Genomic DNA, 72,089 nt, shown 5'->3' on the forward strand with positions numbered 1-72,089 from the left:
CAGAGACTACATTTGAGAAATCGGTTGTTGAGAGCTCAGAGAAACCTTCTGAGACATAGATGGAGAAACCGAAATAGAAATAGGTTGAGACACAGGTTTAGACCGAGATAGTGCCACTAGCAAAAACTGAAAAGCCTTAACCCTTGCTAATAGAAATGCAAACACAAACTGACCTACTAGAGGTCGAAACAAGCAAGGTTATTACTACAACCAGCAACATGGATATTGGGAAAATAGTTGGGTAGACATCTGGTGCTTCAATAGAATAATTATGGCCTACAAATATGACAGAGGTCTTACTGGACTCAATAAAGAAAATCCCAGTGTAATGCATAAGCCTATAAGGATATCGATGACATAATTACTATTCTCAAATTGGTAGCACCCAAGTGTATTGTGGATAATAAAGATTCCTTAGGTCAACTAGACACATTGTCTAAATTCACCACCGGCAATATTTTGACAGTTGATCAAATCAATGAAGACACATTCAAAGAGAGGATGAATAAGGAGAAAGAGAAATTCTATGAGGAAATAGTAAAGAAGAATAAGGAACAAATAGAAACCTTATTACCGGCACTAGGAGAAACAATTTTGGATTTCAAGAAACTGTATAGGGATACTTGCAAAATCGACATCTTGACACAAGACATAGATTCAGAGATCAGCAAAACACAAACTGAGATTAGCAATATTGCTGACAATCTAATAGGCACATCAGATTCAGTTTTGGAAATAGAAAATAAAATTGTAGATCTTGAAGAGAAAATTGAGAAGTTAGAAAAGGATAAAGAGAAAATAAAGGATAAGGAAAAGAGCTTGAAATACAAACTAGGTCTTAAACTAGATTACCTCATTTCTTTGAGAAAAGAAATTTTTGAGGCTCTGGTCCTCAGACTTAAGACATCGGAAGAGAAAATGCATATACTCATCGGTATAGTTCAGAGAACACAAGAGGCATTATAGGATAGAAAAAGATTCAGCGACAATTTAAATTTGGTTTTGGTAGATATTTTCTAGATTGTAACCCGTCGGTTACAAAAATCTAGGCAGGAACCACACTCCAGTGATAGCGAATGACAACCTTTGTCATTGATGTCAAAGGTGGAGTAGTGAGATGAGAAAAATGATCAGAATAGGACATGATCAGCTCAGGGGGAGCATACATTTTTGCGCACATAGTTTTGGTAAGACAATTTTGGTGGATGCTTTTTGGACATCATTTTGGACACTTTTTGATTTTTTTCTCATGAGTGTTGCCATCAATGCCAAAGGGGGAGATTGTTGGCAAATGCACACTACAATGAGAAATTGTAGGTGATTGAAGGTTTTTTCATCGATGGAAACCTTACAATCATGTGATATCGATAGGAACCGGCATCGACAGACTCTACACTAGCATACAGATCACTAGCACTGAAAAAGAAGATTACCGACACATGGCTGACATGAATTTTGTATAAATATATTTTGTAATTAATTGTAAAAACTTTTGTAAGCTGACATGGTGGATTGTAATATGACTCATTTATGTATGAGATCATTGTAGATCATTTAGAAAGTGAAGGATGAAAAAGAATATTGCAGACCTAATGTGCGAATTATTAGGATAAGGGTTTATGTATATTGCAGAGCTTAAACTGGTACTGAATCTGGCATAGTAGATGCTAATCTGAAGCAGTACAAGACATTGGATTTGTATAATCTAATTTTTTAAGTCAGTGTGACTTCTTTTGTAACTGAGCAGTGAGATCTAGGCACTTGGCCTTCCTGCATGTGCAGGCCCCTATTGTAAACAATAATATTCCCTTATTGGCCAGTAAGAGAATATTGTGGGTCACAAATCCCACCGAGGTTTTTGCCACACTGGGTTTCCTCATTAAAATATTGTGTTATGGTATGTTTTTCATGTTTTCGTTGTTGTTCTTATTTGCTGCATTATTTCTAGTTTACCGATACATAGTTTTAATATGCTTTTAATGTTATAAGTTAAGAAAATTATATAACCGGTTAGATACTAATTCACCCCCCCTCTTAGTATCTTTGGGAATCCTAACATACCCTACTGATCTGGTGCATATATCCTATCTCATGCACCTCAGGCAACTTACTATTTCACCAGTTGATCCAGTGTGAGCCTTCAACCACCTTCCTTTAACTCTTCTATTCGACTTCTCTTAATCCAGTGGGAGACCTCTAGATTGACATCCAACAACATACCGGTGGCATGCACATAGTTCCTCTCCTGTGTTGATGTGATTTTGTAATATTTCTTCTCTTCATCATTATCAATATCCCAACATCTTTCTCTCTTACATATGTCATCATATACCAATTGTTATATCATACGAGTCTCTTGTCCATGTCTTCAACACAAGTCAACACTAACTTATGTGCTGGTGATTCCAATGGCCATTGTGTTTGATAACACTATCTTCCTTATTGATGACCTTCTAATATAGGTGTAATCAAAGACATCACTTCTGGTATGCTCATCAATCTCCCATACCGGTTTCCATCATATACGAATTGACATCAATGACAATACAATGCCAAAAATCTCCCCCTTTGGCATTGATGTCAACACATGTAGTATTTGGCATACTATAGATTCTTTCTTCTCCTTTGTGTGTTCCATAGATTCTCACACATGTAGTATGTGGCATACTACATATTCTCTATCCCCCTTTGACAACAATGGCAAAGGCCATTGACAGAGTTTTCTCTCCTCCTTTTTCTCAACTGGATGTTTCTCCTCCATTGACCATCATACATTTCATCCTCTTAATTCACAACACTTGAGATGGAGGGTGTTGGAATTGTGTTGTCATTGATGTCAACTGATATAGGAGATTGATGGGAAGTATTGTCATTGATGCATACCAGAATGGTGTCATTGATGCATACCAGAAATGGTGTCATTGATGTCAACTGATATAAAAGGACTACCGATATAGGAGATGTATGGGCAACATTGTCATGGATACTTAAAGGATGAGATATCCTTGATATCACATTATGTTGTAGTGCACCGGTAAGGTAAGATAAGGGAGAGAATGTCACTCAATAGAATGACCATTGGAATCACTAGTATACAAGTCAGTGTTTGACTTGTGTGAAAAGTATGTATAGCTCGCTAGTATGTTGTGTGGATGTAGAACAACAAGAATCCCACCAAATAGAGATAAAGTCACCATGTGAAGAGATGACTGACAGTGTGTTAGACACAATGCACCACTAAGAGGGGGAGGGGGTGAATCAATGGTTCTCAAATCTTTTCCCTTTAGCAATCCTATGTGAGCATACTAGTTATTAGATCTAACTATGAACATACTTACCGATTAGTGAGGAGACTAACTCAAATGCAAACACTCACAAGGAGACATCATACAACACTAGCATATATGAGGAAAACCCAAGATGAGAAAAACCTCAGTGAGCAATGCTGCTAGAGTCTATTGCTCCAATCCAACCTCACAATGAAAAAACAATTACAAAGTTCAGGGCACCAACCGCTGACTTTAGTGCACCAACCCAAGAAGCTACAACCCCTACTTGATTTATGGGCTACAATCCAAAGGAGCACCAACCCATGTCTTTAGGGCACCACCCCAAGGAGCTACAACCCCTAACTTTAGGGCACCAACCCAAGGAGCATTGACCCCTACACCGAGCTACAACTGAGTGTTCACAACGTAAACTTCAATTATAAAAGTAGTTATCTTGTTACAAGGGAATCTTGCAACCATTACATATATCTTACTTTGTTGGTGAGATACCTTCTCTGCTTCACTGACTCACTTCTCTGCTACTCTTCACCCACTGCTTCTCTATCAGTAAGCCTTACCAGTATACCTCTTCTACTTTTCTTCTCTGCAAGATCTCCTCCTCACTGCTCTGCACTTTACTAGTGCTAAACTCTATCGGTTCTCTGTCTACCTTCTCTACAACCTCCTTAACTTCTTCTCTGCTAGTATGAATAGTACCGGTTGAACACTTCAACCAGGTTCTCCCTCACTCCCACTCACTTATCAGATGCTCATTGAGAAGTTGGCTGATTTTCTCTTACTTGCAAAAGTATCACACTTCGTAGTAGCACAATATTCTTCTATCTAACAACACCTTTCTATCTCCTAGGCTCACATATTTATAACCCAGACTTCCCACCAAAAACCAATTCAAACTTAGCACCCAAGGGTTTTCTCCACTGATCATGAGGCACACCGAATCCAATCAAATCTGATTGGATCACAACTTAGAAATGCCTATCTATACATATCCATCATTTACACACCTAAAACATGCCTTCCTTCTTTAGCAACATGCAAACAATTTGTTGGCATACTTCTTGGTCAATCACCATTAACAGCATGATGGGTTGCTTCAACTACTCTGATCTACTCAATCAATCTATCCTTGATCCTCTCTTGTTTGTTTAATCTCAAGCCGCACACTTATGCGACTTCTCCTTGAGCTTCACAGTCTCCTTTAAAGTCAACCAACTCTACACCTACCCCATTGGTGTACATTCCATCTTCATCTGATGCAGGTTCACCACCTTCATTCCATGTGGCATCCAAGTCAACCAGCTCTGCCACCTTGAATCTTCATGTCGGTCCACATAGGATCACTGATCAAACATTCTACTGGTTCCTCCTTTCTGTTAGTTTGGTAACCCTATTAGTCTCACTCACTGTATCGATTACCTCATCATGTCTTCCCTCATCTTGAACTGTTGATGGAACTCCTTGACCAGTCATCAGACATGTCCATCCAAAGCATTTCTCATTCCCACAAAGTGGGAAGTCTTCTTCATCTACATTTTTGTCCATTCTACTAGTGAACATACATACCGGTAAACACTCTTGATGACACCCTATCATCAATCTTCATTAGACTTCATCTTTAGTCAGGCCATGTTCTACTCTGCCTATATCTACTCAGCCTTTCCTTCTCCCTAATCACATGCACTTAAGGCATTCCCTCAATTCATTGGTAGATCGAGTGTGAACCTTCAAGTACATCCCTTTACCTCTTCACTCTTATCTCACCAAACTATAATGCACACAATGCATAATAGGAGATAAGCTCCACTTACCCATGGAGTGACACCTTGTCTTCTATATCCTGCAATATAATCATGTGGCTTCCTAGTTTGTGTAGCATCTCTTCAAACATGTATATATGATCTGATGTGGGCACACTCACTGCCATTCAATGCTTATCATGATGACTGCATCTTCATTAGGTGGGATTCTTGTTGTTCTGCAACCTCAGAGCATACATGTGATCTATTCATTCTCCTCTTTTGGCATTGATGCAATTCAGATAATATTATGCCTCTTCATCTCAAACACCTCTCTATCTCATCATACAAGTCAGGCACTAACTCGTGTACTGGTGACTCCTGAGGTCATCTTCCTTACCTTACCAATGTTCTACAACACAAGGTGATACCCAAGATATCACATCTTGTACTCCTCCATAGAAGTGTTACACATACATCTCTTCTACCAGTGGTCATCCCATACCGGTTGACATCAATGACAACACAATGCCAACATAGTGAATGTACTCACACCAGATCACATGTGCCTATTTGAAGGTATGCTACACAAACATGGAAGCCACATGAGTACATTGCAGGATGCAGATGACAAGGACTCACTCCCACCAGTAAGTGGAGCTTATCTCCTATTATGCAAAGTATGCATCTTAGTTATGTGAGATAAGGAAGATGAGGTAAACACAAGTGTTTGAAGGCTCACATTGTTAGGTCTCGGAGACAACTGAGAGGGGGGGTGAATCAGTTGTCCAATAAATTCAAATGAAAAATTAACTTAACCAAAACTTAATGCTTACTGCCAATAAATGAAACTTTATGCTGGTAGACAGTTTTATCAGTTAATTGCAGTACCGGTAAAGATTAATGCATGAAACAGAAAGACAACAACATCCACAACACATAACACAAATATTTGTATGTGGAAACCCTGTAAGGGGAAAAACCATGGTCGAAAGCCTTACCCACAATCAAATGATACTACTGCAGATAGTATGTGTATACAATATGGAGTCCACACATGCAGAAAGGCCAGGTGCATAGAGCTCACTGCTTAATCACAAAATGGGAGTCATACTAACTACAATTGGATGGTTATATCCAATGATAATGTACTACTCAAAATAGCATCTTCATATGCTGGATTCAGTACCAGTTTAGCTCTAATTATCTTCTCAAAAGCTTCCTTCAATATTCAAATGATGTTAGCATGTATAGCTCTGCTTATTTTCACATATACCTTATTACAATTCTTTTTCCTTATCACTTTTTAATCTTACAAATGAGATCTTACATATATATCAAAAGCTAAGACCAAAAGTGTAGGTTGACTTACAAAGAATAATACAATAAAATCAATTACAAATAAATTGATATTCGATGCATCATGTTGGCTCAATGGATTTATAATAATAATAAATCATCTCCATAACGTGTCGTGCTAATCTGGAATAGATATTCTTGCCGGTGCATAACATGGACTTATTTGCCGGTAACATCAAATATGCATACCCGAATAGACCAATAACCAAATCACCAAAACCAAGGGATTAAATAATGTCTTCAACATAACCAGGTAGTCTCCAAGTCAGTCTAAGTACCGGTGAATAATATAACCTGCCAGTGAACCAAATACCAGTGACTATGCATAAGTCACTGACTTGCCAGTGAACAAAACCAAAGATCTCCAAGTGCTTATAAGTGTTGACAAGTGTTGACATCAATGAAAAAACCATATCAACATAACCAAAATACCAACACATTGGATCTAACTGGTGAAACAAAAGGATGCCTCAGGTGCATGTAATCAGAGGTGTGCACCGGATCAGAAAGGGTTGGCATATTGTGCCACCAAGATAGAAAAGGAAGAATAAAGAAGTGATGAGTTTGTCACCTTAACAAACTGGTTGAGATAATGTTTGGTCTGATGATGAAGAGGGAAAATTGGAGCATTTACAGAGAGAGTGTAAATAGTATGTAGATTCCTTAGATGGAATCAGTTGAAGGTTGATGACATGGTGTCATTAGGATGGCTACCAATGAGCATGAGAACCGGTAAGGAAGAAAAGAGGCTAAGTGATGTGCTCCTACCTAATGTGAATGAGCATGCTATGGATAGACATGTCTAGTAACTAGCTAAGGTGTTCCACCAGTAGATTAGAAAAGTGAAGACATGATGGTTAACTAGTAAAGTGTGAGGTACCGATAGGGTTAGTGAACCGACAGAAAAGAAGGACCGTTTGAGTGTTTGGTCGGTGATCCTGTCTGAGCTGACACATAGATCTTTGATGAAGTGGATACCAACAAAGGATGCCATGTGGAGTTGAAGCGTAAATCTTGTAGAAGTCGGTAAAGTGCCATGTCGGTGAGGTAGCTAGTAGTTAGTAGATATTAAATGTTGACTATGAGGCTCGAGGAAGAAAAGCAGAGGATTGTGGCTCGAGATAAAGAAAACAATAGAAATATAGAAAGGACCGATCTTGCAAATCTAAGTAGATTGAAGGAGCAGTTTTGTGAGTGGATCAAGGAAGGACGATATGATCTTTGTGCTCACTTGTCAAAGGAAACAACTGAGATATTTATGGCATTTGACAGATGCATGTTGATATATAGGGCTATGTTTGCTAAGTTTAGCAAACATGTATTGAAAGCCATGATAATGGTGGTGATGTGTAGATAGATATCTTGTAGCTTAGATTGAATGAGATCTGACTGGATTTGATGTGTCTCATGATCAATGGAAGAAACCCTAACCACCTAAAGTTTGAATTGGCTTTTAGTGGGAAAACAAGTTGATTAATAGGCAAGCCAAAATCGATGGATTGGTTGTTGAAGGAGAGAGTGTTGCTGATGCATGTGAGAGAAGATAAGTCAAGTACTCATCGAGTATTTGAAAAGAGACTGAGTGTGTGCGAGTGAGAATAAGGTTGAAAGAATCAACTGGCAATGGTGCGGAACTGGTAGTCTGCAAGTGAGTCTGTGAAAGAAGTATACCAGTGATGACCAAACTGGTAGACAAGAGTTGTAAAAGAGTGCAGAGTAGGAAAGAAGGAACTAACAAAAGATAGAACTAGTGGAGAATAGAAGAGTAGTTGACAGAGAGAGAACTGACAGTGAACTGGATAGAAGATCTAGTAGGGAGATTTGAAGAAGAGTTACAAAATCCATTTGTAACAAGGTTATTAACTTGTAAATGAATATGTTTTGTATTCATTAAGTTGGAGCTCGGTGCAAGGGTTGTAGCTCCTTGGGTTGGTCCCCTAAATCAAGGGTTGGTGCTCCTTGGGTTGGTGCCCTAAACATTGTAATCAAAGATTCATTGTGAGGCTATATTGGAGCAGTAGATTCTAGAAGCATTTCTCACCGAGGTTTTTCCCATCTTAGGTTTTCCTCATATATGCTGGTACTATATGATGTTCCTTTATGTGTGAATGCACTTGTGATTAGTCTCCCCACTAACTGGTAAGTTGACATTGAGTTAGATCTAATAATTGGTCTACACACATAGGATAACTAAAGGGAAACTATTGAGAACCATTGGTTCACCCCCCTCTCAGTGGTGCATTGTGTCTAATAGAGGGCTCAACCACTGACTGACACCAATTTCTCAGCAACCAAGTGTATATGCAGATTGAAAACACATGCATATACAAGTCTGAAACCAATTGAAAGCACATGTCTATGAATACAACATACCTATCGATCAGAATGCATCATCTCCCCTTTGATATATAGAAGCCATTCTGACCCCAATTTGTTGATATGAAGTGTTGAATAAGACATTGATACCAATTGCATCTTATCTAATACCAAATATTTTCCTATGCAGGTAACTCTCCCTTTTTGCAAGAATCTCTCTTGGTGGCCCAGTTATGATTTCAATTTGATAGATATTGAAATATCTCACAACCCCAGATCGATGAGTACATCCCAAGGTCTCAATCATACTGATACAACCATAGGCCTTTTCACTCCCCCTATGTCTAGCAAATCTAATACAAATCAGAAACCATGGCTGTGAACTCCCCCCAAGTCATACATCTCAAGTCTTCAATTGTCTATTAGGTTCTAAACTGGAGCCAAACCTGCACCTTATACCGATTGAGCTATGCATGTGTGATCAATCTGATGATCTATCAGCTCCACAATTTCCACCACAGTATATGACATGATCTTAGGTGTACACAATACCATACAATATCACTATCATGCCATAAATCAAACCAATTAGCCCACAAAGGATGTATGCAAACAAAATCAACTACTGGCACCAACATATGTCATTCAAGATTTTTCCAATACTACCTAAGACATAAACACCTCAATCTACACTACTTGAGTTAATACAATGATCCTGGACCTCATTGTCTTACATAACTTGTAAATACCAGTTAGTATACATACTCGTAACATTCCACACACACCGGTTACCTGCATGGGTCCATCCTCTATCAGACCACCTTCCTTTAACTCTTGTCTTGTGTCAATTTGCTTTCAATCCCAATTACAAATTTTCTATCTATTGACACATGCAGTAGAGATCCATCTCTCATTTGTAGATGTGTAGCCAAGGGAGCCATTACACACACAGATCATCTCATTTTCTTCTTTCTTACCAACAACATCCTTTCTTCTCGTTTGTCCTGATCAAGCATGGGGTGAATGATCAGATCAATATGTGCTACTCCCCCTAAGGTCCTGCATCTCCTTTAAGAGTTAGGAGATATCACATGTGCATTGAATGCACAGTGCTAGTTCATGGTTGTACTCTCTTCCTTCTTCTTCCATACCTGGTTGGTCTCATTATTCTTCCCACTTTCAATCTTGGGAGCATGTGTTGCCTTCTTTTACTGATTGGTCCTTCCTCTACTAGATTTTGCATCATGACTATAAGCATTGTTGTAGAAGCAAATTGTGTTCATGCCATACACATAATTGGAGTACCTACTATCAAACCAATTTGACCATCTTCTTCTAGTCAAGTTGTTGTAACTAGTTACTGGAACTGGTGGACCTCTTGATCTTGTAGGAACAAAACCTCTTCTCCTTTTGTTCCAAGTAGCATTTTGTCTCTCATATTATTTATATCCATTTCCATGTTGAGCATAGATGCTATATCGACTGTCATGTGACTGAACTTTCATGTTCCTACATTCATGACTTCTATGCCCAATTCCATTGTAGTTATAACATACATGATTTAAATTTCTTGAGAGAGCAAATAGACTCATCTTATTATGCATAGGAGCATATCTATGCATGTTTCCACATCTTTCGATACTGTGGGCATATGCATTACATATTGAACAGACATCATTATTATTTTTGGGCCTCTTTATGGATTTATCTACCCTATGACCAAAATATTGGCAAGAGAAGTAGTAGTCGGTAAAGGATGGCATATGACTTACAAATTTATTCTACCATGCAAGAGGAAATCTTACTAGTTTAGTATTTCCATTTCTGCTTCACTGGGGATGGATCTTGGATTGTCCATGCTCTGCAACTCTTCCATCCAATCTCTTCTTTTCCCACACTTTCTTTCTCTTGTGGGTGGTAGCATTTCCTTCTCTTCTATGAGTCTTCTATGCTATCTTCTTTTGTCCTTTATTCTAGTGAAACTACCTTCTCCCATCTTTCCTTTTCCTTTAAGATCTATATTGTTTCTCCTTCTTGTAGCACTGGTCTTCATTCTTGACTCCGTGTCTTCACCAATTGTGGTTAGATCAACCTTCTTTCATGGAGTATTCCAAGCATTGAAGGTTTGTCCCTTGTTATCTCCATTTGAGGAGAAAAACAAAATGTCGTTTTGGGGAACATTCTTGCTGGTAGAGCATTCACTGGCACCACTTCCTAATCCTCTGGTATCCTTGGAATTCTTTTGAGCCTTCAACATTTTTTCATAGGCATCATTGTTGCCATCAAACCAGATTCTCACCTTGAGCTCATCTTGACATTTCTCAAGGTCATTTCAGAGATTCTCCATTTCTCCTTCTAGTTGCTGACACATTTTATCTTTGGCCTCTAACTCAGATGCTAGATCAATACACAGACACTCCTTGGTGTCTTCTTGTTGAGTTTTCAACTTTGAGATACATTCCTTAGATTTTTCAAGGCATTTGATTAACCAGTTTTGTTCCACAACTGCAATATTCTTGAATAACTTGTATTCATTCATCACTCTACTAAGATCTTTGAGTACACTTACAAGTTCTCCTTCAAGATCAACTTCTACTTCTTCTTTCTCTTCACCTTCACTCTCACTGCCAAACACATGTTTCCGATAGGAGTGATCTGCATGATCATTTTTAGATGTGTGTCTATCATCTTCTGATTCTTGAGCCACAAAGAGGTAGGTTCCTTCTTCATCATTGCTACTACTGCTAACAGATCTATCTTTATCTGCAGACCTATGTGATCCATTTCTCTTCTTTCTCTCACAAACTGGTTTTGCAGAACAAGGTTCATTGCCATAAAGTTTCTTCAATCTATCCTATAGGATTTTTGTCGATCTACATCTTTCCTCCTGTGAGGAGACATCACTAGAAAGCCCACTGAGTATAGCCTTCATTGCTACATCATTATACCAGTATCATATTTTTGCTTTTGAATCAATCAGAGGACTGAATTTACTAGGGCATCCATTAACAACCAACATCCACACATCAAACCCTAAAGAGGATAGGTAGACTTCCATCCTACAATTCCAAACAAGAAAATTTGAACCATCAAATATATGAGTTGGAATTGTTACTAAACAAATCATTGTGTTAAAATACCAGAATCTACCCAAGCTAGAGAAATCTTATCAACCAAGAATGTATGCTCTAATACCAATTGTTGAACACAAGATGCCACTGAGAGGGGGGGTGAATCAATGGTTTCCAAATCTTTTCCCTTTTCTATCCTATGTGTATAAACTGGTTAACAGATCTAACTTAAAGAAGACATATCTTTTAGATGGAAAGATAACACAAATACAACTACACATAAAGGGACATCTCATACCACCAGATGTACGAGGAAAACCCAAGATGGAAAAAATGTCAGTGAGAAATTGTGCTGGAGACTACTACTCCAATCTAGCCTCACAATGAAACATTCAGTTAGAACATTTAGGGCACGAACCCCTGATTTTAGGGCACCAACCCCTACACTGAGGTCCAACTCAGTGATCTACAATGAACATATATCAAATACAAAAGTAAAATCCTTGTTACAAAAGAACTTTGTAACTCTTACGCAATTCTTTTCATTGGTTCTCCTCCATCCAATTCACTGTTGGTTCTTTGCTCACCTCTCTTCTGCAACCTTACCAGTTCAACCTCTGGTTCTTCTTTGTTGGTTCTACTCTTTGATGGTTCTCTTTTCTCTCTGTCACACTATTGCTAGCCACCACCAGTCTTCTTCACTCAGTCAGATGTCTGCTATTTGATTAATGTTGATTCTTAGCTTGTCAGTTCTCTTTTGATTCTCACTATGCTCTTATCTTTTCAATCTACTATGGGTCTTCTCTGTTGGTTCAATCATCACTGGTGTACATCTCTCTCACACTTAATGGCAGTGTACTAGTTTCCTCACTCTTGTCGGTTCAGTTCTTCTAACTAGTTCTCTCTTCAATCACAATCTTCTTTGTTATTGTTAATGGATTCTTTGTTGTTCTTTCACTCTTTATCTTTCATCATCCGGCCTACAACATCATCAATCATCTTCAATCACAAGTTGGCATACTTATACTTGAGTTTTCACTCTATGACCAACATTAAAAATTATGGCTCGCTAGGGTTTCTTCATCAACCTTGAGGTAGACCAAATCTAATCATATCTCCATCCAGAGATCAACCACCTACAATAGATCAATCAGACTTTGCCAATCCTGCTGCATTCAAAACATGTTTTCCCTATTTAGCAAACACAACACCTTCTTCAGTCTGCACTTGTCAAACACTATGAAGTGATCACACTGATAGCTTCACCTACCCTGATCAACACTTGGACACTCAACGTTTATCATGAAGTCATCAAATCAGATCTTTGTCCTCTAATCAGTCTTGAACTACACTCTTCTTCTCTCGACCTATGAAACATATCGATATTAATATTGTCCAATCACCACCTACCTCACAGACAACACTTCACCAATCATAGTGTGCATGACACCTATCTCCTAAATATCATCATAGTCGGTATCCACCTCTACTAAGTCTTCTGTATCAATCCAGATAGGATCGCTGACCAACAACACAGCTAGGTTCATCTACCAGTTCATAGGCCCTACCGGTTATACCCTAACCGGTTTGTCTTCAACCTTGCACTTTGCTTCTCTTCCAGTGAAAAACCTAAACCAATTAGCATACTTGCTAACCTACCTCATGCACATCTTCAAAAGATCAGAGACTTCTGCATCTACACTTTGTTAGCTTACCAATTGACATCTATACCAGTAGTATCTTTTGCATGTATACTGGTAAGATACCAAGCACACCGGTGGCACAAAACTTCATCTTCATTTTAGCAACATTATTTGTGTGTAGCTATTCCAACTTTGCCTTCTTCATCAATAGACTGATTCTCCTACCAACTAGTTTGTCAAAGTGACAAACATATCTTTCTTTCTATGTACCAGAAACTCATCATGTCTACCCGGCTAATCCAGTGTATATCTCTAATCTCATGCACCTAAGGCAACTTAGTGTTTCATGAGTTGATTTGGTGTGAACCTTCAAACACTTGCCTTTAACTGTTCTGTCTGACTTCTCTTAATCTGGTGGGAGTCCTACAGATTGACATCCAACAACATACCAGTGGCATGTACAAAATTCCTCTCCTATGTTGATGTGATTTTTGTAACATTTTGTCTCTTCATCACAATCAACATCCCAACATCTTGCTCTCTTATAGATGTCATTATTTACCAATTGTTATATCATAACGGTCTCCTATCCATGTCTTCAACACAAGTCAACACTAACTTGTGTATCGGTGACTCCAATGGCCATTATGTTGGATGACACTCTCTTCCTTACTGGTAACCTGCTAAGCTAGGTGACATCAAAGACATCACCTCCAGTATGCTCATCAATCTCCCATATCGGTTTCCATCCTATATGGGTTGATATCAATGACAAAACAATGCCAATATATACTCCAGTGATAGCCTCCGCATCGCTAATGGCTTTTGTTAATTCATTCAAGTAATTAGGTAGGGTACTAAGATTGCCTACCCCAACAACTTCTAAAGTATCCACTTTCCTGGAAGATTTCGCCCGCTTTTTCTTCAAACTATCCATCTTCGAGTAGACCCATTCAATAACCTTGTAAAACTCAGTCATCCCACTCTTCATGGTATGCAACATGGTGATAGGATAATTGATGTTGTCTTTTTAGTGAACTCTGAAAAAGAACAATATTATCCAAGGTCTCCGCATCAACAACAATAGCTTTATCTTTGGGATGCAGAGTATCACCTTTTGTCATCGTCTTCCCTTTTCTTCAACATCACCAATCCATTTATTAGGGTCCAAAGGAGTAGAATGGATATTTGAGGTGCCTTCCCCCTTCTCTAGGTTGATATTAGCAATGACAGAGTCTTGTCCACATTGAATACTAGCTCAATCTTTGAGTGCTGCTCTTTCCAACTCATTATGGCAACTTTCATTGATAAGTATGTTGTAACCATCCCTTATCACTCCCTTTTTTCCATGCACTCTATAATAAATGAGGATGGCACAAGCCTCATGAGGAAGATCTAGATCACCTCTCTAGATAGTCATATGATCAACACAGATAGCTATATTGGCAACCCAATCAGCGATAGTATTGGTTTCTCTATAATTATGAGAGATAACACACTAGGTTGGTCAAGGATCCCATGGTGAGAACCATTGCTGCAATACAATAGCCTTCTTCATTTCTTATCACTCCCCCACACCCAACTAGCCTCGGGTTTCCCTTGGCCACCCCATTAAAATTATCTTTGATCCAACCAGTCAGAGGAAAGCACCACTTACTACTTTCTCTCTTTTATTTTTTTGTCACCTATGTCTATAGAAGCAGAAAAATTCCAATTTTTTAGCAGATCCAATTCATCCTTGCTCCTAAAAAGAAGAGGCTTACCATCACCTTTCAAATTTTGCACAATGACTCGCTTAATTTTAGTAAACACCACTTTAGGAGAGGAGAAGGAATCTCTGAATATTCTATTGTTCCTTTCTTTCCAAATTCCCCAAACCACATGAAGGAGGATGAGATCCCATCAAATTTTGATGGATTTGTTCAAGGAAAGGCATCTCCAACCAATAAAACACTCTTTAATAGAAGTAGGAAAGACCCAATTCAAATTCCATAGCTGCAAAATATGCAACCAAATAGCATGAGAGAAGGGACTATGGATAGCTATATGGTTAACATTCTCTTCCTCATTAAGGCAAAGGTAGCGCCTATTGGGCAGATGGAAGCCTCTTTTGTAGAGATTATTAGTGGTGAGGATTTTATTTTGCAGAAAGATCTAAAAAATATATTGATCTTGGAAATAAGAGCATGAATCAAAGCTTTAGACCAGCAAGGGGTTGGATCAAGAGAATGGGACAATAAAAGAATGACATAAGCCACCAAATAACTACGAGAAGAAGTAACAACCCAAATGATTCTATTTTCAAGCAAAGGATCCACCAAAATAGAATTAAGAAAAACCATGACAGGGTTAAGGGATGGGTCTATGGAATTAAGATTCACCCAGTGATTTTCCCTCCAGTAATCAGCCACCTTAGTACCAAATCTAGCCTTGCACACAGAGATAAAGGGAGAAAAAAATCCTTGCTAGAAAGGAGGGTCTCCAACAACCAAATATCCTCCCAGAAATTAAATTTTCTGCCATTACCAATAGTCCATATTTTACCTATTCTAGCAACCATTTTAGATTGAGCAACATTATTCTAAATTGCAGATCCATAAGGGGCTTCAGAAAAGTTAAAAAACTCTATGACAACTATCTAAGGTTGCATGTATTTGGCTTTCCAAATTGAATTCCACTCACTATTTTTCCCAAATGATCCCCAGATTTGTTTGGCGAGAAGGGCTTTATTAATGGTTTTAATGTTTCTTAGACCAAGGCCACCCAGTTTTTTAGGTCTACAAACTTTATTCCAAGTGATCAGAGAAATCCTTTTCCTCTCCTCAATCCTAGACTAGAGGAAGAAATTTTGAATCTTTTCAATAGCATAAGAAAACTTGGTCAAAATTATAAACAAACTTAAAGCATACACAAGTAAACTCTAGAGGAAGGATTTTAATAATTGGATCTTCCCCTCTTGAATCAGAAGGGCTCCTTTCCACCCTGCTATTTTTTTGTTGAATCTATCCACCAAGATAATCCAAAATGTCTCATGAGTATTTCTACATAGAGGGAGACCCAAGAAGATAGAGGAGAACAAATTAATCTAACATTCCAAAATTCTAGCAATTCTCCCTTACCTGTCTTTACATGTGTTGAGGAAGAAGAGGGATCTTTTCATCCAATGAATCAGTTGTCCTAAGGCTTGGCAATAGTTATTGAGAGCCAAATTTAGGGTCCTGAGTTCCTTGATAGTTGATGCACCCATCAACATTATGTCATCAACAAATTATTGATGAGAGAAAACCCTCTCAGTCGATGAAGGTCTGACACCTTTCAGTTGAACTTCATAAACAAGTTTGTTGATATATATGCCCAGACTTTCAACAAAGATAACCAATAAAATAGGAGAAATTGGATCCCCTTGTCTAAGGTCACTATAAGACCTAAAGAAGGGGGTAGGAGAACCATTAACAATGACCGATAGTGAGGGATTAGAAATCAATTGAGAAATCAGCTAAATCCAAAAGATTTAAGGATTCTAAAAAGAAAACACCAGTCCACCTGATCATAAGCCTTTGACAGATCAAGTTTCATTAGTAAACCTTGATTTTTGGTGACATCCAGAGAGTGAATATTTTCATGGACCATGATGATGGAGTCCAGAATTTGCCTTCTAGGAATGAAACTGGTCTGTTGGGGAGAAATGATATTAGGAAGAATAGAAAGCAATATTAGGGTGAGAACCTTAGATATAATCTTGTAAAAGGGATTACAAAGACTAATCGGTCTGAAAATCTCCATAGTATCAGAACCCAGAGTCTTAGGGATAAGGACCAAAAAAGTGGCATTGACCTCTTTCCGAATCAGTTTAGATCCAAAAAATTATTTAACACCCTTGACAATGTCCTGGCTAATAATATGCCAACATGACTGAAAGAAGAACATCAAGAAGCCATCTAGACCAGGGGATATATTACCTTCAAAGGAAAAGACCACCATCTTGATCTCAGCATTACAAGGAATAGTAGAGAGAAATTGATTCTGGTCTCTCCCGATCACATTTGGGATAGTAGCAAGGAATAAATCTTGAGCACTTTTATCCAGATTACACTCAGCTGATAACAGAGATGAGAAGTAGGATCTAGCTTCCTTTCTTATTTCCTCTTCCTCAAAGGACAAGGTCCCCCCTATAGACATTTTTGAGATTCTATTGGTTGCCTTGTGTTTCATGGAAGTCATATGAAATAATCTAGTAATCTTATCTCCCTCCTTAAGCCATAGAGAATAAGAGTGGTGCTTCCAGAATATCTCTTCTTGTTTCATGATATCATGTTACTTAGATAAAATCTCATTCTTAGAGGTAATAGAGACCTCATTATACTCATTAGCTTGGATTTTATCCTAAATATCTTTAAGATCAAGCTAGCTCATAGATTTAGAGGCAAAAATATCACCAAAGACTTCCTTATTCCATCTCTTCACCTTGTTCTTCACATGCCTTAACTTTTTAGTTATACAGAACATGGCAGAACCCTCCACCAAAATGTTCCACCAATCTTTAATAGCCTCCTCAATCTTGGGGTGGATCATCCACATTTTATCAACTCTAAAGGGGAAATTTATCCTCCCATAGATAGGGTCTGCCACAAAAAAAATTGGATAGTGATCCAAACCAATACGAGAAAGAGAATTCAAGGAAAATATGTAATGATTAAACCAATAATTAGAGATGAGCACCCTGTCAAGTCTCACTTGTATAATATCATAACCGATTCTTCTATTAATCCAAGTATAATTAGCACCTTGAAGATCCACATCATGGAGTGCCTGATTATCAATAAAGTTCATAAAATATATTCTACTCTCGAGCTAAGAAGGAATTCCCCCAAATTTCTCATTCTCCTTGAAAGGCGTGTTAAAATCTCCCATCACCAACCATCCTTCAGTATTCATTTGAGCTCTGATAGAATCTAACTTATTCTAGAGTCTACATCTCCCTAGTTTTGAATTCGGGGCATAAATATTAGATAAAATCCAATAGTCCCATCTTTAATGTGATGAAATCTAACAAACATCATATTATTGTCAAGCCAAACAAGATTCCCCTAGACATGTTGAACATTCCAAAAGAGGGCAATACCTCGAGAGGCATCATCTAATCTAGCCCCTAAAGCCTCATAGTTCCTAAACACTTTGATTTTTTCCACTTTATCCTTAGGTATTTTAATCTCTTGAATTAGAATATATCAGGTTTGTGATCCCTAACTAGGTTCCTGAGAATCTCCTATTTATGTAGACCATTAAGTTTGAGAATGTTCCATGAAATAATCTTCATATTCATTTAAAAGAGTATACCTCAGGGATGGTCAATTGGGTAACATCCGCTATATTCTTGTTGGCTTCCAACTCCCTCATTTGAGTAGCTAATCTCCTTCTTGGCATTTCTAGGTTTGAACCCACATCAGCTTTGGTGCTCCAAATGGTTTTCATAGGAGTAGTTTGCAGTGTATAATTAGGACCCTTTTCCCCTACCCGGTTTCTCTCTATGACATAATTGATCTAGGTTTCATCATCCATAGTGTTTTGGATAGTTTCTTTTTGCAAAGCATCAAATTTTCCTTCTTCATCCACCCATTTAGAGCTTATATTGAGAAGTGAAGTTGTCAATGACGATGAAAAATGTTATTTTACATACTCAACAGACTTCTGGGACTCAAAAGAGGATGTTCCTCCAAGGATATTTCATTATTAGGTATCTCCAAAGCTAGGATAAGGATCCCCACTATTTGAATCCTTAGTAACAGAGTTTGAATCTTCCTCCACATTATTCTCTTGTAGATCAACATGGATTTCCCCTTCCTCTAGATCTTTTTCCTTTTGCTCATCACTGTTGGGGCTAGGCTTTTCTCCTTCATCAAATCTAGTCTGGTCTCCTTCTTTATCTTCCCTCTTTGATTCCTCAGTAAAAACCATATTATCATTTTCATTTTGATCAAAGATATCAGGAATGATAGTATTGTGAAACTCTTCTTCCACCTTCTTATTGGTGTTTTTAGCTTTCCACAGCATCCTCTTATCTTTTCGGCTTTATCCCTTTTAGCTCGCAGAGGGAATTTCTTGGCAATATGTCCAACTTTTTTACAATGGAAACACAAAAAAGGAAGACTATTGTATTTTAACAATTGTATCCATTTCCCAGGCCTAGAGATAATCTTAATAGAGAGAGGTGTATCCGTTGCTTGTGAAACACGCACACAAATTCTTACAAAGGTGAGTCATCTTCTAGCTACAATAGTCAGATCAATGGAAAGGAGTTCACCAAATGAGCATGCCAGACCATTAAAGACATCTTCGACCCAAAATTTTAGGAGAAACAGGGGCCTAAGAAAAGAAGGGAGCATTAAGATCCAACAATGGCGATCAATTTTGAAGTGCTAGCATAGTCTTCCCAATCACCCAAGGACCACCACAAAGAATCCCAGTCATATCTTCTTCACAAGAAAAGTTGAGAGAAAGAGCCCCTTTTGGCATAGTAGTTATTTCCACCTGTCTCTTAAGAACCCACTTTTTTATAGCATACTCCCTAACAACATAAATATTAGGTATAAGACCCAGGAATTTACCAACTAGAGTGAGGGCCATCAAAACAATATTATGCTCAATCACCGGATCGAAGACTTCAATTGCAAATCTCCCATTCTTAGGGTCGGAAATATTGTGTACCTCAAGGAGAGAAGACTTACCGCATGGTTTAATGCCAAACAAAGAGGACCACAGGTGAGACGTGTCCACCTGATTGGGACCCTATCTTGAGAATTTTCCTGCACGTGTTGTTCTCCCTCCACTTGGATCCAAGGGTTTGTCACCCCCTTTTGGCATTTTGGGTCCCCGATAAATGGATCCTTGCCATCCACTTGAGGATATGCAGGCTCAAGAGCATCTCGTGAACCTTCCTTACCACTAGTGTCCTCAATTGCAAGGACTATGTAGGGTTTCCTGTTGAGAACCGAATTAAAAATTCATCTCTGCATGTTGCTTTCCTGTACAATTAGAGTTGTCCTACACAATAATGTTAGTATGTTTTATCTCTATAATATTTCATGCCATTAGAGGAAAGGCCAATGACAACAGTGGTTAAATGCTTATCCACAGTGATTTTTTGCCCATATAAAACAATGGTACCATCCTTCCAATGATTATTGAAATAAGTAGTGACATCCTTACTAACCCCCTGCAACTTCTCAATATAAGAGGTGACATTCCCTTTGACCAGTAGCTTCCAGATCTTATGGTTCTTCCTCAACTACTCATAGCTTGGAGGCTCAACCCGCTTCCTAGCTCTCCCCATGATGCTCAGAGACAAAACATAAAACATTGTGATAATCATGTATGAAAAATAATAGGCAAAAGTAAAAACCACCCGCAAAGCATGCATAATAATAGCACCATAATTACATCGCCTATGACTAGAACAACTCATTATGATAAGACAAATGATCTTTCTAGAATCACTACAAGTAATAAAAGAAATCTTACTCACTATCCTTATTGCCTCAAGTTCTATAATGAAGAATTAGCATGTAGAGTTCAGTCTCCACCCTATCCTAATTGGTCCACATGACTTGGTATTCACTACTAACCCCTTTGTTAGCAAGGTAGTCAACAAAACCATTAGACTATCATGAAGAATTAGCATGTAGATTTCAGTCTCCACCCTATCCTAATTGGTCCACATGACTTGGTATTCACTACTAACCCCTTTGTTAGCAAGGTAGTCAACAAAACCATTAGACTCCCTTTAGATATGGGATATAATGCAATTATCGAAAGAGAAAATCATATCCCTCACTTTATTAATCCATAAGTCCACATTCCAAGGGGGCTTAGATATAACTTTAAGATATTATATTATATTTTTAGAATCACCCTCAATCCATACATTCTTGAAATTATGTCGCTTGGTAGGATTCAGGCCTTGAAAAGACCCAATGGCTTCAGCTAGGTGGTTAGACTGAGTTCCCAAGGGGAGCACCACTGCTGAAATAAGATCAAGTGTTTTTTTGTTGCAACCCTGTGGTTTTCTAATTTTAAATATTCCTGTATTATTTTATTAGTAATGCATTCTTTCTTTAGTATAAGCTAGACTTGCTTACCTATTTAAAAAGAGATGATAATTTTTTTTCACCTAGTTAACAACAAATAATTCATCAAGATATAAATTTAATGTGATGGAACTTGTGATACTCAAAACAAGATTGAAATAAATTTTAGAGGATCAATCCAAAATCATAGTTTAGGATATCTGAAAAGAACATAGTTTGAGGTAATACTGAGAAAGTATATTTTGAAAATGTATAAAATTTATCTTTCTTTTAAAAATACACTTTTTGTCTATACTACAAATAACGCAAGACAAAAACACTTATTTGATGACTCTGTGACTAATTTCCTTTTTAAATTACACAAAATATTTATTACTATTTTATCCTTGGATAGGTGATAATAGCCATTTCAGTACAATAATTTAAATTTATTATGGTAAATTTAATCTTGTGTATAAATGAATGATATATGACATGGGACATGGACTAAAAGAGATACAAAGGAAAGGGCTCTTTGTGATTAAATTTCCAATAAATATGTGCAAGGAAATTAAGTAGTAGAACAAATTCCTACACTAACCTTGAGAGGAGGGTAATGCAAAACATTTACAGATCTTTACAAGAGTAATTGAAAATTAACAAAAATAAACATGAATAGCATGCATACCACAACACAATGAATTTTACAGTGAAAACCCTTTCAGGAGAAAAACCCCACACTCTAAAAGATAGCCAATATATTATTAAAAAATCAATATAAAAATTATACTTGTAGAGAAAACTTCTCATAGGAGTATCACCCATAGAGATCTAGAGGTAACTCAACAACTATCATACACATACACACAATCTCCATCTCACACACCACACATATAGGAGATACAATGCATGAAACCCATCTTATCTCCAATATAAGATGTCAAAGAAAACATCAACACATGTACCTCCCTTTTATAGCTCATTTATGTGTCATACATATTTTTATATTTCCTATTCTAGAGGACCCAACTCCCAAAAGCCATAATTATTGTATTGAGTGTCCAATTGACAAATTGTTTGAAGCAAAAGGTCACAATGTTCTCTATAAATCTATAATGGGCCATTTTGAAGGTTCTAAGGTGCTCAAAATTGACTCCAAAATTTTCTTTCACAAGTTAAAAAAATGAAAACTTACTAAAAAAAGGTTTGGGGAATATTTTACACCAATGCTTGCTGAAATGAAAACTTACTAAAAATAGTAACCTTGTGTATATGCAAGATTGAGATACCATTTTCCTTAAAAAATGAACAAACCTTATGATTTGAAAAATAATATTTGAATAGAAATGAAGAGAAAATGTTGAATTATCTCTATTTATAGCAGCCCAAATTATATCATGTATACCCTCTTTGACTTTACCTAGGACTCATACTCCTCATACTTGTTATTTGTAGGTTGTTTATAATTGAAAATTGAAAATTCTCTTTAAAAGATTCACCTTATGGAAGCATCTTCTCTAATAGAAGAAAGAGAGAGAGAGAGAGAGAGAGAGAGAGAGAGAGAGAGAGAGAGAGAGAGAGAGAGAGAGAGAGAGAGAATAATATATATGTGAGAAATTATTCTAGGTACTATTTACATTAAAAAATATAATGAATAGAATATGTCAAATGATTGAGGATGTATTTCTATTGGGGTCCCTATAATTTCATAAAATGTCAAATAAATCATATTGAACATTCTAAAGGACAATGTCCATACCAAAATATTTATTCCTTCTTTTAAAAGAAATTATATTTGTTGAACAAAGAGTGCACTTCTAAGAATCCTCACAGGATAAAAGTAGACTACTTTAAGTATTTAATCCTGCAAATCATATTCTAGCTTTTCAAAAAACAAGTTAAGATTCAATCACATGGGCCCAATTTCATATGCCAAAGATTTCACTCCATTGATGTGTACATAAAATATTCCAACTTTTCATAAGATTATTTCAAATATATCACAAAATCAATGCTAAATTATTGTAAAGTATATAGTCTAAGAGAATTATTATTTTTTGGTGTATATTAATTTTATAATATGACACACACATTAAGTATAATATATTTATTTTTATTAATTAAAGGATTTACCATTAAAATAATCACAATAAAAACAAAAAAATAATGAATTATTCCATCTCCTTGTTGGCATTTTTGATATTTATGTTGTGATTGTCATTGATGGACACACACTTGCTTTGAGATCACTTTTTGTATGTATGAGTTATACTCAACCGGTATTTGTCTCAAACCGGTATTATGTTATAGTCTTTAGGCTATCGGTGTTTTGCAGAAAGTGTTTACCGATCTCAAGCGGTATGGAGACCTCAAGCGGTTCGAGGATCTCAAGTGGAGTGAAGAAACTTAAGCGATAGTTATCATTTTCCCAGTCTTCATTTTTGACAACTGGTAACTGGTAAAATTGTATGAACTGGTATTACTCTGTGATGAGTTACCAACCGGTAATCGGTAAAGTTGTATGAACTGGTCATACTCTGTGATGAGTTACCAACTAATATTTCTGTGATGAGTTACCATCCACCAACACTTTGACGGTGATTGTGTGTCGTATTACCAAATGTCTCTAGATGCAATGAACCTAGGAACTTGCAATGTATAACTATTGGACCGACATGAAATCAGATTCCTTTTAAGGACACCATGTCTAGGGTTTTAGATATAGATGTTGGATGGTTTTTAAGGTTTATGGTGGTTGATGAGTTTTTGTTTGTGCGATCTTAGAAGGGAAGATCGCGTTTGTGTGCTGTAATAGATTTTGGATTTATTGAAGACTGAAGTAATGCTAGAATGCATTAACAATGAGCTATCAAGGATCTAACCAAGCATACTATGCTAACTTGTAGATCATTCACTTGTTGATTACTTACATCTTTGACAAGTCTAAAACCCTTAACTGGGTAGGCTTGGCAAAGACTTTGTAAATCCTCTAACAAGGTGGTTCACAACTATGGATCTGAAATCCTCTTACAAGGTAGTCTTTAATCAGACTTATCTCCTAACAGAGATTGAGATTCCTAACAGGATCTGTTCTGGTGAAGAACATTGTATGACCTTGATCGGTCTGGTTACTATTCTATAGATAGTTACTTGTGAGTTTCATCTCACCGTGGTTTTTCCCATTTGGGTTTCCATTTCAAAATCTCTTGTGTTATGGTGATTGTGCTTCTGTGGGTGAATGCCTTATTTGCTTTTTGGTTTGCATTTGTGTTAATTCATTTGTTAGTCAAACTATTTTACTAGTTTACTGTTGTATACGATGAAAATGGATACAACAATATTGAAAGACCAAATAGATTCAACCACAAAACCCTAGCCTAACAACAACAAAGCTCCACCATAACATATGAAGATTACCTAAGACAATGCAAATCAAATGAAATCACAAAGATTATACCATCACATGTCCAATAGGGTTATGATCTCCATTCTTCCTATCTCCATTGATCTTGCTTGATAAATTTGCTCTCAGATTTTATGTGCACAAGAGCTCAACAAAGAACGAAAATGTGGTTGCAAGTAGGATCGCATATGAAAGTGCAAAGGTGTAGTGTAGTCAATTGATCAAGTAGTTAGCATAGATTGATTAGGGTTGATAATGAAGGAAGCATCTCCTTATATAGAAGACACTATAAGAAATGGAGGGATAAGATTGAGAGGTGTAAAAGATAAATGGTCGGCTATGATTAGAGGGTAGGTAGAGGAAATAAGAAAATAATGAGAAGGTAGGTAGTGTAGGAATTAAGAGATGAATGACATGTGTCATAGGTAGAAAATGATAATGAATTAATTAAATAAATAAAGATTTAATTAATTAATCGAGGAAGTGGGATCAATTAAATAAATAAGATATTTATTTAATTTAGGGAAATGGTAATTTTAAATAAATAAATGTATTTATTTAAATGAGAAATAAGGCTAGAAGAGGATAAATGAATTAATTAAATAAATAAATATTTATTTAATTAATAGAAGAATTAGACTAAGATAATTAAATAAATAAAATATTTATTTAATTAGACAAGACAATTGGCACAATGCAACTTGTCGCGTTGTTTCAAAGAAGATAATATGAACTGATATAAAGTTGCCCCAAGATGGGAATGATATGCCCCCTTGAGAGATTGGATGAAAATGTCTGGAAAGATCACAGACAATCTCTCAATAAGAAAGAAAGGCTAGAATGGACTGACCAGATAGGATAAAGTGACAAAGTCACAAGATAAAGAAGACTGACGTGGGAAATGAGGGCTAGGGCTAGGGCTAGGGCAGTCTATAAGATAGACCACGAGGGGAATACATCCTCATTGTCATCCACACATCCAAGCGATCAAAGTGCAGAGTGAGAATAGAGCAGCAACAGTCAGCAGCGATGGCATTGGTGCATAGATTCGATCGTGTTCGCCGATTTCAGACGCCAACCGACGCAAGAGAGCTAGTGAGTACCACAGAAACTCTTTGTACTTTGTCGCATTAAATATTGTCATTAATGCATGCTAGGTAGTGAAATAAATGTGCTTTAGGTTGGCTAGGTGCATCTGTGTTTGTGTCAGGTGTGTCTATGCCAGAAAAAGCGTCTGTGCAAAATGTGAGCGCATCTGCGTTGTGCAGGCGCGTTTATGTTATGCGGCCACATCTATGCAGAGCAGGCGCATCTATGTTGAGCAAAGGCACGTCTGTGTATTTCAGGTGCATCTATGTAGAGCGAGCGCGTTTATGCAGTTTGTAAGCGTGTTTATGTCATTAAGGCACGTTTGTGTCTTCAAGGTCAAATCGGCAGTTCTGTGATGAACATATGTTGTCGATTGAATAAGTTGCTGAGAGGATACACTCAAGCAGGTCCTCTAGGGAAGACTAGGATAGAAAATGAAGGCACTTTGTGATGAACAGTGAGTACCAAGACAGAGTACTTTGTGATGAACAAGGAGTACTAATATGAAGAGTACTTTGTGATGAACAGTGAGTGCAAAATATGAGTAGCACTTTGTGATGAACAGGGAGTGCAAAATATGAGCAGCACTTTGTGATGAACAGTGAGTGCAAAAATGGGTAGCACTTTGTGATGAACAGTGAGTGCAAAAACACGTAGTACTTTGTGATGAACAGGGAATACCACTAGGATAAGTAACAACACTTTGTGATGAACAGTGAGTGTCACTAGAATAGAGCACCATATGATAGATATAAGCATTAGGATAATAAGCAGCATTTTGTAATGAACAGTGAATGCCACTTTGACTGACATGATTGATTTGCTTGACTGTAGGAGTATTTACCTATGCTAGAGTCACGGGAGAGATTCCCATCGACTCAGAGGTTACGACCAAAGCTGACATTTGAGGACATAGCCACAATTGAGGTTATGAGTTTATGATTTATTTTGTATGTTCCTGAGTTTCGGGCAAACATGGGATTGTTGACTGCTTTAGCTGAGAGATAGCACTCGGAGACTTGTACATTTCATTTGCCGATGGGTGAGATGACAGTCACCTTGGAGGATGTTTACAAGATTCTGAGGATACCGATCGATGGGGAGTTGATACCTTATGATCGAGACGAAGACAGGGAGGCCTTGAGATGAGTGTTCCGAGATCCAGGATTGGAGATGAGGGTAGGACATGTCACCTGGGACACCATGACAATGACAGGATTGGCCCTACCAGCGATGCTAGGAGGAGTGATCAGTGGGTTCCTATGTCCCGATAGGGTGACACGAGGGTTGGTTGTGGGCTGGGGGAGCACCTTGGAGACACTGGTGACACAACATACCAGATATGCCTAGGGACCATGTGTGCTAGTGCACTTGTACTATGAGATCCATCAGTTTGTTTACCATGGATCCGTAGGATTGGGCTATGCAGTCACAATGTTATAGGTATGGGCATATTAGCATCTACCAGTGACACGATGGATACATTTCAGAGGTAGGGGTCATGGACGTAGTTTTGTACACTTGTATGATATGATTACATCACAGCCATGGATTGGCAGGTTGGAGTACTAGCACCGAGTGATCGATGAGATTGACACTTTGGTATGGAGGTCATACCGAGAGTGTGAGGAGTGGGAGGATGATGCAGTGGAGCTACCCTACACCTTCAAGAGTAGATATTTGATTGGGTGGATGCCCTATGTACTGGAGAGGCAGTTGGTAGACAGGATATATAGGTAGTTTGGTAGGATCTAGCAAATGCCATGGGGTTTCGGTATGTATGCACAGATAGTGAGGGATCAGGCACACTTTGGGCCATTATTATCATATGATTAGGTCGTGATGCAGCTGGTGGAGATGACTCCCTTGCCATGGGATATGTGGCCCGAGATCGAGGATGCAGGGATGGATGCAAAGTATATTGCATATTGGGTAGAGCATCTATTTCCACGGTTGACAGATCCAGGAGAGCTGATAGATGGAAATGGTAGAGGGGATGATGATGATGGAGATGGCAGAGGTAGAGGCCAACAAAGGAGGTGGGGTATAGTAGGAGAGAGGAGGGTGGTTCCATAGAGAGAGGGTGGAGAGGAGAGATAGGCTCAGGTGGTGAGAGGCCGAGGTGGGTTGCCATTACAAGTGCCAGTAGTACAGGGTCCCAGATAGGTGCAGGGACAAGTACAGGGACAAGGACAGGGGCAGGGATAGCCACATGAGTAGCCATAGGTACAGCCACCAGTATAGGGGCAGCCACAGGTAGAGCCACAAGTGCAAGGAGGGGAGGAGGAGTAGGATGAGTTACTGGAGTTGAGGGAGATTTGCTAGGGACAAGCAGATGAGATCCAGGATCTGGAGAGGGAGAGGGATCAACTCAAGATATAGCTCAGGGACACTAAGCGGGAGTGAGATCAGGCTATCTAGCGTTACATTGAGGCTGAGACATCACTGAGGGCTGGAACGCAGGTGACAGAGGACACATGGGCTGGATACACCTATGTTCTGTGGGCAGGGGAGGAGATAGGCTACTGGTGAGACCTATATTATGGGGCAGTGCCACCAGATCAGCAGGCTAGGAGCTTCTGTAGACCATCATGGACATTGACTACCACTGCAGGGAGTTAGAGGAGACAGGCGTCCAGCGGTGGGGTTATGGGTCCTCCACCACTACCAGATAGAGGGGTCAGGAGAGATGATCCAGGGGTGGGTCCTTCTAGGGCGCAAACCCCATTGAGGCCAGGCGGCTCCAAGGGAGGGAGTTCATCATAGCCTTAGAGGGCTCCCTATGTATCAGTTTTGTACCATTTTGTATTATGATGTAGACACCTTCGGTGATTGTAGCCATATGATTTTGACATCATTGTATCATGACACTTATGATTTTTTAGATAGATATGAGATGATTCATCTTTGCGATAGCTATATGCATGTGTACCTATGTGATGAGATGTTTCATGATGTATGTTTCTATGTGATGCTTATGATATATTTTATGATGATGATTATGATATGGATGCAAATACGTATATGATGAAATGCAATATTTTTGTTCTTTTATGTTTTTAATATGTTATGCATGATGCAAAATGTGAATGTATGAAATGCAGATGAATATGACAATGCAAATAAATATTTACATGATGAGAATGTAAAATTTGCTAACATGTGTTGTGTGCAGGATGTGATGCAATTGTGATATCTATATGTATGTATGATATGCTTAATATGTGGTAATGCAAGTGCAACTAAATGAAATGAAAATGTTTTTGGCATGTCATTATACTTAGTCATGTGATAGAAGGCTACGTGGACTCAAGAAGGATGATGGAGGTCAATCTAGAAAGGGGGATGGAAGATAGAAGATATGAAAGTGAAAGAGCTTCTTGTGTGTTATCATCATTGAGCTTTATTATGGAAAAATAGGATATGACAATCGAGGCATATGTTCGACCTAAAAGTCATTGTACCCATTTGCATGGAGATAAGACAGTCCCAAACAAGGAATGCCCCAGTTCACACTAGACTCACAATGTCCTCATATCCTTGGACAAGTCAAAACATTACTAAGAGACAATCCACAAACAACAAAGAAAAATAGGTGACGATACCCCATCCTCACCTTTCTAGTCAAAGACATCCTAGAGATGGAATCTCTAGTTAGAGATAACCTGGAAAAGCTAAAAGACATGTCACCAAAATATAAAATCAGAAGAAAAATCAAGACTTGACACCAACATCCACTGTAGTCCTCAAGATTAGTGTCTCTTGTCACTTGTAGAAGTCTTATTTGATTGTGGTCCCAATGTTTACTTTCACAAAAAGATAGATAGCACTGAACCATAATGTTGTCTAAGTCTATTGAAAGATTTGATTTGTTGAAGCCCATTGTTGTTGCTGTGTCTCATCTGAAACTAATTGAATCCATGAAACTGATACTTTATTGCAGAGAAGATGAAATTTTATTGCGGATTGGTGATTCAAGTGTTGCTTTATTGTGGATTGTGCGTGGATAGACTGAAGAAAGTTGGAAGAAACTATACTCCTTGAAACATGTGATGCTCTCAGTTCCACAACCATCACTAGATGTAGGATTTGCCTTAGCCACAGATAGGAGTGGATTTATTATGGATGGAAAGGGGTGAAAAGAAAAGGATGATTATGAATGGATAACCAATCTTAGGTAGATCAATAACAAGCCATGATGGGAATGTGTAAAGTTTATTGTGGATGAATATGTTGTGAGTGTGTGCAAAGTGAAGTGATGAAAGAGAATCTTGAAGGAGGGAGGAGCAATGTCTCTACACATGGTGCCGGTGACCCGGTCTTCACCATGGTACTTGCCCAAGGCACCACCAAAGTGGTTTTCACCGTTGGACAAAAAAAAAATTTTGTATTTTTGAATTTTTTTTTTTGATTTTTTTGTATTTTTGAATTGGGATACTCTGAAGAGCTATGTGTAAAACTTGCGAAGGTGCTTGTTGCTGATAGGATCATCCAAAGGTTCACCCTCTGTAGTTGAGAGCTGATATGCACTAGATCCATATGTTGTTGTGATGATCTAAGGACCAAGCCAGTTTGGTTCAAACTTGCCCTTCTTCTCTTTGTCTTGCTGATTTTTAGGATTTTCTCTGAGAACCAAATCACCTACCTCAAATGTGCGAGGCTTGAATTTATGATTGTTGTAGACACCTAAAATTGTCCAGTCTAATTAAATAAATATTTTATTTATTTAATTGGTTAAGCCTAATTCTTCTATTAATTAAATAAATCCTTATTTATTTAATTAATTCATTTATCCTCTTCTAGCCTTATTTCTCATTTAAATAATACCTTTATTTATTTAAATTGTCCTTTTCCTAAATTAAATAAATATTTTATTTATTTAATTGATCCCACTTCCTCTATTAATTAAATAAATCTTTATTTATTTAATTAATTCATTAACCTTTTCTACCCATGACACATGTCATTCATCTCTTAATTCATACACTACCTACCCCTTTCATTATTTTATTATTTCTTTTACCTACACTATAATCATAGCCGACCTCCTTTTACACCTCTCAATCTTATCCCTCCATTTCATATAGTGTCTTCTATATAAGGAGATGCTTCCTTCATTATAAAACCCCCCATTGACTACTTGACTACACTATGCTTTTGAACATAGGTGATCCTACTTCCAACCACATTCTGTTCTTTGTTGAGCTCTTGTGCACATAAAATCTGAGAGCAAATATATCAAGCAAGATCAATGGAGATTGGAAGAATGGAGATCCAAACCCTATTGGACATGTGATGGTTAAAGAAAGTATCAGGAGCTCTCAATACAAAATTCAGAATTTTTGGAGCACATTTTTCATTTTCTATGAATTTTTTATGATTTTTCATAAAAAAATTAATTTTGAGAGCAAATGAGAGAAGTTTTTGGATTTTCTTACATTTTTTAAAATCACTTGGAATTATACACAGGATCTATTCTTTGTGATTTTAATTTTGATACAAAATATTTCCCTAAAAATCAGATCTTTAAAAATTAGGGTTTTTCCTTATTTTGATCAGATCTCACAAACGGCTTCAAATTTAGCATCACATTTTTTTTGCAAGTCAGGAAAAGTAACAGAAGGATTCAATAAAAATTTCATATTTTTTGGATCACTTGTTCAATTTATATGAATTTTTTATGATTTTTCATAAACAATTAATTTTGAGAGCAAATTAGCAAATTTTTTGGATTTTCTTACATTTTTGGAAATATCTCAGAATTATACATAGGATCTATTCTTTGTCATTTTAAATTTGATGCGAAATCATTCTTCAAAAATCAGATCTTTGAAAATTAGGGTTTTCCATTATTTTACTCATATCTAACAAATTGCTTGGATTTGTTGCATAAATGTTTTTATGCAATTTTAGAAGACCATCAGGACTCTGCAGTAAAAATTTCAGATTTTTTGGATTGATTTTGCATTTTATATGAATTTTTTTTTTTTTTTCATAAAAAATTAATTTTTGGAGCAAATTAGCAAATTTTTTGGATTTTCTTACATTTCTAGAAATCTCTTGAAATTTTACAGGTGGTATTTTTTTATGATGAATCAGATCTTTGAATTGGTCAACAAAACACATTGTTGAAGGCCCCTATTTCACAAAGTCTTTTGGATCTAAAATTTACCTAACTTGTGTGCTTGCAGGAAGGGGTGATCATTTGAAACAATCCAAACTACTAACAAATCTTTGTTGTAGGTCCTTGGCAAGGGTTTTTTGATTTTTATTATGTGCCTTGTTTTCATAGACTAGCAAACACTTCAATTGGTGCACTAAAATTGAATCATTGTCTTTTCTATCTTGAGCAATAGGCTCTTTTTGTTTAATCTTTAGAGGGCCTGTCTTCCCGTGTGGTCATTAGGACTACTAGTGAGAAGAGAATGACCCAAGTGGTAGTGAGGAAAACCCACCTCTTCCAAACCACTATAAACAACTGTATTCATGGTGAAAACTATGGACAACGTGTGCTGATTAGTTCATACCGACACTATGTCTCCCCATAAACCCGTTTGATCAAATTTATTTGATCAGTTGTAGGGTGTAACCCCTACTGGATGGGAGCTTTCTATATTTACAGATCTGAAAGTGCCGCATGTATGGCCACACGAGCGGATGCCCTTACTAGCACCTTTTTGTTTTAGAAGCCAAAATCCTTCTAGTTGTTGAGGCAGGAGGTCGGATCTCTGGTAGCAGCCCACACACATACGGTTCTTAGTAGAGATACAAAGTTCACCATGGGGAGTTTTCGTGGGGACTGATGCTTGGCTGACCCAGAAGTGAGTGTCGAAGGTGGAGCTAGTGAGGTCAAGCATCTAAGCATCCGCTCTGAATAGCGTAGCCTCGGGGGTAAAACCTCATGTGGGATCAACAACTATTGTCTTGGCCAGCCATAAGAATTGTGCTTGACTTATTTTAAACATTCAAAACATTCAAGACCAAATAGCAAAACATAGTGTCTTTTGTGTCTTCAAGTGTATGCAAAACATTTTTACATCAAACAACACACTTTTCTTGGAGTCATTTTGAGTCTAAACACTTGCAAACATTGAGTCCTCATCAACATTGTGTTCTCTTGTCATGAAAAATAGTCAAACATTCAGATTTGGTCATAACCAACAACTTCACAAATTGGAAAAATTTTACAGTCCAACAAACAAGAGCAATCAGTTTCAAAATTCTTGAGCTTCCTAGGTTGTTTCTCCAGGTTTTCATCTAGCATTCAACTTGTATTTGGGTCTCACAAAGTCCATCATTACTTTACATCTTGCATTAAATTTACATTTGTCTAAACTTGAGTCAAAAGGTCACTTGCTTGTCCTCATCATACTTTGTCAACACACTACATACAACAACATTTTGCTAAGTGGTCCCTCATCAAGGTCTATCACCTTTGGGTCTCATTTGGTCTTACTTAGAGTCAAGGTCAACTTACCTCATCAAGAGAAACTATTCTCTCTTTGGAAGTCACACCTACTCTACTACATACATACTTGGTCTTACACTTTGGACATTGCAAGTACACCTTAGATTCATTTACATTCCATCCAACTCTTGGTCTTCCATACTTTTTCCATTTTCATCTAGTCTCACACATCTCGGTCAATACCTAGTTCATGGTTGAAACCCGTTCCCAAAAATCTAGGAGAGAAACTAAAGAGACTCAAGATTCTGCAAACATGAGCTCTTATGAGTATCACAATGATATCTTTTTCAGTTCTGATCATACTACATTACCTGACATGGATGCCTATAGAAACATTCCAAATGTTGAGAACATGGACACTACAAACAACAATGATACACACAATGATGATATAGACAACTTTTCAGTACATTCAGCAGATGTGGAAGAATCCATTATGGATCCTTGTTTCAATCATTTGGTTGAGGAAATAATGAGGAGGGATAGACAATACTTCTTACAAATGATGGTACAAAGTGGAGCCAAGATACCTCATGATTTTTACGTCTCAAATAATGGAAACTCAACCTTTGCAACAACCTCACTCCAACATGGATCAAAGGAGGCCTAATAGTGGAGGCAATAGAAGACCACATCTTGTGCCTGAATCACCATCATCTTTGTTTCAAAAACCAGAGGTCCCACATACACATGGTCAAGCATATGATACTCACCTTTGCAGACCATTATGGAAGTCTTATGCAAAGAAATATGCTCAATCACATATCAATGCTAAGGATCAACCACCAAAGCAATTGGATATTCAAAGGCATGCTCAAAATTTGGACACAAGGAAACCCCGTGTCAAATTTGGGGGCAACACATTAGAACATGACATGCCTGTAGAGTATGGTATACATTGACAAAATAGATATTTCATTCCTCAACATGAATCTATACCAAGTGGTCCATATATGCAGCATCACTATAGACCTCCTCCTTATGAACATGTGTATGATCAATATCATCCATATATGCAACATGATTCTCCTTCAATTGGTGCCTCAAGCATGGGGTATGGTTCAAGAAGTCGATCTCCACCTAAGAGAAATTTGGAGCAACAAATCAGGGACTTACAAAAGAAAATGGAGGACATAAATACACCAAAGCCAACATACACAATGAGAGACATATGTCCTTATCCATTTGACAAGAGCATTCCAATGCCTCCTTTTCCTACACACTTTGTGACGCCTAAATTTGATAAGTATAGAGGAAAAAGGGATCCTAAGGCACACATAAGACAATTTTTCACAGCTTGCATTGAGATAGCAGCAGAAGAGACATATTTGATGAGATTATTCCCACAGAGCCTAGGCAATCAAGCTATGGAATGGTTCTCCCAACTTCCACCAGGAATTAAGTCATGGGGTGACTTAGCAGAGGCATTTATTCAACATTTCTCCTACAATATAAAGACAAACATATCAGTCACTACTTTGTGCAACACCAAGCAAAAAGAGGGAGAGTCTTTTGCATCATTTTTACAAAGATGGAGGAATCTAGCCAGCAAATGCTCTTGTGAAATTCCACAAAAACAAATGGTAGAAATGTTCACCCAAAATGTTAACAAAGAGATTGGTTATGACTTAAGGAAATCTTGTTTGTCCACCTTCAAGGACATCATTGAAAAAGGCTTAGCAACAAAGAAGGTCCTAATTTAACAAGGAGTCATTAAGATATTCAAGGAAAACAAAGATGACTTTAAAGGAAAAGACAAGCCAAGATTTTGGAATAAAAACAAGAACACAGTCAATGAAGGTGTTGTTGATGCCAATACAGTGTGACCCAAATTCATTTTTTCCAGATCAAATCAGGTGAATACTCAAACAACTTCTAAATCATGAAGGAAGTACACTCCATTAGGATAACCACTTGAGTCATTTTTCAAAAAGCTAGTGGCAAACAAGGTAATCACTATTCTAGATTTTCCTCCATATGAACCAAAGGTTAAACCAAATTGGTGGACTGATGATGAGTATTGTGAATTCCATAAGAGCAAGGGTCATAAAACAGGAAATTATCACCGACTGAAGAACCTCATACAAGATCTCATTGATAGAGGTGACATTGAGATTGAAGGACACTCGTCCAATCAAGAACATGAAATGTTTAAGGAACCATTCCGAAAGCATGACAAGGGAAAAACTGCAGCCATAGATGACCAAACCAACTATACTAGAACATCTTATAACTATGATTCAACCATCAATCACATCTTGATGGACAATTATGTCTCTACCATTGTCATCAAGGACAAAACCCCCGAGAATTCTACCCAGAGAGCCAAGATTGTCTTAAAAGGCGTTGGATCTTCTTTTGAGCCTACCTCTGAATGTCATGTTACAACCCGTTGAGGTAAAATCACTTTGCAAGGTGCTCCAGCCAAGAACACCACTTCCTCATCAACCAAACCTGAGTATGACCTTGTAGAACAATTAGGGAAGACACTCCCACTCATCTCCATTCTTGAGCTCCTACGCATATCCCCTACACATAAATCCATTCTTGACAAAATCTTGAGAGAAACTATCATTCCTATTGATCTGAACGTGGACCAACTTCAAGCCATGGTGGGATACCTTTTCATTCCACACTCCCTTACATTCACAGGAGCTGATGATGCCTCCGTAAGTTAGCCACATAATGCACCTTTACACATTGAAGCCTTCATACACAAACATCAAATAAAATGAGTCCTGATAGATGGAGGAGTAGGTCTAAACATTTGTACATTGAGCACTATTAAACAATTGGGATATTTTGATAATGCTATTAATTCTACAAACAAAATTACCATCAAGGCATATGATGATGAAGAGCGTTCATCCAAGGGCACAATCACCTTACCTCTCAGAGTTGGGCTAGTTACAAAAGATGTGGTTTGTCAAGTCCTTGATCTAGAGCTCACATACAACATATTGCTAGGACGTCCATGGATTCATGAGATGAGCACAGTCCTATCTACATATCATCGATGTATCAAGTTTCCTCACAATGGAGTTGAAGTGACTGTCAAAGCTGACCCAAATCCATTCATATATTCCAACAATTTGCGACCTAGATCAGAAATAACAATTCCAGTCAATTGACAAGCTATTCCTTCATTAGCCTATGTGGATCTAGAATCATTGAAAGCTTCTACATCCAAACAAGCAGAGCTCAAAGACAAGTTCAATATTAAAGACATGGGATGTGGTGAGTATATCTTTCATGTTGATCAATTCCCACTATCTCCTAAGCCATTTAGTCAATAGGAACAATCTACAAATAATTTGCAATGCCAAGGAATTGGGTGTGAACCACCTAGTGTTGTGGCTACTAAGTCCGAATGCAAATCTCCTCTAGTGGTGCAAGCAACTCTTGATATCAATAGTCCTAAGAGTGGTTCCAACAAAGAATCTATTGAGCATATCGCCAGCCCTCTTGAGAACTCACATATCCTTACCATTTCATCGACTCCTTCCATTTCCACTCCACTTCCAAACTTGGATCAACAAGAATCACAAAAGCCCTTACTAATTAGGGATCAAAAATCAAGCTTTGAAAAGAAAAATCTAAAAGTAAAAAATAAAGAAAATTCCTTTAGTCCAAATCAAAATCAAAAGCTATTGGACTCTACAAAAATCAAAGTCAAGGATAAAAATCCTATGAAAGAAAAAGAACAAGAGTTGATCTCCCCTAATACCAAAATAACTGGGGGCAAAAGTTCTAAAATTTCAAGTCAAAAAGCATAGTTGTTGATCCTAAGTCTCCATCATGCTATCCCACTTTCACTTCTTTTCGCAATCATAAGCCTTCATCACTCATCCACTTGTTCCACACATCCATCTCCTTTTGGCGATACATCATGGACCTTTAATGGAACTTCCTCAAAGGACTTTGTTATCAGGGATGCCCAAACTTCTTTAGGTGACACGCATATGGGCCTATGTAGTCAACACACTAGTAATTCTATGTCAGTTCCTTCATCAAGGAAGATAGTCACTCAAGCTACACACCATTCAATCAAGGAACAATGTAGTTACAATCACAAGGTTAAGCCTCATACATTTGAGGTGGGTGACTTAGTTCTCAGAGAAAATCCTAAAAATCAGCAAGACAGAGAGAAGAAGGGCAAGTTCGAACCAAATTGACTTGGTCCTTACATCATTACAGCAGCATATGGATCTGGGGCCTATCAGCTCTCGACTACAGAAGGTGAACCTTTGGAGGATCCTATCAATAGCATGCACCTTCGCAGGTTCTACACATAGCTCTTTGGAATATCCTAATTCAAAAAATACAAAAAAATAAAAAATTTCAAATATACAAAAAAAATCAAAAATTTCAAAAATACAAAAAAAAATCAAAAAATTCAAAAATACAAAAAAAATTATAAAACAAAAAAAATCGTTACTTGGTGAAAACCTGACAAACAGGCGCCTTGTGACACAAAAAAAAAAAAACATTGAAAAATCGAAAAAAGTAAAGAGAAATAATTTTGTCCAACGTGAAAACCACTTCGGTGGTGCCTTGGGCAAGTACCATGGTGAAAACTGGGTCACCAGCACCATGCGTAGAGACATTGCTCCTCCCTCCTTTAGGATTCACTTACATCCTTTCACTTTGCACACACTCACAACCTATTCGTTCATAATAAACTTACCCATTCCCATCATGGCTTGTTATTGATCTACCCAAGATTGGTTAGCCATTCATAATAAACCTCCCTTTTCACCTCCCTTTCCATCCATAATAAATCAGATCCTATCTGTGGCCAAGGCAAATCCTATGTCTAGTGATGGGTGTGGAATTGAGAACATCACATGTTTCGAGGAGTACAGTTTCTTCCAGTTTTCTTCAGTCTATCTGTGCACAATCCGCAATAAAGCAGCATCTGCATCACCAATCCGCAATAAAGTTTCGTCTTCTTCGCAATAAAGTATTAGTTTCATTGATTCAGTCAGTTTTAGATGAGACACAACAACAACAATGGGCTTCAACAAATCAAATCTTTCAACAGACTCAGACAACATATGGTTCAGTGCTATCTATCCTTTCTGTGAAAGTAAACATTGTGACCACAATCAAATAAGACTTATACAAGTGACAAGAGACACTAAACTTGAGGATTACAGTGGATGTTGGTGTCAAGTCTTGGTTTTCTTTTGATTTTATCTTTTGGTGACATGTCTTTTAGCTTTTTTAGGATGTCTCTGACTAGAGATTCTATCTCCAGGATGTCTTTGAATAGAAAGGTGAGGATGGGGCATCGTCACCTATTTGTATTTGCTGTCTGTGGATTGTCTTTTAGTAATGCTATGACTTGTCCAAGGATATGAGGACACTATGAGTCTAGTATAAACTGGGGCATTCCCTATTTGTGACTGTCTTATCTCCATGCAAGCAGGTACAATGACTTTCTGGGTCGAACATATGCCTTAATTGTCATAACCTATTTTGCCATAATAAAGCTCAATGATGATAAAGCACAAGAAGCTCTTTCACTTTCATATCTTTTGTCTTCCATCCCCCTTTCTTGATTGACTTCCATCATCCTTCTCGAGTCCACGTAGCCTGCTATCACATGACTGAGTATAATGATACACCAAAAACATTTGCATTTCATGCAGTTGCACCTGCATTACCACATATAAGCATTTCATACATACATATAGATATCACAACTACATCACATACTGCACACAACACCTGTTAGCACAATTTACATTTGTATTATCATATTCATTTGCATTACATACATTCACATTTCCATCATGCATACACATATAAAACATAAAAGAACAAAAAAAAATATATTGCATTGCATCATATACATATTTGCGTCCATATGATAAGCATCACATAAGAACATCTCATCACATAGGTACACATGCATATAGCTGCCGCAAAGATGAATCATCTCATATATATATATATAAAGTGTCATGATACAATGATGTCAAAATCATATGGCTACAATCACTCACAGGTGTCTACATCATCATACAAAAATGGTACAATACTGATACATAGGGAGCCCTCTATGGCTATGATGAATTCCCTCCCTCAGAGCCGGCTAGCCTCGACGAAGTCTGAGCCCTAGAAGGACCCACCCCAAGATCATCTCTCCTAGCCCCTATGTCCTCTGCAACCACCCCTCGTGTCGCCCTATCCAGACAGAGGAACCCACTAATAACTCCTGCCAACACTGTTGGTAGTGCTAATCCTATCCATGTCATGGTCTCCCATGCCACATGTCCCACCCTCATCTCCAGTCCTGGATCCTAGAACACTCATCTAAGGGCATCCCTGTCTCCATCTCGATCGTATGAAATTAGCTCCCCATCGATCAGTATTCACAGAATCCTGTATACATCCTCCAGTGTGACTGTCATCTCCCCCATCAGCAAATGAAAAGTGCAAGTCTCAGAGTGCCACCTCTCCGCCAGTGCAGTCAACAATCCCATGTTCCCCTAAAACTCAGGCACATATAGAATAAATCATAGACCCATGCCCTCAATGGCAGCCCTGCCTCGAATCTCAACTCTGGTCGCAACCTCTAAGTCGACGGGAATCTCTCTTGCGACTCTAGCATAGGCAAATACTCCTACAGTCACACAAATCAATCATCTCAGTCCTAGTGACACTCACTATTCATCACAAAGTGTTGCTTCTATCCTAGTGGTACTCCCTGTTCATCACAAATTACTATGTGTTTGGCACTCTCTGTTCATCAGAAAGTGTTGCTCACATTTGCACTCACTGTTCATCATAAAGTGCTGCTCATAGTTTAGTACTCCCTGTTCATCACAAAGTACTATATCTTGGTACTCACTATTCATCACAAAGTGCCTTGATCTATCCTATCCTAGGGCCTCTACTTGAGTGAATCCTCTTGAGAAGTTTCCTAATTGACAATGTATGTTCTATCACAGAATTGTCAATCCTAGCCCTATTTGCTATCCTAGTTTTCCCTAGAGGACCTGCTTGAGTGTATCCTCTCAGTAGCTTATCCAATCGACAACATATGTTCATCACAAAACTGCCGATTTGACCTAGAAGACACAAATTCACATTTTTGGACACAAACACGTTTTCCTGACATAAACGCGCATTTATTACATTACCTAGCATGCATTAATGACAACAATAAATGCATCAAAGTACAAGGAGGTTTTGTGGTACTCACCGGCTCTCCTGCATCTGCTGGCCTCTGCAATTGGTGAACGCGATTGAATCTATGCACCAATGCCATCGCTGCTGACTGTTGCAGCTCTATTCTCTCTCTGCACTCTAATCTCTTAGATGTGTGGATGACAATGCGGATGTTTTTCCCTCGTGGTCTATCTTATAGACTACCCTAGCTCTTGTTTCCCAAGTCAGTCTTCTTTATCCCATGACTCTGTCACTCTATCTTATCTGGTCAGTCCTTTCTAGCCTTTCTTTCTTATCAAGAGATTGTTTGTGATCTTTTCAGACATTTTCATCCAATCTCTCGAGGGGGCATATCATTCCCATCTTGGGGCAACTTTGTATCAGTTCATCTTATCTTCTTTGAAACAATGCGACAAGTTGCATTGTCTCAAAGAGGGGCAAAATGTAGACACCTAAAATTGTCCAGTCTAATTAAATAAATATTTTATTTTTTTAATTACTTAAGCCTAATTCTTCTATTAATTAAATAAATCTTTATTTATTTAATTAATTCATTTATCCTCTTCTAGCCTTATTTCTCATTTAAATAAATACCTTTATTTATTTAAATTGTCCTTTTCCTAAATTAAATAAATATTTTATTTATTTAATTGATCCCACTTCCTCTATTAATTAAATAAATCTTTATTTATTTAAATAATTCATTAACCTTTTCTACCCATGACACATGTCATTCATCTCTTAATTCATACACTACCTACCCCTTTCATTATTTTATTATTTCTTTTACCTACCCTCTAATCATAGCCGACCTCCTTCTACACCTCTCAATCTTATCCCTCCATTTCATATAGTGTCTTCTATATAAGGAGATGCTTCCTTCATTATAAAACCCCATGTTGACTACTTGAGTACACTATGCTTTTGAACATAGGCGATCCTACTTGCAACCACATTCCATTCTTTGTTGAGCTCTTGTGCACACATAAAATCTGAGAGCAAATATATCAAGCAAGATCAATGGAGATAGGAAGAATGGAGATCCAAACCCTATTGGACATGTGATGGTATAATCTTTGTGATTTCATTTGATTTGCATTGTCTTAGGTAATCTTCATATGTTATGGTGGATCTTTGTTGTTGAATCTATTTAGTCTTTCAACATTGTTGTTATCCATTTTCACCATATACAATTATAACTGTGACTCATTTGTTGTTGATAAGCCTTGAGATGATTAAAAGAAGTTTGTCTTCATTCATCCAATAGCTTGAGTTCTTGTAAGCAAGAGACCCTGTAGTCTTCATCACTGATAATATTTTGCAAAGAGACTCGTAAAGAGGGTAACTTGACCTCAGTAGGCAAGATAGCTTCAGTGTTGTAGACAAGTGAATAGGGTGTAGCTCCTGTAGGTGTGCGGATGCTTGCGTGGTAGGCCCAAAGTGCAGGATTAAGTTGGATATGCCAATTGCGGCCAGTGTCGTTGACTATCTTTTTTAGGATTTTAAGGATTGTTTTATTAGATGCCTTAGCTTGACCATTATCTTGGGGGTAATAAGGTGTGGAAAAATGATGGGTAATGTGGAAGCAATCATAGAGTTCATAGACATCTTGATTTTTGAAGCGACGTCTATTATCGGTGATGATGGAAACAAGAATACCATATCGACAAATGATATAGTTGAGAATGAATGTTGCAATTTGTTTTCCAGTGACCTATGTAAGAGGCACCACTTTGATCCATTTTGTGAAATACTCTGTGGCAGTGATGATGAATTTATGACCGTTGGAGGAAGGAGGGTGAATCTTGCCTATGAGATCGAGTCCCCACTAACAAAAGGGCCAAGGAGTCGCAATTGGTTGAAGTTCTTGTGTTGGCGCATGAATGAGGTCTCCCTGAAGTTGACACTACTTACATTTCTTGACAAACTGATATGAGTCTCTTTCCATATTGGGCCAGTAATATCCAGTCCTGATGAGTTTCTTGGCTAAGGTAGGACCACTAGAATGTGGACCACATATCCCTTCATGTACTTCACGTAACACAATCTGAGCTTCGTCTCTTTCTAAACATCTAAGAAGAGTGTCATCTAGACCTCGATGGTATAGGATATGGGCTAAAATGACATATCGAGAAGATTGGCAAATGAAAGTGCGACGTTCGTTATTAGATAAATCAGGAGGAAGGGTATTGTCATGAAGGTATGTGAAAATGGAACCATATAACTGGGACTTAGGACTGACAACACATATCATCTCAGTAGGAGTGATTTCATATGAGGTAACCAAAAGATTATCCACCAAGAACTCATAGCGGGTCTCATTCGATGGTAGATTGACTAGTGAAGCAATTGTAGCCATGGCATCCGTGGCTCAATTCTGCTCTCTTGGTATTTGCTCAAAGTATAACTTCGTGAAATGTTGTTTCAAGTCATCCACCATTATTTTATAAGGAATTAATTTCTCATCCTTTGTTTGGTAGTTATCAGTTGCTTGACGAATTATAAGTTGAGAGTCCCCAAAAACCAAAAGTTCTTGGATCTTCCGTTGAACTGCAATCCGTAATCCAATTGTTAATGCTTTATATTCCGCTATGTTATTAGTGCAGGGAAAGGATAATCGATTTGATTTTGGTATGGAATCCCCTTGAGGAGTTATGAAGAGGATGATAGCTCCTGCCCCATGCTGTGTGTATGAGCCATCAAAGTATAGCTACCAAGGCTTTTCATGTGACACTATTAAGATGGATTCATCTAGAAATTTTGAAGTTAGAGGAACATCATCTATCATGGGAGCATCTGCTAACTAATCTATGATAGATTGTCCTTTTATTGCTTTTTTGTCCACATACTCAATGTTGAATTCACTCAGGAGCATCACCCATTTGGCTAGTTGACTAGTAAGCGTTGCTTTACTGAGAAGGTATTTCAATGGATTGATCCTTGCAACCAACTTAGTTTTATGAGTTAGCATGTAATGTCATAATTTCTATGAAGCAAAGACCATAGTGAGACATGCATGCTCAATTGATGTGTAATTTAGATCATATCCCACCAAGGTGTGACTGATGTAGTATACTGCCTTTTCTTTGCCCTCAGCAACCTGTTGTTCTAAGAGTGCCCCCAGAGCTGTTGAAGTAGCTGATATGTATAATAATAGAGGTTGATCTGGAACTAGTGGCATCAATACTAGCAGACTCAGAAGATAATCTTTGAGTGTCTGAAAAGCCTGTTGATAGTTATCATCCCTTTTGAATTTGATGTTTTTATGTAACAGGTGCTGAAAAGGATTACATTTATCTGCAAGTTGTGCTATGAATCTTCTTATGGATTGAAGTCTCCCTTGCAAAGATCAAAGTTGACTGATATTTCTTAGTGGTTGCCTCTCTAGGATGGCCTTGACTTTTGCTGGATTGGCTTCAATTCCTTTTTTTGAGACAATGAATCCCAGGAGCTTCCTAGAGGTTACTCCAAAGACACATTTCTTGGGGTTTAATCTTACTTTATATTTTTCCAATTGATCAAAGATGACTGAATGTATGTCCAAATGTGTATCTCTATCTATTGAATTTCCCAAGAGGTCATCAACATAATCTTCCATAGTAACGTGCATGAGATCATGAAAGATAGTAGTCATGGCTCTTTGATATGTAGTGCCTACATTTTTTAGCCCAAAGGGCATAACATTCCAGCAGAAAGTTCCCCAAGGACAAGTAAATGCTATTTTGTGCTGATCCTCGGATGCGATTTTTATTTGATTATAACTAGAGAATCCATCTATCAAAGATAACATTGCATGACTTGTTGTGAGATCGACAATCAAGTCAATATTTGGTAATGGAAAGTCATCCTTAGGACAAGCTTTGTTGATGTCTCTAAAGTCTGTACATATTTTGATGCTACGATCTGGTTTACTGATAGGCACTAAGTTGGAGATCCATTCAGGATAATCAATTGGGCATATGAATCCAACATCCAATAATTTATCAAGCTCTACTTTGACTAATAATGCCACTTGTGGATGCATCTTTCTTAATTTTTGTTTCACTGGTTTTGCCCCTGGTTTAACTGTCAAATGATGCATTACCAATGTCAGATGATGCAGTACCAAATCTAGATCTAATCCAGGCATATCATCGAATGACCATGCAAAATTGATTTGTCGCTCTATGAAGAAACTTATGAACTTTGACCTTTCTGTCTTTGTCAAAGATTGAGCCAAGAATATGTTGTGTGGAACTTCTTCTATGCCAATGTTTGTTTTGATGGTCTCCTCTACCAACATGGATGATTTATCTTCATATGATGCTAGGAGAATCTCAAGCCTTCCATCTTCAGGTGCCTCAGAGAGGTTTTCACCCTTAGATATGTCCTTTCTTTTTACTTTTTTAGGGTCAGACAGTGCCATAATGTGGTTTTCACCATAAGACCCTTGATTTGTTTTTATTTTTATGCTTTTGCGATTGGAAGGCCCAACACCCTCACCAAAATATGCCACGCTATTGAGTTCTATAGTGTATCTTGCTTTATGGTCCCTAGGGGGAAGATCATCTCATATGCCTAGATATTCAATAAAGGCTTCATCATTTTGGAATGTGTCAAACTGTGCAGGTCCTTCATGGTCCCAGTCAATAAGTTGATGGTGAACAAGGGGAAGGCCTTTGATGTCTTCAAAGTTAGCAGGGCTAAGAGTGAAGATGCAATTATATTCAGGTATGTCGAGGTAGTTGTCGAGGTCATCATTGGTACTCTCCTCATTAGTCTCGATCATGAACGAATCCAAATTATTATCACTAGTAGCGCATTCTGGGACAGGTGTTCTCATTCTATGTGATTTCAACCTAGAACCTAGAGGCAAGGACTATATGGGGTCCTCTAAGGTTGTTTATTGACTAACTTTGAATTTTCTGTAAAATTCCTCTTCTTCTATGGGTTCACCTAGTTCTTTGAATGTCTCGATGACCTCATAGTCACTGGAGGATTTGTCTGAATCCCATTCCCATTCATTGGAGTCTATGGAATAGCAATTCTCTTGTTGAATTTTGGCAGCTTTGATTTGTAATGCTTCTCCTATCTTTTGAGTGTGGACCTTGGAAGTCATGAAACCAAGTCCTTTCAAGCGCTCTTTTTTGAATGTCAATTCAGGTTGTAAAGGTTCAATGATGCCTTCTTTCTTAGGCCAAGAGGACTTTTACTATCATACCCAAATTTTTGTAGGATCTTGAACCCTTTGCCATATTTTTCACATGGTATGCTTATGTGATCTTGTGTACCATTTTTAGGGTCTTTGTAAAGAATTTTGTATAAGTCTTCTTCTTCCATTTCAATCCACTATTGGAAGATTGTAGGATCCCATTTAAGTGTAATGATAGATACCTGCTTAGTAGGATGTGGTCATCCATATTCTTTTGGTGAACTCAGAACTTGTTGTAAACACATGGTTTGATTCAAAGTGTATTCACCCATGCCTTTGTCCTGGAATTTCCCTTTAAGCTCACCTTGTTTTGATGTCGAAGGTTTTAATGATTCAGGATCAATGTATGCAGAAGAAGGAACAGCTTCCCTATTACTTGGAATGATCATCTCAGTTTTCGGTCTCAAGTTATTGCAGTATATGAATGGATTAGGATCTCCATTAACTGTTATTTCAACTCCATTGTGAGGAAACTTAATGCATTGGTGATATGTAGATGGGACTGCCCTCATTTCATGAATCCAAGGATGTCCTAGTAATATATGACACAAATTGTTGCAATATATGAATGGATTTGGATCACCTTTTATGGTCACTTCAACTCCATTGTGTGGAAACTTGATACATCGAGGATATGTAGATGGTACTATGCTCATCTCATGAATCCATGGACGTCCTAGCAATATGTTGTATGTGAGATCCAGGTCTAGGACTTGAGAAACCACATCCTTTGTAACTAGCCCAACTCTGAGAGGTAAGGTGACTATTCCCTTGGATGAGTTCTCTTCGTCATCCTTGATGATAATTTTGTTTGTAGAATTCACAGCTTTATCAGAATATCCCAATTGTTTAATAGTGCTCAATGTACAAATGTTTAGACCTGCTCCTCCATCTATCACGACTCATTTTATTCGATGTTTGTGTATAAAGGCTTGAATGTGTAATGGTGCATTATGTGGCTGACTTACGGAGGCATCATCAGCTTCTGTAAATGTAACGAAGTGTGGAATGGAAAGGTATCCCACCATGGCTTGAAACAGGTCCATGTTCAAATCAGTAGGGACATTAGTGTCTCTCAAGATTTTGTCAAGAATGGCTTTATGTGTGGGGGATATGTGTAAGAGCTCAAGGATTGAGATAAGTGCAGGTGTCTTCCCTAACTATTCTACAAGGTCATACTCAGGTTTGGTTGATGTGGAAGTAGTGTTTTTAGCTAGAGCACCTTGCAAAGTGAATTTACCTCGATGAGTTGTAACATTACATTTAGAGGTAGGTTCAGAAGAAGATCCAATGCCTTTTAGGACAATCTTGGGTCTTTGGGTATAATTCTCAAGTGTTTTGTCCTTGATGATAATGGTAGAGACATAATTGTCCATCGAGATGTCATTGATGGTTTAATCATAGTTATAAGATGCTCTGGTATAGTTGGTTTGGTCATCTATGGCTTTAGATTTTCCTTTATCATTCTTTGGGAATGGTTCCTTAAACATCTCATGCTCTTGATTGGATGAGTGTCCTTCAATTTCAATGTCACCTCTATCAATTAGGTCTTGTATAATGTTCTTTAGTCGATGACAATTTCCTGTTTTATGTCCTTTGCTCTTATGAAATTCACAATACTCATCATCATTCCACCAATTTGGTTTAACCTTTGGCTCATATGGAGACAAATCTAGAATTGTGATTATCTTGTTTTCCACTAGCTTCTTGAAAACTGACTCAAGTGGTTCTCCCAATGGAGTGTACTTTCTTCATGACTTTGAAGTCGTTTGAGTATTCACTTGATTGTTTGTAGAGCTTGATCCAGAAAAAATGATTTTTGGTCACACTGTATTGGCATCAACAACACCATCATTGACTGTGTTCTTGTTTTTGCTCCAAAATCTTGGGTTGTCTTTTCCTTTAAAGTCGTATTTGTTTTCCTTGAATATCTTAATGACTCCTTGTTCAATTAGGGCCTTCTTTGTTGCTAAGCCTTTTTCAATGACGCCTTTGAAGGTGGATAAGAAAGCTTTTCTCAAGTCATAACCAATGTCCAAGTTAACATTCTGGGTGAACATCTCTACCATTTATTTTTGTGAGATTTCACAAGAGCATCTGCTGGCTAGATTTCTCCATCTTTGTAAAAATGTTGAAAAAGACTCTCCATCCCTTTGCTTGGTGTTACACAAAGTAGTGACTGATATGTCTGTCTCTATGTTGTATGAGAAATGTGTTGGCATATGCACACTCCAATGAGACATTGAAGGTGATTCAAGGTTTTTTCATTGATGGCAACCTTACAATCCTATGGCATCGGCAAGGCATTACATTGGCATTAGCAGATCACACTCTACATTGGCACTTAGAACACCGACACCGGCACAGAGAAAGGAAGCACACGACATAGAGGCCGACAGGATTTTTGATATAATATATTTTGTTATTATTGTAAAAACTTTGTAAAGATGACTTAATATCATTGTAAAATGACATATATATATAAGAAGTCATTGTAGAACATTTTTGTAAGAAGAAGAAAAAGATAAGGCGGACCTATTATGCAAATTATAGGTTAAGAGGTATATGTAAAGAACAAAGCAAAAACTGGTACTAAATCTGGCATGAAAGATGCTATTGTAAAGTAGTACAAGTTATTGGATTTATCTAATCCACATTGTAAGTCAGTGAGACTTCCCATTTGAGCAGTGAGCTCTAGGCACTTGGCCTTCCTGCATGTCTAGGCCCCCTATTGTAAGTAATAGTCTCTTATTAGCCAGTAAGTGGATATTGTGGGTCACAAATCCCACCGAGGTTTTTCCCACAACGGGTTTCCTTGTTAAATCATTGTGTTATGGTGTGATTTTGATGTGGTTTCTGTCATTTCTGTTTATTACATTATTTCTTGCATACCGGTACACTGTTACAATATGTTCTGCATGTTTTAAACTAAGAAATTCTAATTCACCCCCCCCTCTTAGTATCTGTTGGAATCCTAACAATTGGTATCAGAGCCTGGTCCTCTATTTTTAGAAGCATAACAAATTGAGGAAGATCTTGACACTAGTAAAGAAGGAAAATGTAATGAAGCAACTTGAAGCAGCTCTTTTAGACTATGATGCAGAGAAATTGAAAAATATCAAACTTGAAGATGATCTAAAAGTAGCTCAAGATATCATTTAGTCCCTTCAAGAAAATTTTACCATTGCAAGGAACAAGAGAAGAGAATTATGTGAAAAGATGCTAAATGAGAATGATGAAAAAGAATCACTAAATGATCAGATTAGCAAACTAAAACTGGAAAACATAACACAGAAGAATGAGATGCAAGATATGACCATGAGATTCTGCAAAGAAATTGAAGATAGGAAAAAGAATGAAGAAGAATTGACCAGAAGACTAAGTGATGCAGCAAATGAAAATGACCTATTGAAAACAGATCTGATGCATACACAGAATGACTCAAATGAACTAATGAGACAGAAAGAGATCTTACAAAGAGAACTGGATATTGCAAATCAACACAAAGATAAATTCAAGAAAAGCTCAGAGGAACTTGGTGACTTATTGAAGATTCAGAAACCTAATGGTGACACTTGAGGAATTGGCTTTGAAGTAGGAAAAAGCTCTGGTACTACAAACACTGAAGATCACAACAAACTGGTAAGGCAACCTAATTCTTATAAATTCAATGGAAAATGCTTTAACTGTAATAAGTATGGGCATAGAGAAAATCAATGCAGATCTAGAAGTTATTAGAACATCGACACACTCATCAGTCAATGTTCAAAATGCAACAAGGTTGGTCACAACTCTGAAAATTGTAGAATGAATGTGAGATGTTATGTTTGTAGAAGATTTGGACACTCATCTAATCAATGTAGAACACAAACTAGCATAGGTTATGGCAAAGCTATTTAGAAAAACAATGTGACTTGTTATGCATGTAACAAAATTGGGCATATTGCAAAATTTTGTAGAAGTAAAGGATCATCGGTATACAACAAAGGTGCTAGCTTGAAAGGGAAAGAAAAAGTTGAAGAGGTAAAGCAAGAATTCTCAAAACAATGGATTAGAAAAGCATATCTAAATGTTGGAAATACTCCTCCACCGGTAGAATCAATCAACACTCCACCAGTAGAACAGAGTATTACTGCACCAGCAGACAGAGTAGTGCTCCACTGGCAGGAAGTTCTTCATCGAATTGAAGAAAGCTTCTTTGAGGATTTGGCAAACCAAATGACACGTGCTATTATTCCCTTGGTCAAAGATGAGAAGTTGAAAGATACTCATATACCGGCAGACATATTAAGTTACTACTTAACCGACATACATTTAATATGGTAGATGGCAAATAAAGTTTATAAATTTGTGGTTTTGTCTCCATTTCACTTCACCGAGATTTCAAACCTACAAAGAGTGCGAACAAGGCATTTCAAGCAAGAAGGAAGAACACTCCAAGCAATCATCCATCCTAAAGGTAGTAAAAGGTATTTTTATCATGGCATCCACCTCTGCACTTGAATACATAGCAAACCCTACTGTTGTCGAAGTTATAAAAAGACCTAGGCCCGTATTTCAATTAATTCTTGAAGTAGTAAAGAAAGATGATACTTTAGGTGCTTTTTCTCAAATTCCTAAGGGAGTTGTTTATGCTGAAGATCCCATAATTTACATTCACTGCAACATTGAGGAATTAGGAGATGAAGAGATTAAGACAATGTTTAAATCTGTTATATGTGATGAATCCGGTAATATAAAAGATGAACATAAGATCATTGAAACCCTAGGATTTACAGAGATCCTTAGCATTCCTGAATTTCCCAAGGATGTTATTAGGATAGTCTTAAGCAGGGTGCATGGAGAATTTTTCTGGCTAGATGCAATCCATAAAATCACTAAGGAAGTTGTCAAAGTAGTGACAGGGTTACCCTCAACCGGTAAAAGACCAGATAAAACTAAGAAAGTGTCAAATGACTTAGTTACTCAGCTAACTGGTGCAACATCTGATAAAAGGTCCCTGAGAGTTAATGATGTAACCAACATCAATGTAAGATTCATCAGCATGACATTAGGGTATAAGGAAACTCATGCAAATAGACTCAATTCAGAGTCAAGTTTGTGCATTAAGAGTGCTTATGACATGGTCACAAATAATGCAAAGATTGATATATGTGAATGGTTGAAAGATGAATTAATTGACAACTTAGGCAAGATTAAAAAGGATAAGAAAGGAACTTTTAGGTTTGGCAATCTGCTAGTATGTCTAATGCTACATATAACCAAACAAGTTCCTGGTATAGGCTACAAAGAACTTGGATATGATATACCAATAGGAAAACAACTGACAAAACTATTCAACAATATGGGAGGATATAAAGATCAGAATATACAAGACTTTTTCCAAGCACTTAAGGCCAAAATGAAGAAAAGAATTAGGTTATCACAAAAGATTGTTGATAGGTATAAAGACAACATATGTTTTGTAATAAAAAAGGATGAGATCTGGATGGAAGCAGTCATCCCTAGGACTGTTTGGGTAATAGAAATGGGTTATGAAACAAATGACCTCATTATTGAAACATATGCCAAAGCACTTCTGGAAGCCCCTAAAGAACCTAAAGAGGAAGTATTTGGTAGTGCAAAAACCATAGAAAGCCAAATAAAATCCCACAAAAGAGTGAAAAAGGTTGAAGCAGTAGTAAGAAGAGGTTCTAGGCAAGCAAAGGAAATCAAAGATAAAGTAATGGAACAAACCGGTATAACAGAGGATGAGTTAGCAGCTCCGCAACCTAGAATTCGTCTATCACCAGTAGGCACATCTTCGGAGACTGACATGCCTGCAACTTTCAAGAGAGTTGTAAGAAAAAGAGATCCCTCACTAGCAACTACACCCTCACCTAGGAGGACAAGACAAAAACAACAAGCAGTGAGATCTCCGGTAAGAAAGGCTACACCAAAGAAGAAATTAACTCCTAATAAAATAAAGAGGACAAATAAGGACATGACCCCTCTTGATGTATTTCTAAATGAAATAAAAAAGGAAGGAAAATTGAAGAATATAGGGAAAATATATGACACTCTAATTGCTGATGAAAAATAACAAGTAGAAAATAGTGTTATATTACATATGGATATGTATAAGAAATTTTTGATGGAAGTAGTAGGTGTAATTACCTAAGGAATTATTTAAGAGATTGGAAGGTAGAAGACAAGCAGTAGTAGAACTTGACAAGAAAATCAAGATATTAAAGATACTTGCTGTGTACTTGGTAAACTCACCCAAAGAGATTGATGATTTAATTGCTAAAGCCAACTGGTCAGTATTTTCTACTGCACATCGGCACATTGCTTTAATTGCTGGAAGAGTCAATGAGGTAGCTGAGGAGACAGAAAATGCATGGGACATTTTGTTAGTGGAAAAAGAGAAACAAGAAGAATATATGAGCTCCAAACCTATAAAGGTTTATAAGAAGGATAAAGACAAGGGCAAAGGTAAAGTTGGTGGACCACCTAGCATCAAGGTTATAGAAAACTTACCCCCATCTCCTTTGATTACTCCACTGGTAGTAGCAACAACAACAATGACTACAAAAGATCAACCATCAGTGGAAAGCATGGATGAAGAGGATGTTAATCTTAATCCTGAAGTCCTATATACAGTGGATGTTGATACACAAAAGATCAACATTGTGGTAGACAAAGATACAATTGGTAAAATTGACATGGCTAGTGAGCCACCGATAGTTGAGCAGACTGATAAAACACAAGAGAAACTGACAGATGATAAAAAATAGGTAGGAACTGAGACTTAGACTGAGACAATGCAACAAACAGAGAAACAAATAGAGCAACAGGCTTCAGAATAGCAATAGGAATAGGAACAAATTCATGTGGAAACAGTGGAACCGACAACTGGAGAAGTAGGTAAACCATTTCTTAAAGAAATACAAACACAGACAGACCTACCAGAGGTTAATACAAGCTTGGTTACTTCCACCACCGGCAGTATTCAGAATATAGGTTCATCATCATCAGGCTACAAATCAACTAATGTGACTGAAGTACTCTTAGATTCAATTAAGAAGACAACAGATTGTAGGCTTACAAAGCAATAGATGACACCATACCAATTTTGAAGAGGCTAGCTCCTAATTGTAACATAGACAATAACGATTCTTTAAGTCAGATTGAAATTTTGTCCAAGTACATCAATGAGAATACAATGACTATTGAGAAAGTGAAGGAAGAGGCATTAAAGGATAAATTAGAAACTGAAAAACAAAGATTCTTTGATGAGAAAATAAAGAAGTGTACCAGAGAATTTGACACACTTCTACCAGAACTGTGTAATTTACTAAAAGAGTTCAAGACTTTGTATAAACACATATGTGAAACAAATATACTAACAACTGATATAGATAAACAGATATGCAAGGTACAGGATGATATAAACAAACTTGCAGACAATTTTGTTAACTCACCAGATTCACTATCAGTTTTTGAATAGCAGATAACAAATTTTGAGGATGCATTACTAAAGTTGGGAAGAGAAAAGGAGAAAATAACTGATAAGGCAAAAAGTTTAAGGATAAGACTGAGTCCAAGATTGGACTATCTAGCATTTATGCGAAAAGAAATATCTGAAGCACTTGTACAAGGACATAAGACACTGACAGAGCACATGCAACATCTCATCAGTATAGTTCAAAGGATAGAGACAGCTATCAGAGACAGTAAAAAGTTTGTGGAAAGTATAAACTTAATTTTTGCGGATATATTTCAATTGGTAACCACACAGGTACAAGGTTGAAACTAAAAACTATACTGACATCTTGACAACCTTTGTCATTGATGCCAAAGGGGGAGTAGTGGTATGAGAAAATTCAAATCACAGGAATCATATACTCAGGGGGAGCACACATTTTTGGTAACATCTTTTTGGACTTCACATTTTTGGATTACAAGTTTTTCAATATTTTTTTGAATTTCTGATGAGCGTTTCCATCAATGCCAAAGGGGGAGATTGTTGGCATATGCACACTCCAATGAGACATTGAAGGTGATTGAAGGTTTTTTCATTGATGGCAAACTTACAATCCTATGGCACCGGCAAGGAATTACACCGGCATTAGCAGATCACACTCTACACTGGCACTCAGAACACCGGCACTGGCACAAAGAAAGGAAGCACACCGACATAGAGGCCGACATGATTTTTGATATAATATATTTTGTTATTATTGTAAAAACTTTGTAAAGCTGACTTAATATCATTGTAGAATGACTTATATATATAAGAAGTCATTGTAGGACATTTTTGTAAGGAAGAAAAAGATAAGGCAGACATATTATGCAAATTATAGGTTAAGAGGTATATGTAAAGAACAGAGCAGAAACTGGTACTGAATCTGGCATTAAAGATTCTATTGTAAAGTAGTACAAGTTATTGGATTTATATAATCCACATTGTAAGTTAGTGAGACTTCCCATTTGAGCAGTGAGCTCTAGGCACTTGGCCTTCCTGCATGTGCAGGCCCCTATTGTAAGTAATATTCTCTTATTGGCCAATAAGTGGATATTGTGGGTCACAAATCCCACCGAGGTTTTTCCCAAACCAGGTTTCCTCATTAAATCATTGTGTCATGGTGTGATTTTCATGTGGTTTCTTTCATTTATGTTTATTACATTATTTCTTTCATATCGATACATTGTTACAATATGTTTTGCATGTTTTAAACTGAGAAATTCTAATTACCAGTTAGATACTAATTCACCCCCCCCTCTCAGTATCTATGAGAATCCTAACAAAATGTTGTATAAATGCCTCTACTAAGTCACCCCATGAATTAATACCAGGTGGAAGTTGGGAGAACCATTCCATAGTTTGATCACCTAAGCTTTGTGGGAATAATCTCATCAAATATGTCTCTTCTGCTGCTACCTCAATGCAAGCTGTGAAAAATTGTGTTATGTGTGCCTTAGGATCCCCTTTTCCTCTGTACTTATCAAACTTAGGTGTCACAAAGTGTGTAGGAAATGGAGGCATTGGAATGCTCTTGTCAAATGGATAAGGACATATGTCTCACATTGTGTATGTTGGCTTCAGTGTGTTTATGTTCTCCATTTTCTTTTGTAAGTCCTTGATTTGTTGTTCCAAATTGTTCTTAGGTGGAGACCAACTTCTTGGACCATACCCCATGCTTGAACCACCGGGTGGAGGAGGGGCATGTTGCATATATGGATGATATTGACCATACACATGTTCATATGGGGAGGTCTATAATAATGCTGCGTACATGGACCACTTGGTATAGAGTCATGTTGAGGAATGGAGTATCTGCTTTGTCCATGCATACCATACTCTATAGGCATGTCATGAGTTTTTTCTAGTGTGTTGCCCCCAAATTTGACATGGGGTTTCCTTGTGTCCAAATTTTGAACATGACTTTGGATATCCAATTGCTTTGGTAGTTGGTCCTTAGCATTGGTATGTGATTGAGTATATTTTTCTGCATAAGACCTCCATAATGGTCTGCGAAGGTCAGTATCATATGCTTGACCATGTGTGTATGGGACCTTTGGTTTTTAAAACAAAGATGAGGGTGATTCAGACACCATATGTGGTCATCTATTGCCTCCACTATTAGGCCTCCTTTGATCCATGTTGGAGTGAGTTTGTTGCAAAGGTCAATTTTCCATTATTTGAGACATGTCAAAATCATGAGGGATCTTGGCTCCACTTTGTGCCATCACTTGTAAGAAATATTGTCTATCTCTCATTATTTCCTCAACCAATCTATTGAAATGAGGATCCATAATGGAGTCTTCCACTTTTGCTGAATGTACTGAAATGTTGTCCATATTGTCATTGTGTGTATCATTGTTGTTTGTAGTGTCCATGTTCTCAACATTTGGAATGTTTCTATAGGCATCCATGCTAGGTAATGTGTTATGATCATAATTGAAAAAGATATGATTGTCATACTCATAGACACTCATGTTTGTGGACTCTTGAGCCTCTTTAGTTTCTCTCCTAGATTTTTGGGAACGGGTTTCAACCATGAACTAGGTATTGACCAAGATGTGTGAGACTAGATGAAGATGGAAAGAGTATGGATGACCAAGAGTTGGATGAAATGTAAATGAAATTGAGGTATACTTGCAATGTCCAAAGTGTAAGAACAAGTATGTATGTAGTAGAGTAGGTGTGGCTTCCAAAGAGATGATAGTTTCTCTTGATGAGGTAAGTTGACCTTGACTCTAAGTAAGACCAAATGAGACCCAAAGGTGATAGACCTTGATGAGGGATAACTTAGCAAAAATGTGTTGTATGTAGTGTGTTGACAGAGTATGATAAGGACAAGCAAGTGACCTTTTGACTCAAGTTTAGACAAATGTGAATGTAATGTAAGGTGTAAAGCAATGATGAACCTTGTGAGACCTAAAGATAGGTTGAATGCTAGATGAAAACCCAGAGAGATAACTTAGGAAGCTCAATAAGTCTGAAACTGACTGTTCTTGTTTGCTGAATTATGAAAGTTTTCAATCTTGAACATAGACATGCCTGTATACTTCACAGACACACTTAAATGACATAGACGCTATTCTGTCTGACACAGACACATTTCTGCCCTTCACAGATACGTTTAAATGATACAGATGCATTTCTGCAAACTTTGTGTGATTTTTCCAATTTGTGAAGTTGCTTGTTGTGACCCAGTCTGAATGTTTGACTATTTTTGATGACAAAAGGACATAGTGTTGATGAAGACTCAATATTTGCAAGTGTTTTAGACTCAAAATGACTCAGAAAAGTGTGTTGTTTGATGTAAAAATTGTTTTGCATACACTTGAAGACACAAAAGACACAATGTTTTGATGTTTGGTCTTGAATGTTTGAATGTTTAAAATAAGTCAAGCACAATTCTTATGGCTGGCTAGGACAATAGTTTTTGATCCCACATGGAGTTTCCCTCGAGGCTACGCTATTCAGAGTGGATACTTAGATGCTTGACCCCACTGGCTCCACCCTCGGCACTCACTTCTCGGGGCAACCAAGCATCAGTCCCCATGAAAATGCCCTGTGGCAAACTTTGTATCTCTACTAAGAATTGTATGCGTGTGGACCGCTACCAGAGGTCCAACCTCCTGCCCCAACAACTAGAAGGATTTTGGCTTCTAAAACAAAAAGGTTCTAGTAAGGGCATCCGCTCGTGTGGCCATACATGCGGCACTTACAGCTCTGTAAATATAGAAGGCTCCCAGCCAGTAGGGGTTACGCCCTACAAATGATCAAATAAATTTGATCAAATGGGTTTATGGGAAGACATAGTGTCGGTATGAACTAATAAGCACACGTTATCCATAGTTTTCAACATGGATACAGTTGTTTATAGTGGTTCAAAAGAGGTGGGTTTTCCTTTCTATGACTTGGGTCATTCTCTTCTCACTAGTAGTCCTAATGACCACACGAGGAGACAAGCCCTCTAAAGATTAAAAAAAATGAGCCTATTGCTCAAGACACAAAAGACAATGATTCAATTTTAGTGCACCAATTGAAGTGTTTGCTAGTCTATGAAAACAAGGCACACAATAAAAATAAAAAACCCTTGCCAAGGTCCTGCAACAAAGATCTATTAGTAGTTCGGATTGTTTCAAATGATCACCCCTTCCTACAATCACACAAGTTAGGTAAATTTTAGATCCAAAAAACTTTGTGAAAATTGATAACTCAATGATGAACGAATAGCACCAAATGGGTACTGAGAGGGGGGGTGAATCAATACAGACAAAAATACAATCCTAAACTGGTTTGACAATAGACACTCCAAATGATTGACAAACAGTGACACTGGTTTGAAACAGAGTGCAACTGGTGAAGCTAAGAATCAAGCGTTAACCGGTTACTCATTTGGCTTTCTATTCAACTCAAAACTATACTACCATTTCACCCTCATGCATGAATAGGTAATCTATCATCAGATCATAATAACAGCTAGTTCAACATGTTTTATTGACAGGCATAAAACACAGAACCATCACATGCTTGACAGACAGTAACAATGCATCACAAGATAAAAGCATCACACATGACACACATAGTTTTCACGTGGAAACCCAACTTGGAAAAACCATGGTGGGGATGAATACCCACAAGCTATTTGTGAACTCTTTAGAATTTTTCTCTGTTAGGAGCCTTGTCCAGTTAGAGACATTACAATAGGTTCTACTAGGAACGGATCCTGTTAGGGATCACCCGGTTAAGGGATGGCTAGAACACCCGGTTAAGGGTTAAACCCGGTTAAGGTTACCTTGTTAAAGAATTTCAAGAACTCAATAGCTAAAGGATTTCCAAAGCCTTATAGCCTAAGAATTTCTAGAACTCAATAGCTTTGAGTTACCCTGTTAAAGGATTTGTAGCAAGTCGGTTAAGGCTACCCTGTTAAGGGATTTCACAACTGTTGAAGTGGTTAAAGATCAACAGGAATTACAATGATCTAGTAATAGCACTCAATGCTAATGTAGTTCCGCTTTGGCTCCTCTTCACCTTATGCACTTACACTTCTGCAGATATTACTTCCTCCCTCTGGTCTAGCAAGAATCATGTATCACTCTACATGGATACACACACACAACTTTTGCCAACAACCTCTGAAAGAAACACAAAATTGACCTTATAGGAAATAGATAGGTTGGTAGCAAAAACCCTAAACCCTAAACTTGTTAGGTTAAGCTATTCAAACAGTTCAATCTTGACCATTGAACACACTGCATTAAATGTAATAGTCTTGAATCGATCTCAAGATATTCTCCATCGTCCATTATCCACCGATTTCATGGCAGCTGATAACCCATCACGCATTATCACCGTTTAACAGACTTCACACATTCATGAGGTAGATAGGGATAATCTTCTTCATACAATATCCTTCATGCGAACAAGGTTGATGTGGCAACATGATCTATTCTTTGATACACTGCTAACTCATCATACAAAGTCATCGATTGAGTCACACAGGCTTGAGGTTCATCAACCAGAAACCCTGAGACTGCCAACCGGAAACCCTAAGACTACCAACTAGTAGTCACACAAAGGTTCCATGTACTAGTTCCCATAACAACATGTCGATTCAACTTGATACTGCTTCACTTTGGCATATATATCGGTTCTCACATATGTCGGTTCTCTTCATATCACATATTGACATCAATGACAATCACATATGTTGGTTCTCTTCATATCACATATTGACATCTATGACAACATATAATATCATTATGTCCTCATACCAGTTCACAAAATGCCAACAAAAATAGGGGCCTTCGACAAAATGATTTTTCTTTAAAGACAAGCTGCACCAATTTCATTAGCTAGATCTGAAGATGTTAGCTCAAAAGAAAACCAGATCTGAAATCCAAATGATGAAAAAACCAAATCAAAGAAACTCAAAAGGTAAAAACTGCACACGGACGCAGTTATCAGAAACACAAATGCTATATAAATTCACAGACATGCTTAGATCTGACACAGACGTGGTTCCTTAACACAGACGCACCTGAGGACGTCATAAACGTGACTAGGGAACACAGACGCATTTCCCAGAATCTGCAAAAAATAAAGAATAAAATATTGTCGAAGGTGGAGACGCAATTCCAGATGTTACAGACACGGAAGAAAATAAAAAAGCGCGATCCAAAAGTACACAGATGCGAAAATATCAAAATGTTATCGGAAATGTCAGATCCGCAACTTCAAAACACAAAATCTGCAAGAAAAGATGTTAAATGCAAACGGGACAAGAGTCCCACCGGGCATGCCAAAATGTATACAGTGAAAATGAATACAACAATATTGAAAGACTAAATAGATTCAACCACAAAACCCTAGCCTAACAACAACAAAGATCCACCATAACATATGAAGATTACCTAAGACAATGCAAATCAAATGAAATCACAAAGATTATACCATCACATGTCCAATAGGGTTTGGATCTCCAATCTTCCTATCTCCATTGATCTTGCTTGATAAATTTGCTCTCAGATTTTATGTTCACAAGAGCTCAACAAAGAACGGAAATATGGTTGCAAGTAGGATCACATATGAAAGTGCAAAGGCGTAGTGTAGTCAATTGATCAAGTAGTTAGCATAGATTGATTAGGGTTGATAATGAAGGAAGCATCTCCTTATATAGAAGACACTATAAGAAATGGAGGGATAAGATTGAGAGGTGTAAAAGATAAATGGTCGGCTATGATTAGAGGGTAGGTAGAGGAAATAAGAAAATAATGAGAGGGTAGGTAGTGTAGGAATTAAGAGATGAATGACATGTGTCATAGGTAGAAAAGGATAATGAATTAATTAAATAAATAAAGATTTAATTAATTAATAGAGGAAGTGGGATCAATTAAATAAATAAGATATTTATTTAATTTAGGGAAATGGTAATTTTAAATAAATAAATGTATTTATTTAAATGAGAAATAAGGCTAGAAGAGGATAAATGAATTAATTAAATAAATAGATTTATTTAATTAATAGAAGAATTAGGCTACGATAATTAAATAAATAAAATATTTATTTAATTAGACAAGACAATTTTAGGTGTCTACAATTACTAAACTGTTAAAGTGTTTAAGTTCAGTACTTTCTAGTATACTAATTCACCCCCCTCTTAGTATTCATCAATTGGTATCAGAGCCAACCTTTCCTGTAAGTTTAACCACTTGGAAAGAGATATGGGTGAATACACTATGAGGGAAGTTACTCATTGGCTCACTCAGACTGAGAAAGCCTATGATGAACTCATGGTAAAATATGAGGCCTCTCTGGCAAAAAGGAGAGATCATGTTGAGAAACTGATGGAGCTAACTGAAAATAGTTCGTCTGATGAAGCGGACATGGATGCCCTAGTTGAAGAAGTTGAAAAACTGAATGAGTTTAATGCCAACCTAAGAAGGGAATTGGAAGGACTAACTATCAGGATGTGTCAAGAGCTTGAGAACCGGAGGAAAGCTAAAGATCTGGTAAAAGACAAAGATCATGAGATCTCCAAGCTGAAGCAAGAAATCAATGCACTTACTGCTCATCTCTAAGAAAGCAAAGTGGAAAAAGAAGAAATGCAAAGTAAACTAAACTTGGCTATTTCTGAGAATACAACCTTGAAGGAGTCCAATGCTTACCAAAGAACTCATTGAGTCAAAGGAAATACTTGCCAAATTCTATAAGAGCACTGTTAAATTACAACAAAAGCTTTAATCAGCAAAACCAATAAAGAATACCACTAGACTTGGTTTCTTTGAGTATGAAGAAGGTGAGACCTCTAGAGAAAAAGATGTAGCATCAAAGAAACAACCGACATCAAAGGAGAAAGGTAAGAAAAAGTTCAAACCTATTTGCTTTAATTATCTCAAGGAAGGACAAACTTCTAATGTATGTAGAAAAAAGGCTTACAATAATTTTCCCTACTTTCTAAACAATAAGCAAGACAAACTTCTAAGGAAGGACAATAGATTCAATGGAAATTGTTATGCATACAACAAGTTTGCGCATAGAGAATTTGATTGCAGGACTATCATGCACAACACCGGAAGGTATCCTCAAAGGAGTTAAGGAGTTTTTCGTAAACCCTCTGGGAACCAGAATCCTAACCAGTTTAATACCTACAATCATCAGTTAGGAAGTGGTGGCTATCAAGTGGAAATCAAATGGAGAGAAACCTGTTTGGTTAGTCATGGTAGTGGTCACACTGCTGCAACATGCAAAAGAAAGAATGGAAACATGAATAATGGACCATGGAGAGCACTTGGAATGGTTTGCTATTGATTATGGTAAAAATGGATACAACAATATTGAAAGACTAAATGAATTCAACCACAAAAACCCTAGCCTAACAACAACAAAGATCCACCATAACATATGAAGATTACCTAAGACAATGCAAATCAAATGAAATCACAAAGATTATACCATCACATGTCCAATAGGGTTTGGATCTCCATTCTTCCTATCTCCAATGATCTTGCTTGATATATTTTCTCTCAGATTTTATCTGTGCACAAGAGCTCAACAAAGAATGGAAATGTGGTTGCAAGTAGGATCGCATATGAAAGTGCAAAGGCATAGTGTAGTTGGAGCTGAATGCATAGTGAGCTAGTTAGGGTTTGATAATGAAGGAAGCATCTCTTTATATAGAAGACACTATAAGAAGTGGAGGGATAAGATTGAGATGTGTAAAAGATAAATGGTCGGCTATGATTAGAGGGTAGGTAGAAGAAATAATAAAATAATGAAAGGGTAGGTAGTGTAGGAATTAAGAGATGAATGACATGTGTCATGGGTAGAAAAGGCTAATGAATTAATTAAATAAATAAAGATTTATTTAATAAATAGAAGAAGTGGGATAATTAAATAAATAAAAGTATTTATTTAATTTAGGAAAAGGATAATTTAAATAAATAAATGTATTTATTTAAATGAGAAATAAGGCTAGAAGAGGATAAATGAATTAATTAAATAAATAAAGATTTATTTAATTAATAGAAGAATTAGGATAAAATAATTAAATAAATAAAATATTTATTTAATTAGACTAGACAATTTTAGGTGTCTACAACTATCATTGCAACAAACCGGGTCATACAGTAAGATTCTGTAGAATGAGAAAGAATATATCGGATGATATACCGGTCACTCCGGAAGGAAAGATTGATGTTGAAACTATTCAAGTGGATATGAAGAAAACTTGGAAGAAGAAGCCAGAAGAAGTGTCTCAAGAAGAACCGGTTTCTACACCTAGTGTGGAAGTCATTGAACTGACAAACTAAGCAACAGATTAGCTTAGGGGGAACAATCAGTGAAATATTTTGAACCCCTGGTTTACACCGGTAAAAGACCTTAACCGATATGTGATACCTATCAATTGGAAGAAGACCAGAAATGGTAAAAGGCAAATTAGGGTTTACACACTAATAGTGGAGAATTTATTATGGTAGGTGAAGAATTCACTTAAAAGGGATTTTAAAGTCATTTTCACTTATCAATTTTAGAGCGAAGAAGTTTTCAAGCGCAGAACAATAAAAGGCAATTTGTTTTGCAATTCGAATAGATTTTAAAACTGTGAAGAAGAATCTAAAGATATCATCAATCGGTCTAGTATAGAACTCAAAGTGGTAATCCAACAACTAAAGTAGTGAGTAACGAAGCGGAATTTGCAAGCCCTAAATCTTGACTTTCAAAGGTATTTCTCGAGTTTCTCTATTTATCATGGCTTCAGCATTGCATTCTAGCTCTAGTGCACCCGTTAATTCAGTTGATTTCATTCAACAGAAGGGAAAATATAATGCCATATCCCAAGTTCTCACTGGTGTTATAGTAGAGGAAGGTATTTCAGATTATATTGAATGTAAAATTGAAGACCTAAGATCTCTAGTGATCCATTCACAGTTGAGTTTATTCTGCGGGAAGGAGAAGAAGATCAAACCAGACTTTAACATATTGGAAAAGAAGAATCTTCATAATGTGGTCTATTTCCTTGAAGAATTCATAGATGATCACATCCACATTATTCGAAGCAGAGTGCACGGTGAAAAAATGTTGGCATATGCACACTCCAATGAGACATTGAAGGTGATTGAAGGTTTTGTCATTGATGGCAACCTTAAAATCCTATGGCACCGACAAGGCATTACACTGGCATCAATAGATCACACTCTACACTGGCACTGGCACAGAGAAAGGAAGCATACCAGCTCAGAGGTCGACAGGATTTATTGATATATTATATTTTGTTTATTATTGTAAAAACTTTGTAAGTCGACTTGATATCATTGTATAATGAATTATATATATAAGAAGTCATTATAGGACATTTTAAAATATGGAATGGACAAGGAAAAATAATTAGGCAGACCTATTATGCAAAATATAGGTTAAGGGTTTATGTAAAGAAGCAGAGCAGAAACTAGTACTGAATCTGACATTATAGATGCTATTGCAAAGCAGTACAAGAAATTGGATTTGTATAATCCACATTGTAAGTCAGTGAGACTGCCCATTGAGCAGTGAGCTCTAGGCAATTGGCCTTCCTGTATGTGCAAGCCCCTCTTGCAAGTAATATTCTCTTATTGGCCAGTAAGTGAATATTGTGGGTCACAAATCCCATTGAGGTTTTTCCCACACTGGGTTTCCTCATTAAAATATTGTGTTATGGTGTGTTTCTTATGTGGTTGCTTTCATTTCTGTTTATTGCATTATTTCTTGCATACTGGTACACTATTATAATATGCTCTACATGTTTTAAGTTAAGAAATTCTATCAACTAGTTAGATACTGATTCACCCCCCCTCTCAGTATCTGTGGGAATCCTAACAATTGGTATCAGAGCTTGGTCCTCTATTTTCAGAAGCCTAACAGCTTGAGGAAGATCTTGACACTGGTAAAGATGGAAAATATGATGAAGCAACTAGAAGTAGCTCTCTTAGACTATGATGGAGAGAAATTGAAAAACATCAATCTTGAAGATGATCTAAAGGCAGCTCAGGAAATCATTCAGGCACTTCAAGAGAATTTTACCATTGCAAGGAACAAGAGAAGAGAATTATGTGAAAAGATGCAAAATGAGAATGATGAAAAGGAATCACTTAATGATTAGATAAGCAAGCTGAAGCTGGAGAACATAACAACAAAGAATGACATGCAAGATATGACCATGATATTCTATAAAGAAATTGAAGATAGGAAAAAGAATGAAGAAGAATTGACCAGAAGACTAAAAGATGCAGCAAATGAGAACACAAGACTTAGCTATGAAAATGACCTATTGAAGACAGACCTGATACATACACAGAATGACTCCAATGAACTGATGAGACAGAAAGAAATCTTACAAAGAGAACTGGATATTGTAAATCAGCACAAAGTCAAATTCAAGAAAAGCTTAGAAGAACTTGGTGACTTGTTGAAGATTCAGAAACCTAATGTTGACACTTGTGGAATTGGCTTTGAAGTAGGAGAAAGCTCTGGTACTGCAAACACTCAGGATCACAGTAAACTAGTAAAGCAACCTAATTCTTATAAATTCAATGGAAAATGCTTTAACTGTAATAAGTATGGGCATAGAGAAAATCAATGTAGATCTAGAAATTACCAGAATGTCAACACACCCACCAGTCAATGTTCAAAATGCAACAAAGTTGGTCATAACTCTGAAAATTGCAGAATGAATGTAAGATGTTATGTTTGTGGAAGATTTGGACACCTTTCTAGTTAATGTAGAACACAAACCGACATAGGTTATGGCAAAGCTATTCAGAAAAACAATGTGACTTTTTATGCATGTAACAAGATTGGGCATATTGCATAATTCTGTAGAAGTAAAGGATCACCGGCGGACAACAAAAGCTCTAGCTTGAAAGGTAAAGAAAAAGTTGAAGAGGTAAAGCAAGAATTCTCAAAAAAATGGATTAGAAAAGAAGATCTAAATGTTGGGAATACTCCTTCACTGGTAGAACCAATCAACACTCCACAGGTAGAATAAAGTATTGCTCTACCAGCAGGCCAATGTATTGCTCCACTGGCAGGCTAGAGTAGTGCTCCACCGTCAAGAAGTTCTTCATCAAATTGAAGAAAGTTTCTTTGATGGTTTGGCAATCTAATGACACATGTGCTATTATTACCTCGGTTAAAGATGAGAAGTTGAAACATATATACCGGCAAACAATGTTAAGTGACTACTTAACCAACATGCATTAAATGTGGTAGATGGAAAATAAATTTTATAAATTTGTGATTTTGGCTCCATTTTACTTCACCATGATTTCAAACATTCGAAGAACGTGAAATTTGCAAAGCTAAGGCATTTCGAGCAAAGAGGCAAAGGCATTTCAGCAATCAATCCATCCAAAGGCAGAAAGAGGTATTTATCATCATGGCATCCACCTCTGCACTTGAATATATAGCAAACCCTAAATGCCCTAGGCTCGTATTTCAGTTAGTTCTTGAAGTAGCAAAGAAAGATGATCTTGTAGGTGCTTTTTCTTAAATACCAAAAGGAGTTGTTTATGCTGAAGACCCTAGAATTTACATCCATTGCAACATAGAGGAATTAAGAGATGAAGAGATCAAAACAATGTATAAATCTGTCATATGTGATGAATCTGGAAATGTAAAAAGTGAACGTAAAATTGTTGAAACCCTAGAATTTACTGAGATCCTTAGCATTCTTGAATTTCCTAAGGATGTGATTAGGATAGTCTTAAGCAGGGTACATGGTGAATTTTTCAAGTTAGATGCAATTCAGAAAATTACCAAGGAAGTTGTCAAAGTAGTGATAGGGTTACTCTCAACTGGTAAAAGACCAGACAAGACTAAAAATGTCTCAAATGACTTAGTAACTAAGCTAACTGGTGCAACATCTGATAAAAGGTCCATGAGAGTCAACGATGTAACTCACACTAATGTGAGATTTATCAGCATGATTTTAGGGTATAAAGCAACTCATGCAAATAGACTCAATTCAGTTTCAAGTTTATGCATTAAGAGTGATTATGACATGATTACAGACAATGTGAAAATTGACATATGTGAATGGTTCAAAGATGAGTTAATTGACAACTTAGGCAAGATAAAGAAAGATAAGAAAGGAACTTTTAGGTTTGGAAATCTACTTGTATGCTTGATGCTACACATAACCAAATAGGTTCTCGATATAGGCTATAAAGAACTTGGATTTGACATACCGGTAGGTAAACAGTTATCAGAACTATTCAATAACATGGGTGAAGACAAAGAAAAGAAAATCCATGAACACTTTCAAGCACTTAAGGCCAAAATGAAGAAGAGAATTAGATTATCACATAAAATTGTTGACAAGTATAAGGATGAAATATGCTTTGTAATAAAAAAAGATGAGATGTGGATGGAAGCAGTCATCCCTAGGACAATTTGGGTAATAGAAATGGGTTATGAGAGTGATGACCTTATCATTGAAACATATGCTAAAGCACTTCTGGAAGCACCCAGAGAACCAAAAGAAGAAGTATTTGGTAGTGCTCAAACCATAGAAAGCCAAATAAAATCTCATAAAAGAGTGAAACAGGTTGAAGCAGTAGTGAGAAGAGGATCTAGACAGGCAAAGGTTATTAAAGAAGATGTACTGAAGCAAACCAGTATCACTGAGGAAGAGTTAGGAACTTTACAACTTGAAACTCACCTATCACCGGTAGGCACTTCTTTGGAGAATGGCATGCCTGCAACTTTCAAGAGAGTTGCAAGGAAAAGAGATCCCTCACAAGCAACCACACCTTCACCTAGAAGGATAAGAGAGAAACAACAAGCAGTGAGATCTCCGATCAAGAAAACTACACCAAAGAAGAAACTGACACCCAAGAAGAAGAAGAGGACAAAACAAAACATGGCCCCTCTTGACATATTGCTAAATGAAATTACAGAGGAAGGGAAACTAAAGAATATAGAGAAATTGTATGACACTCTGACAGTAGATGAAAAAGAACAAGTGGAAAACAGTGTTATTTTGCACATGGACATGTACAAGAAGTTTTTGATGGAAGTGGTAGATGAACTACCTGATGAATTATTTAAAAGACTGGAAGCAAGAAGGCAAGTTGTTGTAGAGCTTAACAAGAAAATCAAGATAGAAAAGCTACATGTTGTTTACCTAGTGAACTCACCTAAAGAAATATATGATTTAATTGCAGAAGCCAACCGGTTAGTATTCTCTACTTTACACCAGCACATTGCATTAATCGTTGGAAGAGTCAATGAGGTAACTGAAGAAACAAAAAATGCATGGGATATTTTCCTAGTTGAAAAAGAGAAACAGTAAGAGTACATGAGCCACAAACCTTTAAAGGTATATTAGAAGGATAAGGACAAGGGTAAAGGAAAAGTTGGTGGACCTCCTAGTATCAAAGTAAAAGACAACATACCCTCACCTCCTTTGATGACTCCACCGGTAACAACAACAGCTACAGAAGATCAACTGGCAGTTGAAAGTATGGATGTAGAGGATGTCAATCCTAATCCTGAAGTCTTATACATAGTAGATGTCGATACACAAAAGATCAACATTGTGGTAGATAAAGATTCAACCGGTAAGACAGACATGGCTAGTGAGCCACCGGTAACTGATCAATCTGATAACACACAAGAGAAACTGGTAGTTGATAATAAAGAACAAAAGGTAGAGACCCAGACTTAGACTGAGACAGAGCAACAAACAGAGAAACAAGAAGAGCAACAGGCTCTAGAACAAGTATAGGAATAGATTCATGAGGAAACAGTGCAATCAGTAATAGGAGAAGTACAAAAACCATTGCTTAAGGAAATGCAAACACAAATAGACCTACCAGAGGTCACAACAAGCTTGGTCACTTCCTCCACCAGCAGTATTCAGAATGTTGGTTCCTCATCAATAGGCTATAAATAAACTAATGTAATAGAAGTACTCTTAGATTCAATTAAAAGGATAACAAATTGTAGTTCACAAGCTTATAAAGCTATAGACAACACAATCCCAATTTTGAAGAGGCTAGCTCCTAACTGTAACATAGACAATAAATATTCTTTAAGTAAAATTGACATTTTGTCTAAGTACATCACTAAGAACACAGTGACAATTGAGCAAGTAAAGGAAGAGGCATTAAAGGATAAGATGGAACTTGAAAAGAAAAAATTCTTTGAAGATCAGATAAAGAAGTGTACAAGGGAATTTGACACACTTCTACCGGAACTATGCAATTTACTGAAAGAGTTCAAAACTTTGTATAAAGACATATGGGTGAACTCACAAAGCTGGTTCCCACTTTTTGGTACATCCTGATTTTTGCTGAAATCATACATTTTTAAAAAAATATAATGATTTAAGCTTTAAGAGGTCCCATTTGAAGTAATTAATTGAAGAGAGTTAAATCAAAGGCTCTTAGATCAAAATTTCTTGGATAGAACCTCTTTACTTCTAAATCATACTTGCAATGGAGTCTCCTTTGCATCTATCAAATGCTGATAAAAAATCAATTTTACATTAGCTTTTGAGGGGTCAAATGAATTCATTTCAAAGTTTTGTTTTCTTAAGTATTTAGTCCTTATTATAAGCTTTCCAAATAGTATAATTTTTAGTATATTTAATTTCTTTAATATATTTTTATTTTATTTTTTATGAATGTAGGTTCTTCACTGAACATGAATTTCCTTGTTCAATGCATTGGGAAAAATAGTAAAATAATTCAAAAAAATTCTGAAAAATATCTAAGCACTAGGTATTGATGTCTTCTTTCTAACAAAAAAAATAAAACTGAATTTTGATATATATAGAACAAGTTATGTGTTCAAACGTACAACTATATCTAAATTATAATTAGTCGGACTTCAAAACTTAATAAAATAAAAAATATTCAACATCTCACTATCAAACCAACTGCATGCCCTGGATATTGATGTTACAAACCAAATTTTAAAAGAGATAAGTTTTTATCATTTATAGAAAAAAATTTATACATTTTGGGATGCTCATCACTCTTAAAAAATGTTGTTTGCTATAAAAAACTACTTTTGAGGGAGATGGAAAAATCAATAAAATTTTATTGAAAAAAATTGAAAAAACTATATTTAGAATCTACAAAAAAGATGTTACAAATCACTAGTTTACATCATCTTCAAATTATTAACGGTTTAAAAGTTATAGGTGTTGGAAAGTGAAGATTTTTTGCAAAATGTTCATCTAAGTGTCAAAGTTGGTCAAAAAGTGGGAACCAATATTGTGAGTTCACCCATATGCAAGACAAACCTACTAACAACTGATATAGATAAGCAAATAAGCAAGGTACATGATGAAATAAATAAACTTGCAGACAATTTTGTTAACTCACCGGATACGCTATCAATTTTTGAACAGAAGATAACAAATTTTGAGGATGAGTTACTTAAGTTGGGAAGAGAAAAGGAGAGAATAGTGGATAAGGCAAAAAGTTTGAGACTAAGACTAAGTCCAAGATTGGACTATCTAGCATTCATGAGAAAGGAAATATCTGAGTCACTTGTACAAGGACAAAGAACACCGACAGAGCATATGCAGCACCTCACCGGTACAGTTCAAAGAATCGAGACATCAATAAGAGATAGTAAGAAGTTTATGGAGAGTATAAACTTGATTTTGGCAGATCTATTTCAAATTGTGATCACAAAGGTACAAGGTTGAGACTACAACTCTATTGACATCTTGACAACCTTTGTCATTGATGCCAAAGGGGGAGTAGTGGTAGGAGAAAATCCAATATCACATGAATCATATGCTCAGGGGGAGCACACATTTTTGGTAACATATTTTTGGACTTCACAGTTTTGGATACACTTTCGAATTTTCTCATGAATGTTGCCATCAATGCCAAAGGGGGAGATTGTTGGCATATGCACACTCCAATGAGACATTGAAGGTGATTGGAGGTTTTGTCATTGATGGCAACCTTGCAATCCTATGGCACTAGCAAGGCATTACACCAACATCAACAGATCACACTCTACACCGACACTCAGACTACCGACATGGGCACAAAGAAAGGAAGCATATCGGCTCAGAGGCTGACAAGATTTTTTGATATATTATATTTTGTTTATTATTGTAAAAAATTTGTAAGCCAACTTGATATCATTGTAAAATGACTTATATATAAGAAGTCATTGTAGGACATTTTGAAATATGAAATGGACAAGGAAAAATAATTAGGCAGACCTATTATGCGAAATATAGGTTAAAGGTTTATGTAAAGAAGAAGAGCAGAAACCGGTACTGAATCTAGCATTATAGATTCTATTGTAAAGTAGTACAAGACATTGGATTTGTATAATCCACATTGTAAGTCAATGAGACTTCCCATTGAGCAGTGAGCTCTAGACAATTGGCCTTCCTGCATGTGCAGGCCCCTCTTGTAAGTAATATTCTTGTACTGGCCAGTAAGTGAATATTGTGGGTCACAAATCCCACTGAGGTTTTTCCCACACTGGGTTTCCTTGTTAAAATATTGTTATGGTGTGTTTCTTATGTGGTTGCTTTCATTTCTGTTTATTGCATTATTTCTTGCATACTCGTACACTGTTATAATATGCTCTACATGTTTTAAGTTAAGAAATTCTATCAACCGGTTAGATACTAATTCACCCCCCCCTCTCAGTATCTATGGGAATCCTAACACAAAATTTATTTAGAGAAGACACATGACATCATACCAGAAGCGATTCATGCCATCACCAGTTTCTATAACATTGGGGAAGTGCCAGCCCTAAGGAAAATTAGCAAGACTGAAATGACCAAGCTCACCAGTTCTATGAGCGACCTACAAGGAATGACCATCAATACCATCAAGGATGATCTAGTCAAGTATTCCTATATGGTAATAGGTTACTGGACATTCTCTTCTAGCAGGATCAACTCTGTCTCTACTGCAATGGTAAATGTTGTGTACAGGATGAGTATGGAAGATGCATCGTTTGATTTGTGCACCTATATGCAAAGGCAACTCTTGGTGAACCTGAAGTCAATAAAATAGGACAAAGCCTTGAGATTTAAATTAGGACAACTATTGGTCGGATTGTTCGTCTACTTCCAAGGCTACTTTCCAGGAGTGGGTGATATTTAGTGGTCTGCTAACCAACCGGTTACAAAGCAAATCAGGGAAAGTCTACAAGTAGTTGGAAATGGTTTCCCTAAAGTCCTGAACAAATACTTTGATGAGTTCAGACACAAGATGAGCCAAAGGGTGAGAATATCCAGTGATATTGTCAAGAAATATGAAGAGGACATCTGCTTTATTATCAAAGTAGATGAGTGCATAATGAAGGCTATTGAGCCCAAAAAGGAAGAAGTGGAGCCTATGGGTTATAAGGTAATATACGACATGTTGTATGGGTATGCTTCTACCCTACTTGCCTCACCACTTGATCCCAAGAAGAAGAGAACCAACACCTATCTAGAAAGGGTTACACCGGTTGAGGAGACCTCAATGAAGAAAGGGAAGGCAGTGCCATCTGTATCGGCACCGGTTACTTCAGCGAGCCCTAAAGTGACCAAGCGGTCACTAGCAAAGAAGAAACTGGAAGCTGCTCCTGCCAAAGTCTTTGAATGAAAGTGGAAGACAAAAGGCAACACACTGGACTCTAAAGACATTGATTCTGAAGAACCACCTAAGAAGTCATAGGCAACCAATAGTGAACCAGCATCATCAGCACTGGTAAATATTGATATCTCTTCTTACAAACCTTTGACACATTGTCAAAGAACCATTAAAA

Source organism: Cryptomeria japonica, chromosome 7, assembly GCF_030272615.1.
Source record: "Cryptomeria japonica chromosome 7, Sugi_1.0, whole genome shotgun sequence".
NCBI classification, from domain to species: domain Eukaryota; kingdom Viridiplantae; phylum Streptophyta; class Pinopsida; order Cupressales; family Cupressaceae; genus Cryptomeria; species Cryptomeria japonica.